This window comes from Saccostrea echinata, unplaced genomic scaffold, assembly GCF_033153115.1.
Source record: "Saccostrea echinata isolate AGI-Se365-2 ecotype Australia unplaced genomic scaffold, CSIRO_AGI_Sech_v1 ptg000009l, whole genome shotgun sequence".
NCBI lineage: Eukaryota > Metazoa > Mollusca > Bivalvia > Ostreida > Ostreidae > Saccostrea > Saccostrea echinata.
Window position 1 is genome coordinate 19,355,207 of NW_026889758.1, and position 72,089 is coordinate 19,427,295.

At 33.3% G+C, this 72,089-nt stretch overlaps 3 protein-coding genes across 3 annotated transcripts; all 3 read right to left on the reverse strand.

The window, feature by feature from the left end:
- Window positions 1-521: 521 nt before the first annotated feature.
- LOC133183422 (uncharacterized) lies at window positions 522-5,176 on the reverse strand. The gene is made up of 4 exons (XM_061318382.1): window positions 4,916-5,176; window positions 4,746-4,843; window positions 2,978-3,114; window positions 522-1,688 (listed from the first exon to the last, which is right to left on the reverse strand). The coding sequence occupies exons 1-4, from the start codon at window positions 4,928-4,930 to the stop codon at window positions 1,447-1,449; spliced, it is 492 nt and encodes a 163-aa protein (XP_061174366.1). The 5' UTR covers window positions 4,931-5,176; the 3' UTR covers window positions 522-1,446.
- A 2,641-nt stretch (window positions 5,177-7,817) lies between these two features.
- Window positions 7,818-10,857, reverse strand: LOC133182509 (uncharacterized). The gene is made up of 5 exons (XM_061317353.1): window positions 10,803-10,857; window positions 10,468-10,526; window positions 10,296-10,392; window positions 8,641-8,796; window positions 7,818-8,174 (listed from the first exon to the last, which is right to left on the reverse strand). Exons 1-5 carry the CDS (start codon window positions 10,855-10,857, stop codon window positions 7,933-7,935), a joined length of 609 nt encoding a protein of 202 aa, XP_061173337.1. The 3' UTR covers window positions 7,818-7,932.
- Window positions 10,858-28,117: 17,260 nt separating this feature from the next.
- LOC133181961 (limbic system-associated membrane protein-like) lies at window positions 28,118-57,497 on the reverse strand. Its single transcript, XM_061316622.1, has 9 exons — window positions 57,316-57,497; window positions 47,401-47,504; window positions 39,544-39,748; window positions 35,197-35,346; window positions 31,635-31,763; window positions 31,034-31,217; window positions 30,252-30,361; window positions 29,859-30,032; window positions 28,118-29,378 (listed from the first exon to the last, which is right to left on the reverse strand). The coding sequence occupies exons 1-9, from the start codon at window positions 57,359-57,361 to the stop codon at window positions 29,263-29,265; spliced, it is 1,218 nt and encodes a 405-aa protein (XP_061172606.1). The 5' UTR covers window positions 57,362-57,497; the 3' UTR covers window positions 28,118-29,262.
- Between the last annotated feature and the right edge of the window lie 14,592 nt (window positions 57,498-72,089).

The window sequence follows — 72,089 nt, forward strand, 5'->3', positions numbered from 1 at the left end:
ATGTCGAATTAACATGCAACGCTTTTTTTTTAAATATTTTCATTACTCCAATATATATATATATATATATATATATATATATATATATATATATATATATATATATATATATATATATATGGCCATATAGCCAAGGCTGAGGAGCCTTGGAATCTACAAGTCAATTTAAAATGGTAAAATTATACATTAATGTAACATGAGGTTATTTTTGCATACATTCGTCTATCATACACCATTCATCCTGTTGCATGTTTATGCATATATCATGGTCTGATAATAATTCCAGTTATTCCCCACGATAAATTAAAGTCCAGGCTTTTTGATATCATTGACAGAACAATGTTTTTCAGTAAACATGGTCTTATTATACATGTACGTGTATATATGTCCTTCCTGCAGTCAGAGGGTTAAAATGTTTTTAAGATTTTGAAATTTGACATCTCTTTTGCGTGTGCATTATTTACCACAAAAAAGGTTATATAAAATTTCATTACTATAATTGAACAATTGATGTCTTTGGGTTTTTAAAGATTTATTTTAGAAATGAACAGCGTTTTTCAATGAAAATGGTATTTTGAACAACATAAGCAATACAGACACATTCCATGACGCCCGTTAGTTAATTGAAGATATAGAATCGAAGTTCCATTTAATTTGGAGAAAGTTTTATTATACAAATGAATGCAACCGGTGAATGCAGAAAAGAATAAATTCCATATTCAAATACGAAACATTGAATTTCCACTATATAACTAAATATTATACAAGTAGAAAGTTTATTAAAGTATCGAAATTCAAGTTACTCTCATCACTTTTCAGTAACAGGGAATGTATGCATTATAAGCTACAGATGATACGAAAAATCATTATAACCCCTTCACTCATCATTTGTCTATAATTATAGATCTGAATAAATCGAATAGAGCAAGTGAAATATACATTAAAATATTTAAATTCTGAAAAAAAAGTTTTATTATTTAATATTTAGAATTACATAGCACCAGATGTAACCATCATCTGAGTGGTTCTTAGTACACAGAGAAAAAAGAAAGTAAGTTACATTTATGGAAACATATATAAGATTGAAACAGTAAGAAATTCTTCAGCCCCCTTTTTTTCTGAATTTTAATTCCTTAAAATCCTTCTCTTTAATACAGTAAAACGCGCTTATAGCGAACACGATTATGATGAATTGACGCTTATAACGAAGTGATTTTCGTTTCCCAAGACTTACTTCAACACATATCGTTAACTTAATATATAGATATAATGAATTATGCTTAGAACGAAGCCAAATTGTTCGTTCCTTGCACTTCGTTATAAGCGTATTAATCTGTGCTATATGTTACATTTATTTTATAAACAGACCAATGTCTTTTAAAGCATATAAGAACAGTTTTTTCATATCAGATTTGCTTATCTGATCATCTTATCTCGGGCTTGAATTTAATTGCACCATGACGGGCACTGGTAACCTCTTCTGCACAAAACCTCGGACATTCTGTTAGCGAAGTTGTGACAGTTGTTCAAAACGACGTTGTACAGGCCGTACTTATATCGATATCGCCTAGCACAACGTTTGATACAATCCAAACTTAGATAGCTGTATCCAGCTGGAGATCTTTCTATTCCTCCTCTGCACCTTGATCCAGCAAGACGACTACTTCCAATCCTTGTAAAGGACCCAACTAGGCGGAAAAGAAATAGGGATACTTTAGTCTAATCAACAACTAAACACATTCCCAGACATACATGTCTTCTGTTCCATGAATTACATTTGAGAAGTATTTCTGTTTTATTCGTTAAGTAATTTTTTGACTATATAACATAAATTCATAGATTGAGTTCAAACTGTCATCGACTAAATTAAAAATTCGATAATTTTTAAAAGTGTACATATCAATTCAAACCAATAAACTTTATTTTCAAATGAAAATTTGTGGTATATAATACAAAGACGAATACATTAGGATAATAATTTACTAAGAATGATATTATCGGCATCGGTTTTTATCATACAATCTTTCTTGAATGCACGAACATAGTTTTTTTCAGCTAATTACAATGCTAATTTTTGGCTTTTTATGGGGTGAAAATTTTCTTTATCTTAATCACACACACATACATAATAAGCATTAAAATAGCCCCCTCCTTAAACATACTGAACCATAACACACAAAAGTACTGATGAGATGAAAACTTCATACGTTTGGTCCTTTTGTGATATGCTCTCTACATAGTTAAAATATGTCATGTTTAATGTTACCTATATTAGAGAGAGAAGGAGGGGGTTATTTTAATGCTTATTATGTATTTGTGCTCTTAGCTTACTTATCTTCTGTTAATTCTTTTCTGTTTGAATTTTTGGGGAGGACGATTTTGATTTGAAAGGGGGATGTTGGGCTTTAGTCTGAGAGTATTTATTGTTGCCATTTCTGAGACTGACATTGTTTAAAACTGAAGTGTTAATTATTGATATTTATGTACCCCAAGGACATAGCACCTTCTCCTTCATGTCCTTTGAGGGACTTTCATCTGAACAATTAAAGTGACATTTTGTTTATTTAATTAAGCCGTTAATTGATATCTATTTGTATTTTTCTCCCTTCCATTAATTCTATTGTTAAAATATTCCTTTGTATCCTTTGTATCTTTACACTGTATATCATTTCATGTTAGAATATTTGGCAGTTGGAAAGCGACGGCCAAGACGCTCGAATCACCGACTCACGACCTTGCTGATTTTGTTATAAGTTTTTGGAGTTTTAATAAATTTGTAAAACGGAAACCGACTTATGCAATTTCTCTTGGTCACATTTAGAAAAAAAAATGTTTTAATGATCTAAAAATTGCCCTTGACATACATTTAAACAAAAATTCACTATATCTTTTTTTAATGGTCGTTATCTACTGTATCTTCTTATGGTTTGGCTCGTTTTCCTAGTAAAATTGTTCATTAATTTAAAAAAAAACTCACCAAAAAATTCAAAATAGTACCCTCTGTAGTAGATAAAACGATGGGTATAGTCCCATACTCCTCTTGCGGGTGCGCTTCTTTTCTTTTTGCCGTTCAAGCATGAGAGGTCTGTAACACCAAAGTAGAATGGACTAGCACTACCTGTAAGCATTAAGAAGACTCAGATAAGCTTCACAATATGGACTAGTTTTACATGTACCTGCTAGCGTTAAACGGACTCAGAATATCTTTACATATTTTGGCATTGTGTCTGGCAGATATGAGCAAACTGAAAATGTATAACTTGTATATGAAACGAAATTGTAGAATGAATACCATTTTGTTTTGATTCGTAATTTTTATACTAAGTTAAGAAAAAAAATTTGAAAACATTTATGGACGACCCAATATAATGAAGTTTATCGAGTTGCTTACAAATTCTGATACATGGCGGGTTCCAGAAAATGTTCTACCTAGCCTCTTTCTTTACTCCTCACTAAAATATTAACAGTAGTGAAGGAGAAACTTCAGGAGTACTGTGCAACAATATATTCGAGAAGTGATTAAACCAGATGTGGATACTTAAAAATTCCAAGGAACTTTTGGAAAATTTGAAATCACTAAATTTTACCAAAATTAATAACATCAACGACTTTTCAACTCTATATACAACCATTCCCCACGATGAATTATAGTCCAGGTTTTTTGACATCAGTGACAGATGCTTTTTCAATAAAAATGGATCTCGTAAATTTACTTACCTTGTAATCGACGGCTTACTTTTACACTAGGACAGTATATGGAAGTTCTTTTGCGATATAAATATTAAGCTTAACAGTTAATCAAACGATAATAATGGGTTGTTTCAAAGCATATATTACGTTGTCTGGGAAGGGAACGGCAAACACCCTACCCTCAATCCCCTCACTTCCCACATTGATCAATCTTGCCTTCGGCCTCGGGCAACAGTTTCCCAGGTCTTCCCCATTACCTCGGGACAACAGTTTGACTGTTCCCCTCGTAGTCATGAAATAAGTGTATACTGTAAAACAGGTACATGTGGCAATATTTTTACGCTTTTGTTTCAGTCTGATGTTTTGATAAAGTGGACTTGGCATAAGATTTTTTTTAAAAAGACTAAATAATGTCTGCATAACAAATTATACACATTTAATTTTCATTGACGTTCGTGCTTTAATACATATAGGTATATTTTATTTGTATATTTGGAGTTAGGTTAAGGGATATTTTAAGTTCAGACTCTTAAAGGTAAAAAGTAAAATGACTAGTTATTCAGAGTTTGCAGTAAAGCCCACAAACAATTATTATTATATATATATATAGAAAGACAGTGCAATAAAGAAACTCAAGCTTTGATAAGAAAGCTGTCTTGTGAATGTCCAAAATACTTCAATGACACCGAAAGGAAGGGAGTGCGTCAAAAAAAAAATTATATATATATATATATATATATATATATATATATATATATATATATATATATATATATATATATATATAATCTAGTGAACCGATATTTGATAATCTTTCCTATGCTCAAAGAAAGTATAGCTGTGTCAGAATAAATTGTTTTAAATCATTTGTATGGACAACTATCAAAAGTAACCTTTGTATTCACTTCCTTGAAACTATATTGTGTTTGAAAACTTTCACTGCATTTCATTTACAAATTTAATAAAAAAGAAAACACAACAGGACACATCGAATGTTAAGTTCCTTTAACGTTTTTTTCCTTAACAACAAAATAAAAATATTATCATGAGATCACCTACCTCTTCTTGGACATCCTTTGTCGTTCCCGCTACTCACAAACCACCAGCTATCAACAGGGAAGAATAATGTCCACAAGTACAGCAGAAAGGAAATCTGAAAAAATGTATTTAATTTATTTAAATATGAAAATTAAAGATAACATTACTTGCGTTTCAAATGACTTACCAAATAAAATCTCATTTTGTTTAAATCTGAAGATCACCAAACTACGTCTTCGCCAAACATCCGGGTCTGAAGCTTATTGCGGTTTTTCTGAGGCTCCAAAATTGAAACCGTTAGTTTAGTTGTAATTTGAAGTGTCACAAATGTTGAAAATATAACTTTTTTTTCTTCCGACTTTTTCACACGTCCAATGAAAATCCAGCACAACTAAGTATCAGTTTTTTTAATGCAAAGGTTTAAAAGCCAAAGACAACGGGTCTACGTCGCAATAACAAATACATGTAATGTACAGAAATTTTAACATAAGATATGTAATGCATAATTATGATAATTATTTAGATCATTTTATGGCTGCAAGAACCATTTACATGTATGTATCTTTTGTATCTTTTCCGTGTGATACCCCTACTGCGATAAATGTCCACGAATGGGGTATGTTTGTGATAAAAAATAAAATTCAAGGAAGTTTTGTATAATATACGGGATAGATTAAAATCGTTGTTGAGGACGAATATTTTTTTTCCAGTTAGATTTACCAGTTTTTCTGTTCTTTGTCTAAGCAAACGGTCATTCTCTTATTGTACTCCATCAATATCAATACGCCTTGTTACTGCATAAAATGTAGAGTAATTATGCAAATGAACAAAATAGCAAATAGGAAATTGTCAATAAGTGGAGGCATAAAACTCATACTCTTCAATTTAAAAAAAAATCCTCATCAGCAAAGAAAATTAAATATGAATAATATTGTACTGCTGCAGTGGGAAGAGTTTTACAGTTTTAAAAAAGGATGAAAAATAACAGATAAAATGTAATAATACATAAGACATTTCGGGTATATTGTTGTTATCTTGGTCCGTCCGTCTGTCACACTCTCCTCTTCCTCAAACTCCTCTGACATTTTAAGCAATAGTTAATTAAGCTTTTGGAATATGATTGTTACCGGTATGTGTGTAGATGTGCAGTAAGGTTTTAAAATTTTGCTGTTAACCCAGTTGGAGTCATAAAAGAATGGTTTTCTACAAAATCGTCTTCCTCAAACTCCTCTTTAATTTTAAGAAGTAGCCAATAAGGATTAAGAATTTTCATTTTCACCCTGAGGGCCAATTGGGTGTTGAAAAACCAAGTTTTCCCTAAAAAAAATTCTTACTCAAACTCCTCTAAAATTTTGAGCGGTAGCCAATACATCCCTTAGAATATGATAGGTGGTGTCATGTAGATGTGCAATTTCATTTTATAACCTGAGGGCCAAATGGTGACCGAACATATACCGTTTTCTTTTTCAAAATCTTCTTCCTCAAAGTCTTCTAACCTTGTAAGCAGAAGCAAATTATCTTTCGGAGTATGATAGATGATATCCTGTAGATGTGAAGTAAGGTTTCAGAATTTTTATTTTGACCTTAGGGTAAATGGGTCGAAAAAATAGGTTTTTCTACGGAAACCTGGTTCCCAGAACTCCTCTTACATTTTAAACAGTAGACAAATCATATTGTGAATATGATTGGTATTGTCTTGCAGATGTAAAATAAGGTTATTTTCACCCTGGGTACAAATTGAGGTCGAAAAACTTTTTTTTCTTACAAAATCTCCAGCAGTTACCAATTCATCTTTTTGGTGTCCTGTAGCTGTGCAATAAGGTATCAAAATTTTCATTTTTGACCTTGGGGTTGATGGGGTTAAAAAATCGACTTGTTTCGACAAAAAACATGTTCCCAACACTCCTCTGACATAATCACAATCACGTTTAGGAATATAATTGGCGATGTCCTGTACATGTGCAATAAGGTTTCTTATCTTTCATTTGCATGGAGGAGGCGGATTTGGTGCTAAAAACATTCTATAAAAGACATGTTCCCAGTAACCCCTTTCATATTTTGCGCAGTAACCAAATCGTTATTTTAGAATTTGATCCAGTGTGTCCTGTACATCAGATTTTTATTTTATCTAGGAGGCCAAATGAGGGCCAAAATTCATTTTTTTTAACACAAAAAATATTTAAATAGAATTTATACTTCATTATATTCTTCAGTTTCAGGCTGGTAATGAATTTATTGTATGAAATACTAAAATTAAAGACCCATTAGCCACATCCCAAAAAAAATTATAAGTTATCAAAGGTTGTTAAATTTTGTAAGTTATCTAAAGCCTTTTTCAAATAGGATTAAGCTGAGCCTGATATATACATCTTAATATAGTGTTTGTGTTTACTATACACGTTACATAATTACAGAGGAGAGCAATCGGGAAGTTCTTATAGAAAAGATGCGAGAATTATCACAGGACAATTGGTCCATGTCTATTTTAGAAATTGCAACTCTTTTTTTCCTAACAAATCATATTTGTTTAATGAAGACTTACAGTGCAAATTTAAGAGTTCGAAATGAATGAAGACAGATATGCAATATGGGCATCCAAAGATAGCAAAACAAAATTTTAAAGACTCGAAGTTAAAACACTAAGGTCTGCTATATGATCAGTACGGATCACTTTCAATTCTTTGGAGCTTCAATAAAGGTTATGAGTATGTTTCCTTCTTGATATGATGGTGCTCATGTCACTCTTAGTTAGACAATAAAGAGAAATTCAAATCTGTAGAAGTAAAATAACTTCAATTTTTGTATTCTGATATGTTTTGCTTATATGATTTGTCCATTTACAAGATTCTGAAATATGCTTGGATCGGTATATAATCAGATGGATCCCAACACATTATATTACAGCGCGTTTTTGGTCAAACCACGGTTTTGAACCTGAACTCAGTAAAAAAAAATCAGGTACTTTGTGAATCTAACTGTTATGTATATCTTTAGCGATGTAGTTGGAAGAGACAGACAGACACCGCAAAGAGTGATCTACTGGTAAGCGTGTGCCATGCTTTACAAAGCTACGCAAAACAATATATATATATATATACAGAACAGTTTATCTATGTGTGAGAAATTTAGAAAATTTTTGTGTGAATTGTTACATTCAGCCAGTCAATTTATCATATCTATCCATTGAATCTTTAAGGGTTGAAATCAGCCACACCACGAGGGACACTGTGTACCTCTTCTACAGAGTACGTCAGAGAGTCGGTTCACGAAGCTGTTACAGTTGTTTTCAAGGAGGTGGTAGTTTCCGAACCTAGCTCTGTATCGATTGGTACAGCGTTCGATACATTCCAAACTGAGTTCGGTGTAGCCAGCGGGGGAACCTTCGATACCACCTCTACATCGCTGTCCACCAACTCGGTTATAACCAATTCTTACAGAGGAATCATCTTGTCGGAGAAAACCAAGAATTGTTAATCTAGGAGTATTCAGTTTCTCACATATTAATGCTACTTTTTGTCATAAAAATTCATGTGAACCTATACGTTATTCCAAAATATTGTTGACAAAAAAATCTAGAAACATTAATTTTTCCCGAAAAAGCATGCGACTGCAGGAATTTAATAAAAATGTTTGACAAGTCCCCTCTTTGTGCAAATAATTGGCTTTTTTCATCTATAACTTGTCTTATTTTGTTGCAAGATTGTCTGCAAAGTTGTCTTCTATATAGCTGTGGGATTTTCCCTATTCTTCTGTACTGTCCTTTCTGACATACATGTATTTATTTTATCAAATAAACTCTGCAATATGACAACAAGTCACATTGCAGAATTTATTTGATAAAATAGAATCTGTCAGAAAGGACAGTGTTTTAAAAACGTTTGCAATAAAATACTTATATGATAAAACACTTACCAAAAAATTCAAAATATTTTCCTCTGTAATAAATGAAACGATGTGTAAGGTCCCAACGTCCTCTCCAAGGCGCACTGCGCTTGCCTCTTTGACTTAATAGGAGCATAAGGAGGCAATCAAGGTTGGTATTACCAAAATAATACGGATGGGCTCCCTCTACGTGTATTAAAAGGTCAAGAATTAGTATGATTTAGTTTAGTTAAAGCCAACACAAAAGTATAGCCTGCAAAATCACAATCAAATCTGCTACTTATAATTTTTTTTATTTTATATAATGCGTAAAATCGAATTCACGGTACAGCATTCTGGAATTATATAAACATGTCGGTTTCATAAATCATCTGAAAACATAATAATATTATCTCACTTTTGTCGCCTAAACTGTGCAGTTAAAAAAAAGTAAACTTAGGCTTATTGTGCAAGTCTTAAAGTTGTTTTCTAAAATGTGTATTAAAATTCTTAATTTTTTTGTGATACTTTAAAACGGTATCACATTAGTCCTGGAATGTTTTTTTTTTCAATTCGTAGATGTACATTATGCCTAAAGCACTTTTCTGACTCTACATTGAATAAAAAGACATATATTTATGTACACTGATGTCATATTCCCGATGTGAAACATACTTGAAGTTCACAATGCTAAATTAAGATACTCCTAACCCCATCAATTCAACACTCAATGCATGTAGCATCGTCTTTTATTTTTAAAGGGAAAGCCAGAAAAAAAATATTGAACTCAAAAATTCTAAAAGGGGGGGGGGCAAGAAAATGCAAAATAATTATAATAATACTAAATGCATTCAAACAAAAATAAGCAGTCAAAATAGGAAAAAATGGGGGGGGGGGGCTACATGTTAACAAAATAAATACCGTTGTTGCCGAATGATAATTAAAACGTGGGTGGGGATTAAGTTATACAAAGGAAAGGGGTGTGACAGATAAAACCGAAATAATACAAAATGTAGAAGCTGAATGAAACATGTAACTCTCGTTTTCAGCAGAAGAAAAAAAACGGTATTGTTGACGGGGTACACAAAAGGTGGAAGAGGGGGCAACAGGCCTTTGAATGAAAATGTCCCCTCTAAATTTACAGCAAAAGACCATTCTCAAAAGGGGTGGGGTGAGGGGACTGGTATCTCTGGGCTGCTGTTTACCTATTATTAATTAAACGATTAAACAAAATAAACCCATGGTTCAGAAAACTTCCGTGTTTAAAAATGGCGAAAGAGCTAGCTCATCTATCTTTTTAAAATATAAGCTTCTCTGCTTAATATACTGATTCATTTTTAAAAAATGTTTAGATCATCTAAGGACGTTTCAGAATACAATATTGCTGATTTGATAGATATTTTTCTTATGCTACCCCCTTCCCCCAAATTATCCCCCCCCCCAATAATTGTATACATTATATCACTCCTGTATTCCATGTAAAAACCAGATATCGTTTCATTGAAAATTCAGTTTTTGTAAACATTTTTTATGATATTTTATTTGTTGCCATTAAGCTGAGTATCGGTAAAAATTGAATAATGATCAACATCAAATAATTTTACCATTGTCATGTTTCACACTATAGATGGCAAAATAGACAATTTCAACATCAAATTATACTTAGTCTATTATTTTGAAGCTAAACAACAGTTTTCGGAAAACACCTCTTCTGGGACATGCGCTGCTGGATCCTTTTTTGCCCCACATCCACCAACCATTGCAATTAACACAGAGGAGAAATGTACAGAGGAAAAAAACAACCTGCAAAGAATAAAAGATCAATTGTGAAGAGCGATAAAAAATTACAAACTTTTCTTAAGTTAAAAAATGACTTACCGTATAAAAATGCATGGTACTCATATGTAGATCACCAGATCTACGACTCCTCGATGATTCTGCAGAGTAGTTTTTATATGTTTGTTTTAATTTGTATAATTGGAAATGTCAAGTATAGGCAAGTGGCTTAAGTATTACAAGTATTTCGTATTTTTTCTACCGACTTCTTATTACGACCAATGAAAATTTACTCTCTCCATTTTATAACACTCAAGCGTATATCTGCAATCACAGCAAACAGAATTATACTTTCAACTGTCGGGGAAAAAAAGCGGAATAACGGAAAAACAGATAAGTCTACTCTCAGATGATACATGTTTAAAATATACATGTACCTGAATATGAACTTCGTCGAAATGCGTACATATAAATGACTATAATTTTGGCCATTCTGGGATTTTTCCCTATATATACTTGTATATATTCTCGTGTAAAACTTGACCACATGTTGTGGTTCCACCCTGACTTTAAGGAACATGATTTAAATACACTTAAATATTTACTATACACTACATATGGATGCTTGCATATAAAAATCACTAATTTTTGTAACCTTTCTACTCTCCATTAAGATAAGAGTCATTGTTGCTGGGCCCCTTGCGTCACCATTTACCCAGGTGTGAACCCCAGGGATCATATTAATTTCTAAAAAAAAAAAAAAAAAAACTAATTCAACCCTACATGGAGATTGTTTCATATTATAGAGCCTATAACTAACTGTGGCGTTGTTATTACTTAAAAAGACTTTGAATCTTCACTCAATAATAAAGCATTTGTGACGGTTGTTAAAGGGGCTTGGACACAAATTATTAAGTTAACATTTTATAAAATGTTCAGTATAATGTCGTGACTTTTATGTTGCTTGAGCATTTCACACCAAAATGTTAAAAAAGCTTATTTAGAAACTTCTTTTATCGGGAAATTATTAAAACAATGGATTTCAGGACGCGTTTGATTGACACACACTTTCACTGATAAACGTTATCCTTAATATCTAAGAAAATGGAAAAATTGTTGTGTATTAGTGAAAAATCATCAAAACTTTAATCCAGAAAATTCAGAGTAGATATGTGAGAAAGCAAATTCAACTCATCAGTATTGTCAGTTCGTGCTCAGTGCAGGCATGTAGCAACGGGGGGGGGGGGGGCTGGTTTTTCCAAAGACTTTTCTTACTATTTGAAATGTTAATTGAAAGGCCGGTTGCCCCCCCCCCCCCAATTTTTGTTGTAGAATAGTCAAATAAGGGAATAAGGGTTTTGTAATAGTGTATGAATAAAATTTGGTACTGAAAGAAGTTGGAACCTACCCTCCCCCCTCCCCCCCCCCCCGGAAATAGGATTTTCGAGTGCGGACAATTTTCAATTTTCCTTTTTTTTTTTTTTTTTTTGCTTGTCAAGTTTTTTTTTTCAGGTAAGTTGATTTTTTTTTCTCTGGCTGCCCCCCCCCCTTTCAAAAATGATGCTACGTCCCTGCAGTGATAGATGAAGAGTAAACAAATTGAACACACACAGTTAAATCGTAAACATTAAGAATAACCATAGACCTGAAGCTTTGCTTTAGGTCTATGGAATAACAGAGCTCGTGCTCATGTTTGCACAGATGTTTGACGTGATGTTATGTAAAATTTCATTGTCATTGATTTTTAAGAATTTTCATTAAGTTCAATTCATTAAACTGAAGTTATTTCTTGAATAGAAGTAGAAATTTAATGAAGATGGGCCAACAAGGCGAGCGCAATGCCTATAGTGCAACAAACATGAAAGTGCAAATTAAACCTCAATTAAAGCAATATTTTCTTTTGTATATTTCATCTATATTTTTTGTAAAATCTCCAAAATTTGCAAAAATCTCACTAAGATTGAAATTATTTGCCTATGAAATAGCATGTACACACTAAAGAGGACAGAAAGGATCATTTTTTCATACTCTAATACAATTTTTCGATATTAGTTGGTCTTTGGTCCATATTTTCAAAGTTTATCCTCAAAGTTTGCCAAAAAATATTTTTTTTTGGTCAGCAAAAACATGGAGCAAAGACCTACTAAACCTTAAAAATACACTTTCATGACACAAAATTCGCATCTTTTCGAGAAATACTTGAAGTCCATTTAGTCAAGGGTCATATCACAAACATGGTTTCAATGCTACAATTGATCAAGAGCGTAGTGGTTAGCGTTTTAGTCTCAGAGGAAAATGATACTCAGGATTTTTATTGCTAGGGGTTCGAACCCCACGAATACCACTTAATTTTTTTTTTTATAACAGAATAATTTTTGCAGAAAAAAATTTCCTCAGAAAAGTTTTGTTTGTCATAATTTCATAAATTTGAATAATGAGAACTTTACTCTAAATAATAGATTCACAAATTGATTATGATTTTTATATATCTGAAGCTATAGGCATTCTGCGCGCCTTGTTTACCCACAGCAGCAATGTATACTGTGACCAGGCCCCTTTAAATCTCTGATATTGTTTATTCATATTGAGCAGCACCATTCCATTTTCATTATATTCATTATCCAAAGAGATGTGTTACTTGTAATATTTTGTTAATAAAGAAAAATTTTGGTCATAGTGTAAAATATCGAGGTATTTTCTGAGAAATACTGAAAGGCAGGTCATAAATCTAGTTATTTGAGAGTGAATAGTAACTCTTTAGTCACAGGTCTATAATGTACAATAAGTAGTTTATATAATAGAATTCGCATTTTATTACTTTGAATTTAAAGTTATTTGGTTCTAGTCGAAATATGTGTGACCTTTACAAAGTATTTATGTATTTATCAAGCTATGCTCTTTCAGGAAAGCAGCAACACTTTTCATGTTAAGGAATGTTTCCGTTATGTATATTCAATATTCAAAAAATGGTCAAGATCTATATATGAAGTGTATGCCCCTGCGGAAAGGTGAATGAAGGAAGTACACATTTTTCCTCAAATTCAATTTTGTTCAAACCTCGACATTTTGTTCTAAGATACAAAATTTCTCTTTATATGTAATATAAAAGAAATTCAACCATACGTTTTTGGCCCACATAATTTGATATATGGCCTTTCAGACCATGTAAGAAGATTGTGAAATCAGACAGCCGACCTGAGCTTGTGCATTATTTAAAAATAACCAATTGATCTTTTGTAAACTTGTGTAATGCTGCTTATAAAGCAGGTCCGTAGGAAGCAATTTCAGTTGGGGGGGGGGGGGCACAGCCATAAATTTTTCAGTTGACAGTTGAGGGGGCACTACCAAAAATTTCCTGACAAGCAAAAAAAATGTCATCAGACGTTTTTATTGAGGGGGCACAAGCATAATTATAGTATCTATGTTTACTATAGTAATCTATATATCGGCAAAATTAGGGGGCACGCCCCCCGTGCCCCCCTCCCCCGGTTCCTACGGCCATGTAAAGGCAACCTTTTTGTACTAAAATTTAGTAAAATATTTTGATACCGATATATTTGAGTAAAATGTGATGTAAAAATAGAATATACCTGGCCCGGGAATTGAAAATTCACATGTAAATATGCCACGCCTTAAGTCCTATTTAAAGAAAATGTATAATTCAATGTTTACAATAAAATCAACAAAATCAATCAACAGGAAATTTGAACCGGCGGTTCAGATAAATCAAATGCAAAAAAGTAAAGATTCAGTAGATGACGTCACTATATCTGACCTTTGACCTCTTAATATGACATTGACCTTCATTGTACAAAAAGAATGGAGACTCCGTATAAATATGTCCAAATATTAGGTCTCTACTATATATAGATCAAAAGTTAATTTGCATTTAATAACAGTCATATGACATGTACATGTAGATGGCATAAACAAGATCCAAAATGTAGGCTCCCGAATGACCAATATATAGGATGTCTCTAATTTTTCTTCAAAATGTGGTGAAAACATGTCACAGCTTATAATTTTTCTTACAAAGATCCTTAATTATTGACATTATAGTGAAATTATTCACTTTTCTAATGTACTTTATAAGATATGCGTTAAAACAGATTTCATGGGTGTTGTGTACTACCTTAATGAGGCACCTCGGCGTGAAACATGCAAACCCTGTACACAAAAACACAGTAGAACTAATTCAATACATTCTCTCGATAGTTTTTAAATAATGGCACTAAACAAAGGTTTCAGATTTGTATTTATGCTCTACCTAAAATTTGCAAATAAAATTCCGTTTGATAATAAGATACATTTTTCACTGTGAAAAAATTACATGATCCGCCTTTCAAGCACATAAAATGCGTCAAATTTTACCACGATGACGACAAGTGCAGTGCGATCAGTGGCTTGTTTATAAAAAAAAAATCTTGCTGTGTGGGATTTATCTGGCGACAAAAATGAATGCAGTGGTAAGTTTTGATGTAGTATGGCAAGTCAAACGTTGCAATATTCGATCTTTTCCATTTGTATTGTATAATTTTCCATTTATATACTATAATTTTCCATTTGCATTGTATAATTTTCCATTTGTATTCTATAATGTTTATTTGTATAATTTTCATTTGTATTCTATAATTTTCAATTTGCATTCTATAATTTTTATTTGTATTGTATAATTTTTCATTTGTATTGTATAATTTTTCATTTGTATTGAATAATTTTTTCATTTGTATTCTATAATTTTTCATTTGTATTGTATAATTTTTATTTGTATTCTATAATTTTTCATTTGTATTGTATATTTTTCATTTGTATTGTATAATTTTCCATTTGTATTGTATAATTTTTTTTATTTCTATAGTATAATTTTCCACTTTTATTGAAAAATTTTCCTTTTTTATTCTGTAAATTTCCATTTGTATTATATAATTTTACAATACAAAAGTTATTCAATAGAAATCACAGGCCTTTGGATCGTTTAAATCTGACTTCGAGAAATTTGGGTATGGAACTCCTTACATCGGGTAACTAATTTTGCGAATAAAATACTTTTAAATCAAAGTATCTATTTTTTTTTTCTTTCTATTCATATCTATTCATATATAAATATGGTCTTACTAAGTTACTAACAACATATTAGCGGTCTAACTTTTAAAAAATCAGGTCTATAATGCATTTCGGGAAAATTCCGTCCAATCATAACTCCTTTCACATTTATAAACGAAATGGCTGTGCAGTTGTTGAAGCAGACGTTTTATAATTATTTATTCGCTAAAGGAATTATTACAAACTTAACCCTACAATCTGGAATAAAAAATCAACTTTAAAATGTTCAAAGATTGTGCAGATATTATGCAGTTGTTCGCTGCAGTTCAAACATCGTCTGTATATATGTGAATGACCATGGGCCCAAGCTAATGTCGAGTAAAAAAATATAGGTCAATTTTGGAATTGATTTCAGCATATCTTGGGAAGTACACAGAACTTTGGAATGAACTTTGGTAGTAATGTAGAGTGTTTATATATGAATAGATATGAATAGAAAGAAAAAATTAGATACTTTGATTTAAAAGAATTTTATTCGCAAAATTAGTTACCCGATGTAAGGAGTTCCATACCTTTATCCTTTTATTACACCCCAAATTTCTCGAAGTCAGAATTAAACGATCCAAATTACACCCCAAATTTCTCGAAGTCAGAATTAAACGATCCAAATTACACCCCAAATTTCTCGAAGTCAGAATTAAACGATCCAAATTACACCCCAAATTTCTCGAAGTCAGAATTAAACGATCCAAATTACACCCCAAATTTCTCGAAGTCAGATTTAAACGATCCAAAGGCCTGTGTAGAAAACAAATAAAAAATTTACAATACAAATGAAAAATTATAGAATACAAATAGAAAATTTTACAATACAAATGGAAAATTATACAATGCAAATGGAAAATATCGAATATTGCAACATATAATATTTGTCAAGTAATATTTCTTAAATGAGGTAAGAAACCTAATACAGATGTAGGACATACTTAATTAGAAATATACAAAATATAAAAAAAAAAATTGAATGACAAGTATTTTTTTCAGCCCAAGTCCTTCTTCCCCTTAACAGAGCTGCGAAGTGTCAAGTACAGACACGTGGCATAAGTATACAAGTATTTTGTATTTTATCTGCCGGCTTCTTATTACGGCCAATGAAAATTAAATTTCTTCATTTATATATAACACAAGCTTATATCTGCAATCACAGCAGAAATACCCTTTCAACTGTCGGGAAAACCCCCCATTCCCACAAGAATTCGCATATCTTATGCTGTTAGTTAAAATTGTCCTAGTTCTTTGAATACTTCATGACAAATAAAACCACTTTCCTGAACAACCACATTTAACTTTTGTGGCTTTGAGAACTGTTAATTTAGGATTTTAACTAAAGCCATTTTATCAGTGTGAAATTGCAAATCTTTTTTCCACTTACAGACACAACAGAAACCATCACTGATAATATATAAGGCACCTAATTTAAACAACATTGTCTCTCATCATAGCCCGATTTTCCAATATATCAACAACAACACCCACCCCACCCCCCAAATCACATCCACATCCTAGTTCCATCGAGCCTGTATTATCCGTATTAAATTGAAAAACACAAAATAAGCTATTTCTGTAAAACTGTTAAAAAGAAATTTAAGTTACATAATCATACCATGTTTTACAGCAGTGTTATTCCCAATTTCAACATTGGGGTTTGAAAGAGCTTGGTTCACTAGCTCCATAAAATGGCCCCGTCGATATACCAATTAACTGACCAAGTCCCAATGTCCCATTTCAAGCATCAATATAAAATAAATATTTAGTGCTTTCATTTCCTATGAAAAAAAAGTTTCCTCTCGGACTCCAGGTATTGAAATAGTGGCTTAAATTTTGTGAAATTGTAATGTTCTTGAATTTTGACGAAAATCGGTGTATTTGAGCACCTTCAGCAAAGGATTAAAATATAAGCCCACCCTGCAATCCAAAAATGAAATATATGGAGATAACAAACAGTATTCAAGCTCAGAAGTCCATTTAACACAAAATAGGAGCAGAGCATACACGTACCTCTAAAACATCTGTTTTCAAATAAAATAAAACATGGATTATAATCTTCTGAAACAGTACTTTCATTATATAATATAACATTTTAGATCAGAGGTTGGGGTCTATGCAAAATTAGAAAAACAGCTTAAATTTTTGGCCATTTTTTGAAGAATTTTTCAGGATTTGGGGATAATGACGCAATATATGACGTCATAATGCATGAAATAGCAAGAAAATTATGTCAATTTTATTTACATACATGTATGCAGTCAGAAGGGTCCAAGTAAAATTAAATGTAATTTCAACTAAAACTGAGCATTTTTTTTTCAGAAATTCACAGGGCCAAAAATGGTCCTACACTGTAAGTGAACCTTGTTCTTTGCTTTTCATTGCATGATAAAAACATTCTCAAACCTCTCATTGTATGATAAAAACATTCTCAGACCTTTCATTGCATGATAAAAACATTCTCAAACCTTTCTTGCATGATAAAACATTCTTAAACCTTTCATTGCATGATAAAAACATTCTCAAACCATTCATTGCATGAAAAAAAAAAACATTCTCAAACCATTCATTGCATGATAAAAACATTCTCAAACCATTCATTGCATGATAAAAACATTCTCAATTTTTGAACGCTTTACCTTAAAATGGCTTTGGTATTAAAGAAATAAAGTTTTCTAACTAATGTCACTAAGCTACGAACCATAACCTTTTTCCTGTTAAGAAGGGTTTCTAGTAAACCTTCCAATCCTAAAATTTTCTCTCTGCAAAGCCTAATATCCATCAGAATTGTATCTTATCTACATGACCCTCGTTTGCCTAAAAAATATTAAACAAGTGACCAGACCACACGTTTTTAAGCCATTGCCAAAGAAATTCCCAAACCTAAGTAAAATGACTGAAATGAGTTCATTTTATCTAAACACTTACCAGAACTTTTACTTGTACAAACATGAAATTTTCTAAATAATCGGATAAAGTATGCAAATCTGATTTTTAAAAAAATGTAGCCCACTCAAGAAGGTACAATTTTTTTTTATTTACTGAATATAACTCTAAAAAAATATCTATAAATACGTCGATACCATGAGGTCGGAGGGGCGGGGGTGAAAGGGGGCAACAAATGCCAAAGAAATTCCCAATGACTCAGGGGACCTAGCCTTCTTTGACTACCTTTATGTTAACTTATCTCTTAATTGAGCCAATTTGCTAAAACAGAATATCCGAAAGACTAAATGTCTTTGACCCCATCTTATTCAATCTGAAACCCTTTCATAAACCATCAAGCAATAAAATAGTAGCTAGCCTTGCTGGATAATTAGGTAATTTTAAAAACGGGAAATCCTACCTACCAATATATATATATATATATATATATATATATATATATATATATATATATATATATATATATATATATATATATATATATATATATTTAGGACTCCAAAGAGCGATGGGACTCCAAAGTCCGATGGTCACGCCAAAGTCCGGTAATCTGCGCCAAGCGCCGATGGTTTGACGCCAAGGTCCGATGGTGCGGAAAAAGAATTAACGTTTATGTCGTCAGGCTCATAGTACTATCTGTCCCTTACCGCGCCAGGCCAATTTAAAGTCCGATGGTCTATTTATAAATGATACAAATGAATATTAAATATTTGATAGCGGAAGTGAAATGGTTCAATAGAATACGCCAACATTGAATTAAACTATGCTTACCCTAACTTTTCGAGTGGTCGGGAGGTTGGATGCGAGACTAACATTAATTGCTCGAAAAGTGTGCAACAACCGACCTAGATATCTTAATTTGGAGACTGACTAACCCTAATCAGTCGAATAGTGTAAAAGGACCTACCCTAAATCTCCTTGGTGGGTGCGAGACTAACCCAATTCAATCGAATAATGTGCAAGGACTAACTCTAAATCTCTCGGTTAGGTGCAAAGCTATTTATCCCATAATCAGTCCAATAGTGTGCAAGGACTGACCCTTCGAGTGGTGTTCTAGGACTTACCTTAAAATCTTATGTGGGGGCAAGCAAAAAGGAAAATTAGTCAAATTTATATGCGACGACTAATCCTAAGAGGATCGCGCTGCGAGAATTCCATCGGCATCGAAAGCAAGTATTTTGACTTGACTAGATAGCCGAGCGGTCTTGCCCGCTGTTCCTGTACTGTTAGAAGACAGATTCCGTTGGTCGAGAATTCAAACACGGGCGGGGGCGGAAGTGGGTATCCTTATAGAAGTGAATTTCTTTGTGCTTTCTATATTAATATTTCTTCACTTAGGGCAGCTATGTTTGTTTAAGAGTTATTGTAAAATGTGCTTTATAAATAAAAATTAATTTCATTACAACGTGTATTGGTAACGATCCTCTAATAAAACTAATGTCCAAATAACTGTATCTCACTTCCATTCTCAATGGCCGTGTAGTGAAGAGCATCGAAAGCAAGTTTTTTGACTTGCCTAGATAGCCGAGCGGTCTAGCGCGCTGTTCCTGTACTGCTAGGAGACAGATTCCGTAGGTCGAGAGTTCAACCCCGGGGTGGGGCGGAAGTGGGTATCCTTATAAAAGTGAATTTCTTTGTGCTTTCTGTATATATATATATATATATATATATATATATATATATATATATATATATATATATATAAAAGATGGGTATCCCAGAATATATATATATATATATATATATATATATATATATATTGTGGGATACCCATCTTTTAATCTCTTATATGCAACTCCTCTTATACCACTGAATAAAATTTAATGAGACTTTCACATCATCTTTACTACACCTCCTATTTTACTTTTAAACTGGACACATACTTCAGGTTTATCGTTGCAAAACATGGACACTGCCATTCATTTTATAATATCAGGACCCATTTCTTATCCATAACTCCTTCTATAGCACTGAATAAAATTTAATGATACTTTAATCGAATCTTTATTACATACTCCGATTGTGCATCTCCTAATTTATGTTTTGGTCGGACAGAATTTGAGCTTTCCCATTGCAAAAAATGGACTTAATCATATACCCATATGGGAGGGGGACATATTAATTTGTGAGCTCAGTGCTCACATTACCTAGATTTTTTTAAATCTACATGAAAAGAAAAGTTAAAGCATTGAAACATAATTTTCATGAAAAGTGCGGGGTGGAATTTTAAAAAACCTAAAAACAAAAATAATATGTTTGGCTTAATAATTTAAAGGGGGAAATGCATGAAATTGAAACAACAAAAAAAATCCAACAAAATTCTATTAAAGAGTTATCTTTCTTTATTTAAGCCCGTTTTCTAGCTACTGCTTAAAACATAAAAGGAGTTAGAGAAAAAAATATTGCGTGACAGACGGACGGACCAGGATAGCAATAATATACCCGAAGCTTTCTTAAGAAAGTGTGGGTATAATTCAAATCTAGTTTTTCTACCTTGAAGCCTAAGGTACATATTATGTAAATTTTGAATTTACTAGGTGGGGGCTAATACAAAATTTACAAAATGATAACTAGTTATCAAGTTGTAAATTTAGCATTCTCTCCACACAGTAAATTCAAAATTTACAACATGATAATATGAAATGATCGTAAGCATGATTAGAATTATACAGGTTTTCTACACTTTATACAACCATTCCTCGCGATAAATGAAAAACTAGGCTTTCTGATATCAAAAACAACTGCTTCTTCAATAAAAGTGGAAGTCAGGAATTTTAATATCTTGTGATTGGTCATAAACAAAATTACTCTGTGAAAAATCAGTCTGATTCTACACACAAGTACTCTGAGGTTGATATTAAAAAGATACTAGAGTTTCTTATATTGACAACATTTATGTAGTCTTTGGAGACCAGGTCTTCCAACAAAATGTTGGAATTCCAATAGTCACTAATTGTGAAACCAACCTGGTTTTTTTTATTCCTATGAAGCAGAATTTATTAAAAACTTCTACATGAGAGGGAAAAAACATTTGATATGGCCCTCAGCTTGACATTTAGATATATCGACGACGTATTAAAAATTAAATAAATAAAGTCAGCAATGCTTAAATTCTATGGTCGTTATAATGACCTTGTTAACAATATAACCTATCATTGGGTCGTATTTTAGCTGACTTGTTTCATATCAACTGTTAGGTCTTTGTGTTTTTATACTAACTTTGACAACGTAATGTTCCGTCTACCTGATCAATACATAGGGCTCACAGCTGCTGTGACCAGTCAACAGGGGATGCTTACCTCTCCTAGGCACCTGATCCCACCTCTGGAATTTCCAGGGGTCCTAGTTTTATGCCCTTTTCTCAGATTTGTATTGTTTATAGATATCTTTTTAGATCGATCACTGTTCGTTATCTTCACCTTTTGTATTAACGGGGGGGGGGGGGGTCGATTTAAAGAGAATTAAACAGCTTTATGACAAAAGCGCTCAACATGTTTCCTTTTTAATATGATGTTTGTATGTTGGTAAACAGTCTTCATGAACATTCATTATCGCCAGTTTCATTAATTCCACGTAACGCTGTAATACATGTTTGGTGTATATAAAACAAGCATTCTGAGAGTATTGCATTAGCAATACTAGTCCCCTACCGGCAAGTGCAATCTGGTTCCCGTTAAGAATTGAAAATGCCATAATTCCGTCAGAAATGAATGAAGCAGGACGAAATGCAAACTTGATCTATAACTAATCAAGGTAAAGCCACATACCAAAAATCAGCTCAATATCTACAAGCGTTTAGAAGAAAATTGCAGAAAACCCTTAAAAATTGAAAGACCGTAATTCCGTCAAAAATCAATGAAGCGGAACGAAATGCAAACTTGATCTGTAACTCATCAAGATACACTCACATACCAAAATTCAGCTCAATATCTGCAAGCGTTTAAGAAAAAAGTGCGGAAAACCAAGTGGGACAGACCTGACAGACAGACAGAGGGACAGCTAGACAGACAGACAGACGGACGGACAGACTCAGAGGAAACCTACATTCCCCTCCGGTTTCACCGGTAGGGGACTAATAAGGAGATAACGAAGGGTATTTAAGCTCACAAGTCCATTCAAACAATATGTATGTATTTGATAGCTTTTCAGTGACATGTCGTAAACCTGCCTATACAGAATATGTTATAAATGTATATTTATTTATTTTTTTTATTTTTTTTTTATTTTTTTATTTTTTTTTTTTTTTGCAAAGTGTATTTAATTTCACCCCATAGAGAAATAGCTATTAATGTGAACTCATAGAAGAATAGCTATTAAGAGGACAAGACAATTCCATCTTTTGTTTGAGATAATTGCGACTCTTGTATAAGAAAGATGACATAGGGTATAATATCAATGTTTAACCGGCGCCAAAGGATGGATCTAATCAGAATACGAAGCAGATCTTAACATCAGCCTCCAAGTAAAGGGGTAAAGTTTATAATCTGAAATATCGTCATTATAATGTACATGTCTTAAATATGTAGATTCTCCTGCAACACTTATACTTTATATTAAAGGAAAAACGAAATGAGCTTTCCGAAGTATATAAAAGATATAGTTTTCATAAACTTATCTTAAAAATTCACATCCCTATATAGACGGGAAGCCACGTAAGTAAATTACTGAATTTATCTATAGACTTTATTTTTCTACCAAGAAAAAACAGAACAAAAGAAATAGAAGACTTATCAGTCAAAGGAAGAGATATGGGAAGAGATATGGATCTCCAATAATACACAATATATACATATCGCTTTGAGACCTCTTATTGGACAGTCAAAAAGACAGACAGAAGGATGAACACTTTTAATTAAAACTCACGATGTAAATGGGAGATTCACTATCAATACAGGCCCGTAGCAACGGTTTCAAAAGTGGGGGAGCCAACTTCCCAAAATAGTTATAAAAAAACTCCTTAACAGGTCACATCCTGGAATTTGCCATTCCTCGACCTTACAGCAACAAAAAGTGTGTGTGTGTGGGGGGGGGGGGGGGGAACCAGCATCTAAATGAAAGTTTACTATAGCAAAATACTACACTCAGAATAAAGTGGTGCTGACCCCCCGCCCCGCGTTCTACGGGCCTACGATATATGAATTGATAGACAGCAACCTTCACATGAATTATGAAATGATCATGAAATGTTCAGGCTTGGCTTGCTTCACAATGCTAATGATGAAAAACAAGTTGCTGTCCTTACAGACTGTAATATGTGGACCATTGGCATGTATATATATATATAGTATGTGTTGTAATGAAAATTATGTTGTAAAAATATTTCTTTCACCTCGAAACATGTAATTTTTCATTATTATTTAACGTAATAGTCTATAATCACTGAAAGTCGGTATCAATTATACTTGATCAAGGCATCTAATATAGCATTTACCTTTAGCGTGGGAATGTTGGAATTAAACGGGGGTCATCCATGTATGGTATCACCATTACTTTGTATGTGAAATATTTTGCTCAAAGTTTAAAATATTGTCCATTTCTAAGCAGTATTGTCTTTCACTAATTAACATTTTTCAATTGTCATGTACTCACTGGCAATTGAAAATTGTTAATTAGTGAAAGACAGTATTTTACTCCTTCATATCGAAGCATTTCTGTTGAAGACAACATATACACGTAATACCAGGCCCAGAGGAACCGAAAATTAATTTATCATATGTACTAGGAACATGTGTTATTGTTTATAATGTGCTAATAAAAGAGGCCGTAGCTAATTGTCAGTATTTAAGGTCGACACCTGCGCAACAGGTATTCAATTCAAGCCATTCGATGGCTTTTCTTTGCTGCATTCACATCTACCCTACCATCCATACTTTGTTTGATAAAAGAAAGTTAATTTAAATAAATGTTGTTCATGGGATTTAACAAATTGGTCTCATCAGACATTGAATGATTAAATTTCGCGCAATATGAAATATTTGTCCTTTCGACGGGTAAACAAACTGCTTGAGTCGAAACGGAAGTGTAAAATCGTTATATGTAATGATTCATAGCCAACGGATACCTAGCATACATTTTTTTTTTGCACAGGCTCTACTCAAGCAAGTCATTTTTTTTTAATACATTGTAATAAATGACAGGTTTACGTAAGTTTGTGAGATTGAGTCAGCCATTCGTTTTGTTTAGCTCGCAATTGCTGCGGACTTAGGATTCCATAGTTATTTTTTCAGCATAAATCAATGTTGTTTTTTCAGATGGTTTCTTGGGCGACGAGTGAAGCATAGTTGTGTTCATTACATATTAATATATATTTATTTTATTGCTTTGATAATTGTGGTAAAAACAATAGGACCTGACATCGTCTCGCAGTGTGCTGAAATGCGTTTTGTTGTAATCAGTGAAGTGTGGACATATGAACATTGTATTAAAAATGCTTTGTATTGTATTGCGATATTTGATTAATTACATTAGAAGGAAGTTAAAGAATCGGTACCCTTGCACACTTGTGTTTTGTAACTGTATAATGTTTAATTTATGCTAGTGTTCTTGTTATTACTGTAAATAATTTATTTCGTTTGAGTGAAACGAATTAGAACATAAGGGGGGGGGGGGTAACCACAAGATGATATGCTCCCCTCAATAGTTTTGTCAGTAAAATCTATTCAAAAGAAATGTAAGCTAATTTACAGCACCCCCCTCAAGAAAAGTTTGAACATAAGGGGGGATAACCACAAGATGATTAACTTTGCCAATTGAGTGTATTTCTATAGAAAAGAAATTCAATACAACTGTGCCCCCCTCAATAGTTTTGTTAGTAAAATCTATTCAATAGAAATGTAAGCCAATTTACGGTACCCCCACCCCCCTCCAGAAATGTCAGATGATATATTTTGCTTGTTCTTGTCAAGAATTGTAATGTTGTCCCCCTCTCAATTTGAAATTGCTTCCTACGGCCCTGGATGCACCAAAACTCATGCTGAATGTATGTCCAATCCTTGTACCATAGAAACCCGATCTTAAATGGAAAATACTATTTTTAACATATAATATGTAACTTAATAAATATAAACCCATATGAATAAATATACATGTATAACCATATAATTAATTGTACCATAGGACTGGCGGTAAATTTAGATTTTGCTTTCATGTTGCTGTGGTGTATTTGCCAGAAGAATCACAGTTTTTTTTTAAGTCACGCCCACCTTTTGGCATCAAGCCATACTGTGTCAAGACCTTGACTAATGAATGAATGATGTCAATTTCAAGACCAAGGCAATGGCTGATGAATGAATTAAGTCAACATTTTAAATTTCAAAAATAATAACATTATTTAGCTTGTCGGTGTCCGCTTCATAAATGGTTCTGTATGTTTTCTCCGCGTATCCTTAATCAGTAAATGATACGTCCTATCTCGAATTCTCGTCATTTTCTTTCCCGTCTCCAAATACATATAGCAATTTCACATCAGAAGTCCCCGCATTTTTTTACTTCCAATACCATTTCAAACTTTCATTAAAATGTCACAAATCATTTCATTTTTTTCTGTACGCCGATTGCCATAAAGAAAAAGTTCAATGCCGATGTTTCCCATATCCATCCCCCCTTTTTTCAAAAAAAAAAAAAACGATCTAGAAAGATAACTTTTCTTTCAGAGTTGACGGCTTGAACATAAAAGCCTACAATCGGTACCCCTATACCTGTACCTGACAAAAATCATGTTTTCTGCGTCTTCAACATTTCAGAGGTACAATATCTTCACACGTACCAATTCCGATTTTTTTATGAACAACTTGTAGTAGCAGTGCCGCAGTAAAGTATGATCCTTGCAGATGGAGACAGCTATCTATACAGACTCCGGACCGTGTCTTGACACCTCGTAGTAGGCGGTGCTATTTATCAACTCGCTTTTCTCTCATTGGTCCTCTGGTACAAGTAACTTACACAATAGATATTAATTGGTTAGCTGCAAAAAGACCTTGACTAATGAATGAATGATGTCAATTTCAAGACCAAGGCAATGGCTGATGAATGAATTAAGTCAACATTTTAAATTTCAAAAATAATAACATTATTTAGCTTGTCGGTGTCCGCTTCATAAATGGTTCTGTATGTTTTCTCCGCGTATCCTTAATCAGTAAATGATACGTCCTATCTCGAATTCTCGTCATTTTCTTTCCCGTCTCCAAATACATATAGCAATTTCACATCAGAAGTCCCCGCATTTTTTTTTACTTCCAATACCATTTCAAACTTTCATTAAAATGTCACAAATCATTTCATTTTTTTCTGTACGCCGATTGCCATAAAGAAAAAGTTCAATGCCGATGTTTCCCATATCCATCCCCCCTTTTTTCAAAAAAAAAAAAAAAAAAAAAAAAAAAAAAAAAAAACGATCTAGAAAGATAACTTTTCTTTCAGAGTTGACGGCTTGAACATAAAAGCCTACAATCGCTACCCCTATACCTGTACCTGACAAAAATCATGTTTTCTGCGTCTTCAACATTTCAAAGGTACAATATCTTCACACGTACCAATTCCGATTTTTTTTATCAACAACTTGTAGTAGCAGTGTCGCAGTAAAGTATGATCCTTGCAGATGGAGACAGCTATTTATACAGACTCCGGACCGTGTCTTGACACCTCGTACAATGTAGTAGGCGGTGCTATTTATCAACTCGCTTTTCTCTCATTGGTCCTCTGGTACAAGTAACTTACACAATAGATATTAATTGGTTAGCTGTAAATACACTCACAGTTTTTATTCACTCGGGGCTCCGCCCCTCGTGAATGAAAAACTGTGAGTGTATTTACAGCTAACCAATTAATATCTATAGTGTAACTATAACATAGGGCGAACTATCTAGCACTCTAACATTTCTTCATTTTCTGCATATATAGCATCCGGTTTAACCTCGCTTATATATTATCTGCGTGAACCTCATGGTAGTCATGAAACATTAAGCTTCATAGCGAGTTTTCTTCTTACATACGTAGAAGAAAACGTAGTTCACAACATCTTACTGTTGCATTCTAATCCATTATAGGAGGCTATTATTTGAAAAGAAGTATTTTGTTTAAGATTACGGGTATTTGAGCAATGGGATAGTCTCCAGAATAATGTAGAAACTTTTCTAGTCTGCAATGCCATCATCTATCACTAATTGACAATCTTCAATTGCCAATAATGCTAATAGTTGTGTACTCATTGGCAATTGAAAATTGTTTATTAGTGAAAGACACAATAGGAATGAGTCCTTTTTAAGAGTTTACATTACAGCGAACGCTATATACAAAGCAAATATTCCAGACATTTCTTTATAAAATCAGGAAAAATCAAATTGAAGAGACAAATTTCATAGCAATATAATCACAAAAACAAAAATGGATCATTTATATTGCTAAATTGCTCTTCCTTCTTCTACGTCATAATGAATTTGACTTGATTTGTCCATTTTACAAAGAGGGCATCGATAAGGAGAGTTCCCTAGGAGGAGGACGCGCGGTTAACTTAATTTATCATCCTTAACTTAGAAATTTGAGCAATTTATCAATTATTTGATGCACCAAAAATTGTGGTTAAAACGTAACATTGATCACAGGAAATCCTCGCTGGCGGTCAATTTGGTTATTGTTGAGAACAAATTGTACTGCAGTGGGGGTAATCAACTGATGAAGGAAGTTATCAATGACCACATGGCCAAGATATGGTGGAGATTCATTTTCTAATTGTTGCTTTAATATCAACCACAAATTTCTCATACAGGAACATTTACTCCTCTTATTAACAAACAAACATTATATATGTAAATGTACAAAACAGTTATACACATTCGTAAATGGTTTACAAAAGATAATATTAATTGATATTGTAATACAGGAAAATAAACAAAACAAACATACTTAATATAATAATGCTGCAAGGAATTAAATTTTGACTTTGCAATACATAAAACATATGTACGACGACTTCATATGGCGTATCGACCGCCATTTTAGATGAATCCTATGTTAACGTTAAATTGTTGGGTTTTTTTTTTTTTTTCGATTTGTACACATATTCTTTTAATATGTTAAAACTGTATTTAGAATATACATCAATTTTTTAATAATCATATCATCATCTTCTTCATAAAAAAAGCAATGTGTTTTTGAAATTAATCTTTCATTAATCTACAATCTTAATATACTAAGTAGCACTCGTATTATTTAAGATTAATTATGAACGTGATATGAACGCATATAAATTATGGTAGATAATCATGTGTTTCACTTGAGGCTGGGATGTTTGTAGGACAATGGGACTCCAATAGCTTGTCAAAAATGCAAGCCATTCTTACTATAAATTTGATATATAGAATACTACTCACATAATGGGATATCAAGCAATGAATATATACTAATATATATTATAACAGTTAATTGGAATGCATTACATTAGCAAAAGGTAGTCACTTCGAGCACACGCTATTAATCACTGACGATGAGAAATTCCAATGATTCAACAAGATTCATTCTGACATTGGGCTGCACAATAGCAATGTCATAGAAAAACTAAATGTAAATGACATTCAGCAAGATTTCAGCGGTAAATTCCGTTCCATTTTGTCCAAAATCTGAAACAACATACTTTGTAAGTATGCATCACCTTCCAGAATATTCCACAATACATTGATACTTTGTTGGAAAATAGTCAGCACTTATTACAGTTGGGTCCACTTCCAAAACAAATTGTTGTATTCGTTGATTACTTTGCCAGTAGAAAATAAACCCTTTTACAGATCACATACTTCAGTAAATCCATTTAATATAAAATTACTTTTGGCTTTTTACTTTGATTTTTATGTATGTCACAAAGGCCGTTCTTTAATATATTCCTCTCCACATCGACAAGACTTTTCCCAATGAAATGATGAATACTTCTGTCCAGAGCACAGCTTGTAGGGAATCTTGACCACTTCTATCATCTCGTGATCTCAATCCTTCAATAAGAAAATTTAATATAAGTGTGATACAGGGATAAGTATGCCGTGCAATGCAGTAGAGACTACATGTACAGATTATATGCAACATATTTACTTCCGTCATAGAATAAAGGAAAATTGTTTTCCTTTTTCAAATAAATCCAACTACAATGCGATCATATAGAAGAAATGCTCACTTAATAGTCATTCAGCTTTTTTTTTTTAATTTTTAGCCGGGATCCATAGCGTAAGCTACGGCCCGGCTTACGGGAGCGCCGATCTGCGCGGCGTAATTCACCGTATTATAACCCAACAACCGCCAAAATATACATTTGATCAGTTCCCGTTCTCAGATAATTCACTGGTCACTGCTTTGTAAATGAGCCCGGCTCTCTGTTCTTCGGAATACTTTGATTCTTTACCTGAGATCTTTACCTGAGATATTATACTGCTGAACGGTATACATGTAGATACAGGGCATTTATCACAAAGACCTACCTTTTTGTGTGCCAAAATTTCGGAAGTCGAATACTTTCGTGTCACCATTAGTTTCTTCCCTGACTTGTGACACTGTTTCTGGGTGAGTTCGTTTAGCTGAGTCTGAATATGTAAGGACCTGTGTAGTTGTAGTAAGGCTATTTGATCTAGGTTTGGGGGTCGGGTCCATTAACACTACAAATCAATATTAAATTGAAAGATCATTTTTGAAAGACGACTGATTTTCACATTTTTTAGTCTATTATATATACTCCCAAAGTGTCGTTTTTGAATTTTTACAAACAAAAACTGTGTTCTTCGTCAAAAGTTATATTAAGTGAAATTATCCCTAATGCGTATAGTCATAACCAGTGATATTTTTGACTTTTGTACGTAAGCGATACTAAGGCATACCGTCCAGATACATTGATCTCTCGCTTCTTCCATATTTATTGTGCGCTTCACACGTATATTTCCCATAATCCTCTTCACCAATATTTAAAATTCTCAGTGATAGAGTGACTCTGTCAAATAATACAATTATTATACATTATTACTAGGAAAACCCAATTATCCAAGCATAAAGCATAGATATTTCATCAATATTTTATAGTTTAATGATAACAAACAAATTCTAATATTACTAAGCAGTCACCAATGATAAAAACAGCTTTGTATGAAATGTCTTTGTGGTTCTCTGCTGGAATTGCCAGTTTATGTTCTGTTTGTCAATATCATTTGATAGTTTAACTTGGTTCTAAAGTAGCATGTTGTTAAAACACAAAACTAATAGAACTGTAGACATTTAATTATGTGAGAAGTATAATCTAGTAAACTTTTAGTACGAGATTCATTTTCTATGAAATGATCCATAATAATATTATTTATCCTACATGCAAGTTTCCGACATCATAAACACAGTCTAAAAGATGTATTGATTACATTACAGACAAACCCTAAATAACAGTTATTGCCTACACAGTGAGTTTCCACGTATATCGCAAATTTATAATTCTTCCTTATCTTATTTTTTTCTTAAACAAATACAACACTGGAAAACAAACAGCAGCGAATTTATGTTTTCCATATATATATATATATATATATATATATATATATATATATATATATATATATATATATATATATATATATATATATATATACAATGGCGATATCAGTAAACTTAAATGTACCTCATCTTGTCTTCCCTGTACATTTCTGTTCGGTAATTCCGTCCACTCTGCTGGTCAAATTCGCGATCTCCAAATTTCCAGACATTCACGCCCAGAGGCGATGCTGACACGTTACACTGTAGTATTGTCTCCCTTCCTACTCTCTGGGACTGTCTATAGTTAATAAGACTCACCTCCGGAGGAACTGTAACAAGTAAAGGCCTATACATTATAGTTAAAGAAGATTTTTAAAATTTGTATTGACAGTGTATTCTTAATACAAATGGAAACTTTATCCTTATACATTTATCACTCTTTAATATTATATTTGTTTAGTCTTGTTGTTAATCTACTTGTTTGATTCGTTTTTTTTTTTTTAACTTTTTTCTCCTATATACGGTGTTATGTATTGTAAAATGGTTATAGGCAAAAAGAAATTAAAGAGATGAAGAAAAGGCAACTACATGTTTATATAAACTCTCGACTTATAGCTAATACCGTATTGCAGATTTTAACAAATATAAATAATAAGGAAAAAAAATGCATGTATGAAATTTAAAAGTAAGAATTATTTGTTCTGTCATTATTCAGTTAATTTTTGTAATTTAGAGGTAGTCATTACAATGTACGTCCACTTTGATGGTGTGTTGTACCGCCGCCTTTACTCCGTTGTCTGCCATACACTCGTACTCTCCACCACAATGTCGTGAAATATTCTTAATGATCAGCGTGTCTCCCATGTCTCCCACTCCTGTTGTAAGAAATTCAAATATATTAGCTATACTCTGCACTGTATAAAATTATCTCTCCTTTGCTATAACAGATACGGGCTCTCCGTTACAAAAAAGCACAAAACAAATCTAAACCTTATAGCTGTTTCTTCGTGAGAAATTGTACACGTATCAGGAACAATAAATTTATTGTGTGCTTCTAACACATATAAAAATAGTTTGTAAGATTTATGTCAGCTCCAGCTTGTCTGTTTCTTAAAGATAGGGATTGACTTAAAATTTGATATTAAAGTGTCTCGAGGCAATGACGACAGACATACATTCCAACGCAGTGCTGTGATTTTTATTAAAACTATATTACTAATTGAGATAAACGTTTTTCTCTGCGATTAAATACTACTTTACGAATCTGCAAAAAGTAATTGCTGAGAAATCTGCAACCAGAATTTGTAATGTATGGTACGGACAGACGCACGGATAAACAGGAAGTTGACGTCGGATTCTCACAAAAATGAATCCCACCATATGGCATGCCTAAACAAAAAGTGTGCTAAAATTTCAAGCATCAGTGATGAGTAATTGCTGAGAAAACTGCGACCAAAATTTGTTACGGACAGACAGACAGACACACAAGGGTAAAACAGTATACCCCCCTCTCCTTCGGAGCGGGGGTATAAAAAATCCTGAAAATGGCTAATTTTTGTATATTTGTATGCTTATGCTAAAACTTGGATGAGAAACATGATACAAAGTGTATAATGAATGATGGTTCCAAAACAAGTTCTCTTCTGTTCCATATTTGAGTAAATTTTGTTTTTATTCTCTGCAGTTTCAATTAATATGTGTTTAATAATTCTAATTTGCAGAAAATTAAGTTAGAAGCAAAGCAAACGTCCTGTTTTTTCTGTTACATCCTCACTTAACCACGATTGTGTGTTAAATCCACTCTCATTTAATGTTTACTAGTAACCTGAGAAACCTCATCAAATACAGACAACAGAGAATGGTATTAAATATAAAGTAATAGAAAAACATTTTACTCTTTACCAATTTATAAATAATAAATCATATAATGCCATTGGAAAGATAATCTTCAATCAATTTAGAGATTTTGGTTCTGTTAATCAATTTTTACATAAAATCAATGACTTTTGGCCTATCTACACAATAATTTGTGATTTAGTTTAACCAATCACATTGCGTTGTAGAAAGTTTTGTTAAAAAATCTAATATCTACAACTGAACAAAACTTCTACTCTGTGTGGACTCGTATTTAATTCAGAAATATGACTGTAAGTCTGTATGATGAATGGCAAAACCTTTGGATGAAATAAACAACGAATCATTTCGGGGCTTTTCCGTTACAATACCTTTAAAAATCATAATTTGGATAAATCATCGTGAATTAATCACCAACTAAAAACAGAACATTTATTCATATTAGAGATGTTTCTGAAAATGTATTAACCTGAATCAGAAATGAATCTGAAACGAATCTGAATCGGAGGTATCTCGATCCCGATTTGAAAAATGAGAAAAATAAATAACAGCACCAGAAAATTTCTAAATTCAGGCCCGGATCCAGGATTTTTTTTTCCGGGAGGGGGGGGGGGGGGGGAGGGTGTCACCCGATCAAAAAAAATTTCCAACCCAAAAATTTCTTGACAAGAAAAAAAAAACATCCATTTCCAAAACGTGAACAGAAAACGTATTTCGTGGCGGTGGTGGTGGGGTCCGCGTTTTCCAGGGGTGGGTGGGTCCAAAGTCAATTTTTATTCGCTTCAGTATATACTTTTGATAACTGCAAATTCCAGGAGGGGGAGTGGGGGGGGGGACAACTGAATATTTAAAAATGTAACTGAATCCATCTTAAACTACAGAGCAAACTAAGAAACTGAGAAACTGTTTGTATAGTTAATTCTTTTCTCACATTTTAATAATTCTTGTCTCTGTATATGTCATTTCTTTCTTTCTAGTAAAAAACATCAGGATAATTTTTTTTTATATAAATCAAGAAATCTGCTTTGGATTTCTTTCAAAAAACGTTAATGGTAACCTTACAAAAAACTTAATGATAAGGCCATCTTTAAAAAATTATTTCGCTGCCCTCTCCCGACCGACTGGCTAAAACTGACCCGAACATTTTTTTAACCTCCAGGAAGAAATTGTTTTTATACTAGTATAAGATACGCAAGAGCATGCTCTACGTACACACAATTTCTAAAACGAGGCAAACTATTGACAAATACTCCAGGAAATTTGATGAAACAAGAGTATCAACAGTCTCGTTTAAAGTCAACATTTCGAAAATTCTATGGTCGATACCAAGACCTAGTGAGCAAATACAATCTACAAGTATCATCAAGTCGAATGTTGACTGACGTTTTTCAAACAAATTGTTAGGCCATTATTTTCACACTGAATTGTCTACAGATTTTTCTGTTTGCCCGATGATGACAAGGAGCACACGGTGGGTGTGACTGGTCGACAGGGGATGCTTACTCCTCCATGGTACCTGATCCCACCTCTGATGTTATTCCGTGTTTTCTCTGCTCCAAATTTGTAATTTTTCAGTGGACTTTTGAGATTGATTACTGTTCGTTATCTTCCTATTTCAGTAAACTACTATCACAGAAATTACGGAATATTATCAAAAGTAAAATTAATTCAGCTTCAATGCAGATTTAAAAAAATAAGAAATTTAGTGGGTAGAGGTAAATACAAAATACAAATTTACAACAAGATAATAGCAATGCTATAGAATGTTTTATGATTGTTCAAGACTTTGATGCTAAAAGTGTGACTGATTTAGTCAGCTTTAAGAAAACACTCTACAATGTAAACTCAAAGAGTTTAGAACGGATAAGTTTTGTTGTTACAACAATTTCAGTTACTAGAATGAAATGGAAATTCCGAAGTTAAAAAAAACTTCCTTTGAAAAAATACTGTAAAATCACTAATTTTTGTGGGGTCAGATTTTCGTGGTTGAGAAAAAATTATATAAGTTCATGGGGATTTGATTTTATGGTTGCAAAAAATGGTACTCTAGTTTGAAATTTCAACATTTCGTGGAGGACATGAATTCGCGAGTATCTACCTCGAAAAGAACAAAAGTTAACCCTCACCAAAATTATTAATTTCATAGTGCCTTAAAATAGGTATGGAGTACCAGCTCTTATAGTGTATAGGTCTAACAGCTTTAGGATTACTGAAGACTAAATTGTTAAGTGGCTAACCCTAAACTTCACCCTGGCCTAGACCTTTCTTGTTCAAATTTCTCCAAACCCAACTGTAAACAATATGTGTCCATGCTCTGGAAAAAAATCTTCCCAATGGAATATTTTATTTCGATGGCTTCCCAAAACACACACACAATTCGTTATACTGTGTTATTAAGACTGTTATAGTTTCACGAAGGTTTATGCATTGCCAAACACATTACAATAAACTCACGTATTCTAGATTGAGGAATAGTTTGATGAATTCGGAACCATGTGATATTAGGTTCTGGTATCCCTGTTGCATTGCACCATAACGTGACGTCTTGACCCTCCCTGACGCTTCGGTCCTTACTGGAGGCGTATTCTAAAATCCGGGCGGGAACTGTGATTGAAAAAAAAGTCTTGATAGATGAAACCTTTTAGAACAAGTCTCCCTCTCTCTCTCTCTCCATTTTTTTTTATCAAACATATGCTGCCATTTTCCTCTCATAACATATATCCTGCTTTGATTAGTCACTCGTATCATTATACCTTTTACATTTACACCTTGTTATTTTACAATTCAAATATACTTGTAAATTAACGTAGTATGTCCCCTGAAAACATCATTCACAATTATATTAACCGCCAAACAGGAAGTTATTATAATCTAACTGCAGGCTAGAATCTGTAACAGTTCTAAAAACATTTAGGCACGTTCATTTTATCTTTAACCTGTATATTAAATATCTTTCATCAAAAAGATGAAACTGCATGTTAATTGATAAATATTGGTTAAAAATTGATTATGATTGTTTATCAAAAACTGAAAGTAACAGGTATTTGGTACATTTCAACCGCAATAGAGGAAAACTTCCCGGGAAATGTAAACCATATTATAATGGCACGTACGGGGACTGGTATAACTGTACATCTACGATTTAAACAAGAATAGATATGGTTACCCCATATCCAAGATATTCGACTTTTAATTTACTCGATTATTCACTCTGCTCAGACGATCTCTAAGAAAAGAAAAACAAAACTGCACTTGTCCATAGCAAATACTGTCACCAGCCTTGCGTCATTAGCAAACGGTGTGAGCACAAGACCAAATAGCCTATACACACGTGTCTATCGCATCTCGAACCTTTCCGGCGAGCTCGGAAAAACACGTTAGAAAACAAAAACAGACACACACACAAAATTAATGATTAACATTCTTTTTTAGAAGAAATTGTATGACAATAATTAACGAACAATAATCACGAAAGTACTATAACTGGTGAAAAGATTGTCAATCGAAGAATGACCTATATATTTTCGTGAAAAAGACTGAGGAGGCAGCTAGCGTAGGAATATAATTTATACATTTTATTTGCATTTCTGGGGAAAAGATGATTTTCTTGAAATCATTTTACGTAAATTTTGTTTTCTTTCACGTTTTACATACACATTATTAGTCCCCTACCGGTGAAACCGGAGGGGACTATAGGTTTCCTCGGAGTCTGTCCGTCCGTCTAGCTGTCTGTTCGTCTGTCTGTCAGTCTGTCCCACTTGGTTTTCCGCACTTTTTTTCTAAACTCTTACAGATATTGAGCTGATTTTTGGTATGTGAGTGTATATTGATAAGTTACAGGTCAAGTTTGAATTTCGTTCCGCTTCATTGATGTTTGAAGGAATTACAGCCCTTTTAATTTTCAAGGGTTTTCCGCACTTTTTTGTCTAAACGCTTGCAGATATTGAGCTGATTTTTGGTGTGTATCTTGATGAGTTACAAATTAAGTTTATGCTACGTTCCGCTTCAATGATTTTTTGACGGAATTACATTTTAATTTTTTGATGAACCAGATTACACTTACCGGTAGGGGACTAGTATTGCTAATGCAATAGAATGCTTGTTATTCTTAACATTTGTTGTAATGTTGTATTTGCTGATCAATATTCGAACTATATTTTTTCAGAGCAATTGTGTGAAGAGTACCTGACTTTAGTAATATATCTTGGATAGTATGCAACTGATCGAATATATTAAAAAAAAAACGATTCATTGAACATAAAGCCTGAGCTGAGTAGAACTGATCTGGGGTCAGCATTAAAGCATCTCTTCAGATGTGCATGTAGTATATTTATATACATGTATATATTTATATGTTAACTCCAGATATCACTCATTGGAAATTTTTTTATATCCTACACTATGTATTCCGACACCTTGTGCTACCTAATGAATACATTTGTGTGCATTCCTAAACATGGAAAATCAAAGTCGAATTCTAAATAATTGTACTAATGAAATCATTGAAACAACAGATCTTCCTTTTAGAACACCTTTTTCATTATTTCATTACGCACTATTTTTAGAGGCGTAGTATTGTTGATGTTGTAATGCAGTGTAAAATTGCTAACAGAAAAGCGAGAATGGGATAAAACCACAGGTGCTTGGGGACGGCCCCTCATCCATCCCAACCCCGTGTTCCGTACCCCAAGGGTTCTTTGACTTTTTTTAAAATTAAACACTTTTCTATGATACTTTCACAAAGTATTACAACTGAAAAATCCAAAATATAACCTAAAACTAGCCTTTCATAAAAATTCACACTCTCTGATAAAGGAATAAGCCGATCAATCTTTGTCAAGGCCGATCAATTTCTATCTAATATTCCTCTTCTATAATCTGTTTTTTGTGAAAACCAGAAGTCTCTGACGAGACTGTAGCTCTACTGGTTTGTACTGATAACAAGGAAACGAAAAGTAGCACCTGCACTTGAAACTATGCAATTATAGCAATAAATAGAATATTGGTCCTTGGTTTAGTCTCTTTTTGTGACAAGATTTATTGCAATCAGACTAAAACTGTTAGAGGAGTAGCCTTTTGAAAGGAATTTCACAGAAATTTCTGTTTTTAGTAACCATGGCAATAAAGTTCATTAAAATCAAAAACCTATATACATGTATACAGAATTATGTATCTCAAAGCTCACCAAAATCAAAAAACGATACGTAGAATTATGTATTATAGTGTAGTCTACTTGTGTGCCAAGTTGAAAACAAACGAAAACTGTAAGGGGGAGTGGCGTTTTGAAAGTATTTTACAGAAATTGCTATTTTTGGTAATCATGGCAACACCTTCATCGAAATCAGAAACCGATGCACATCATTATGTATCTTAGTGTAGTCTACTTATACATGTATGTGTATGTCCCAAGGCATACTGAAATCAGACCAAAACTGTAGGAGGGGTAGCATTTGGAAAAATTGTTTGCAGACAGACGGACGGACGACGGACACCTTACTATCGCATAAGCTCTTCTGACCCCCCCCCCCCCCCTCAAATGATTCGCATCCTTGTTAAGTAGGGGTTTTGATAGCACGCATCTCTACACGATAGCTTCCAATACTGACTACTGATGACCGTACTGTTCTTCAAATTGTTTCAATGCCGATCACCTATTCTGCCCCTACACGACTCCGGGGGGGGGGGGGGGGGCTTATTTGAAGAAGTTTGACTTGGCATACCTGAAGATACATTCAATTTAATATTGATATGATTATTTACGGCTCTGCTGTTATTGAGAAGATTTTTTCCTACATATTCCTATGTGAAACTTTGATTCTTCCTAATCCTATCCCGGGGGCCCTGATTTGAATAAATTTGAATCTATACTATATGAGAATGCTTGCGTACTAATATGACTTATCATGAACTAGCCTTTCTTTACAAGAAACTTTTTAAAGATTTTTATCCTAAGTATTCCAATGTAAAACTTTGATAACCCTATTGAGACCCATCTTGCCCTGGGGGGGGGGGGGGGAGGGGGCTTTACTTGAACAAACTTGAATTTACATTCCTTACATGTATAGATACATACACATTAATGTGAATAATCATGGAGCGCTGATATTGAAAGACAACTTTTAAACATTTTTTTCTTGCTTATTCCAAACTAATGTGGCTTAACCCAACTTCGGACTATGATCTGAACAAACTTGAATCTACACTACCTGAGGAAGCTTGCATATTACTATCATGGCCTATCTTTTTTTGAGAAGGGTTTCAAAGATATTTTCCTATTTATCTCCCGTTGTGGCCCACCCTACACTGGGGGTCATGATTTGAATAAATTTGAATCTACACTATGTCAGACAGCTTTCACATAAATTTCACCGAAGAAGATTTTTTAAGACACCCATCCTATTTTTGCCTTTTCTTGACTTTATCCTTTGTGCTAAGTTTAGCTGAGATTGGTCAAGTGTTTCCGCAGAAGAAGTCAAAAATGTGGAAAGTTAATCGACAGACGAACGGGCGACAGATAAATTGCTCACTTGGGCCTTTGGCTCAAGTGAGCTAAAAAATTACTTATGATCATGAATACAGTAACTATTAATCGAGTTCCTCAGAATTCTCTGTAATTTTTTAGGGGTTTGCTTCAGCATAAATATGAACTTAATCAAACAAATAAAAATGTATTTTTAAAAGTAAGTTTATTGTTTAAAATTAATGAAAAGTTCTCTTTAAAGTATGTTATTTTTTCACAATTATTTTTATGACTAATACTAAATTATTAATTGTTAATTAATCTAGGGTTTGGCTACTTACCGTATACCATGAGGTTTATCCTTGTTATTCGTACGGGACTAGTGTTTACTGTACACGTATATTCCCCTCTGTCTTCGTATTTGATTTGTCTGATATGAAGATTCCAGTACCCGATGTAGGTGTGTTCGATTGATATTCTCGGATCATCCATAAATCGCCTCTGATTTTTACCTATCAATATCTTTTTTGGATTCATCCATACTACCTGTAGAAAATTCCAATTAAAGAAAACATAGACAGGATGAAAAAATGATATATTTAGTCGATGTATTTCATATATTTCTGTCTAAGCTGATGTCAAATGAGCATTAAAGGTCTTATACATTCTAGAACACATTCTAGATTCTGACGATTAACTTTATTAAATTAATGGTTCTTACTGAAAATGTTCTAATAACGTACAGATAAACACCAGTACAGGCGAATTATTTAGGATTTTGTTGATGTACAATATAGTCAAAGAGGGTGTTGCAGAAACTCGTGATTATTCCCTAAATCGAGAAGGACATTTAAATACCCACGACGCATGAAGAGTTATCTCTAAATATAGATAATGCTACGTTGATGACTTTATTTATATAGCGGGTATGTCAAGCTTGTTACAACAAAACATTTAACATAATATGTTAATATCAAGATAGTTTTTCCTAATATAGACTGGCGAACTGTGAAACTTTTTTTCACATCTATGGTCACTGTCGCCATATTGCACGAGAAAAGTTAGAACGATAAAAAGCACAACTAATGGCAAGTGCACCTCGCACATCACTTTGAAAGATGTACTGTAAAATATATATAAAAATGTGTCCATAATAACACTATTGATGCAATATCCAAGACATTCCATTGAGTCATTTCAATTTAGTTGTTTCAAATCAAAGCCACTAATTGACAGAACAATAATGAAACGAAATGAGTATGAAAAAATTAAATTATTTAAAATGATAGTGCTTTATTTTTTTAAGACATTGCCACTTCATAATAATATTAAATGTATGTCTTGTTAGTTTTAGATCACAATATCAAGGAAAACAATTTAATTCTGCATACATTTAAAATATTACCCATTAACTTTCTGACATTCTCTCCCTCTCTCTTTCTCTCTCAAGAGAGATGTTACATTGTACTTCCATTATAGTGTATAAGAAAAAAAAATATCTATCTACCAGCTATTCCAGGATTCGAACCCATTCTCAGGTAAAAAAAGGTCTTCGCATGTAGTCCACACGCTTTACCACTAGACCAGCTCCAACACTGAAGTATCCTGTGCTTTTTTCATTTCGGGTTGATAATAATTTTTCTTCGATTTTTTTTATTTTCAAAAATATGCCTCTTTGAAACAAAAATCGGAAATGGCAGTTTTGAAGAAAACTCCTGTCTCTTTATGCGTATATCAAATTCATTCTGTTTCAAGGAGGCAATTTTTCAGAACAATATGGGGATTCCCTATTTGAAAAAGAGAAAACTTGACTTATTTTGCTATGTGACTAGTTTACACTTCTTTTAATGGCAAATTGGTAGTCGATATGCATTTTGTAAATATTGTTCTACATTGTGCTGTACATACTGTTGTATCTGAAAAAAATGAAGACCGTTTTCTGTAACTGATTTTTTTTTCTTTTAAACTGCTACAGCTTTAGGGAAAATAACAAAAGAACTGCAACACCCTCTTTAATAACAATAACATCTCTACTTTCTCTAATTATTTAAGCTTTATATCCAATATCTTAGAAAGAAAAACTATTGAAGTTGAGAAAAGTGAATTATGGCCAAGAAACAATATACACAAATGTTTCTTCGGCTTTTAAAATTGCATGAATACATTTGAGTGCTTTTGTAAACGTCAGTTTGGGATTCACTATCGCAAGTCGTGGTAAGGGGAGGGGGGGGGCCAAATTCACAGCTCCCTAAATGAGTGAAAAATGTTATGTTATAAACTTTGTAAGAACATAATTCAAATGTAAAAAGATCAATCGAAATAGAATGATATTCAAAAAAATAAAATGAATATAATAACGATTTTACAACATAATAATATTTTACATTTAATGATTCCCACCTGTTTGTAATTAACATTTAATGCAACAGACTTTACTGTTAACCCCCCCCCCCCCCCCCAACCTGCTTCCAAAGAATCATTTACTAAAGTATCGCTAAAAGTGTATACATTGTATACGGACAATTATAGTTAAAAAGTGTGTTCGATTAAGACAGGTATTCTCAGTTTTTATTTCCTTACATAGATTCAAATATTTCTTTACACAAGTTGTGAGTAAATTGCACCCTTTTTACGAAAGGATTGATGTTTCACACTACATTTGGCTGTTATGCCATTGCGTGATGTTAATTACGATAATTCCAATCAGTTAAATGTAGTAGTTAGTATTTATTTAACAGTCAATCACGCGGTACTTTGTATATTTTTTCTTTTATATCAAGATGATGCGTTTAATCTCAGATGAGGAGAAGCGACGTGCCTGTGTCAAATAACACTCAATATCAATCTTTTTCACACTCCTCTTGATGGCTAACATACATCGTGATGGATTGCTAACGAACACAGAGGGCTCCATTGATAAATAAACTTACTTTCTCAATCACAGAGCTAGCAGAGAGCTGGGTCTCTCTGAAATCGGCTATAGTAATTATATCCTTCTCTCTGATATTATAAAAAATATACAAAAATGATGGCACATTTTGCAAATTTTTAAGTGTTAAATTTGAATTACAGTAGGCTTGCTTTTATATTCAAGGTTCTGTCAATTTTTTTATATCTCCGAAGATCGGAGGAATAAAGGATTTGTTCTGTTTGTCCTGTTATCTGTCTGTTCGCGAGAACTTTAATATATATATTTATCTTTAACCTTTGAATCATAGTAAAACACTCCTGAAGTCTGGCACACACATCTAACTATTTCTGCTTTCAAATATACTCAGCGTAAGGAGCCTGTGTTCGTCTGTTTGTCAGATTGTAATTTTATAATTAACCGGGTGGTAGTCAATTAAAAAAATTACAATATGACATGTTTGTCCGTGATTTATTTACTTATCTTACTAAGATGACAGACGGAAAACATTTGTTAGTGTTTACATGGTATTGCATTGATAGTATCTTTATATTCGATCGTGTTTCTACTTTGTGAGTTTGGACTAGAATTAGCATGACTGTACCAAAGCACCGGACAATAAGAAAACTGCAGGGAAAAAAAACAAAATGCAACAACACCACATACACAAGCCCGTAGAATGTTGGGGGCCAGCCCCCTTTTTCTGAGTATAGTATTCTGCTATAGTAAATTTTCATTTAGATGCTGGTCCCCCCCCCCCTACTTTTTGTTGTTATTAGGTCAAGCAGTGGCAAATTCCAGGTTTTGGTCAGTTAATTAAAGAGGGTCTTTTTTTTTGAGAGAGAGAGGTTGGCCGCCGACTATTGAAACCCGTTGCTACGGGCCTGATACATGTGTCACAAAACCCAGTTTTAATTAATATTTCTCATGTTTATATTGCATCTGAATTTCTAGTTCCTATTAGTTTGTATTGTGAACATTAAATTATACCTTCTTGCCAATAACAGTTGTTGCAGATCGAAATAAAAAAAAGGTAATGGGTTTCACTAATAACATTTGTAGTAAAGGACACATTCAAATTTAAACACGGTCTCTCTATCCACTAAATAATTACTTAAATATATATCAAAAAATTCACATCCCAAATTAGCCATGTTCGGAGGCATTTGTATTTATATTTAGTCTTGTCGGTGACGGTTGCAAATCTAATGTCATTTATCCAGTGTTTTTTTTTTTTTAGCTTATCAATTATTTACGCTAATTCTGTCAATTTTAGAATTTTGAGATATATTGTATTAAACGGCCTTCTTTGCACACTACTAGTATGTTGTTCAATCTTGCAGATAAACTGTGACTCACTGGAGAAGCTTGTGTGAAAGAATCTGCTGTAAGATTTTCACATTTAAGCATTGTAAACAATGGGTTCAGTGTTTGGAAGTTTTATGAATGGAAAAATTTGGATAGGAAAAAAATATTCTTCAAATAAACATTTCTAATATATGCGTGTATCATACCAATTTTTACATTTTTAATGTCTTCAACATTGTTAAAGTTGACTTTGCAGAGAAATATATTTGCTACACAAATATCTCCTTCATCTAAAGTCAATTATGTATCAAAAAACATGCTCATGTAACAAGTTTTCCTGGCTAGTATTCGTCGGAAGGATGGATTAAAGCTTTTGTTCTCAGTCGAGGTTTTTCAAAAAATAATAAAAAAAAAAAAAATCAAAACCTTAATTTTTTTTTAATCCTTTGGCTTTTTCAATAGAAACATCCATTTCTTTAAAAGCAAGACATAAAGAGAGATGCAAAGACGGGAGATTTTTTTTATACAAAAGTGTGTATTTTATGACTTGAAATTGTTATGACCAACTGGGGAATTCGTGAATTTTATACTGATGTAACAGAGATCTATAGACTTGTCTTTAATGGTGAATAACATATCCCCGTCATGATTTTTGATCACCTGATGTGAAAGTCATCTGACAATGATATTTGAGGTTTTTACCGCCTCTGTATCAAGACAAAAATGTTTCTGCTACCCAATCCCTACTGCATTAACACCCGCTGGTTATCGGAGCAAAATGCTTGTCCTCTGGTGAATTCTTAATGTTTTTATTAGCAGTTTTTCTCTACCTGCCCGCCAGACGAGACAATAAATTGTATAATATGATACAAGTATTTTTTATTAAAATGGTTAATTGTTAAAAGAATACATTGCTTAGCATATTAGATTATAGCAGATTTCCACTTTGCTCGATCAATTACGTGTAGTTTGATAGTGACAAATGTTTTTAAGCCTAATATTTTTACAAAGCCACGAATTCTCCTTTTCCGCTTCGCGATTTTATAGCGAAGCAAAGCTAATTTCCATTTTATACCTTTCTATTTGGGATATAAATTAAAAGAAATATTTTCCACTTCATAAGAGGCCTGTCACACCGAATTAACTGTAATAGAATCACGAATTACCCGTGATGGAGAATGTTTATGCTTAGCTAGCATAACGAATTACTCTTAATAAGGAAATATAGCCGTGAGAGAAAAAAAAAACGTAAAAAGAAAACAAGGAAAGGCATTCGAAGAAACGCGTGAATAGTGTTTCCATCTTGAACAAGTTCCCTAAAAAACAACAAACTGTTTCTTCTGGCAGTCTCTATATGAAGGTTGTCTATAGCAATTAAAGTGACAAGTATGATATCCAAAATTTATTTTTTTGCTTTTGGAGGGAAGGGGGGGGGGTTCCCATGTCGAAACATTCTTTTTCTTTACTTTCAAAAGATTAGGTAAATCTGAGTTGTATGGTGGCATATTTCTGCCCCATATGTGCAAGTTATTTTTCTGTCAAATATGTCTATATGCAAGATAAATATGTTGACATGCAAGATAGTTATGTCAACATGCAACATAACTATGTTGACATGCAGGAAAATTGCAATCAAATAAGAATGATAAAAATCTTTAAAAAAATCTCAAATATTGCCCACATGTGACTTCCAATATGCTAGATGCTACTTATTTATGTCGACATGCAAGTTATTTATGTTAACATGCAACTTATTTATGTCAACATGCAACTTAGTTATGTCAAAATGCAATTTGTTTATGTTAACATGCAACTTAGTTATGTTGACATGCGAGATAAATATGTTGACATGCAACTTAGTTACGTTGAGTAGCGGATATACATATAATTTTAAAAAAGTAAATATCCAAAAATGAAATCACAGATCGACGTAAATGTCTGAAGACCCAGGAATGGCGAAAACGTTTACAGTGAATATGATCGATTTGTGATTTCATTGTGGATATATACTTTTTTAGATATGATCGATTTTCAAAATGATAAGATTTTGAATTAAATGATTAAATTTAAATGCAAAAGAAACACGAATTGATACACAATTTGAACATTTGTGCGAGCGTGCAGATTCGTACGTTACTACCCAAGACACGTGCAATGAGGCACGTTCTGTTTTTTTGTCGGTAAAATTGAAGTTAATTTAAATGATTCAATATTAAATATGTTTAATTAAATATGAATCAAGCAGATGTTGCAGTTTAAATTATTTTCTATAATATGAGATGGACAACAAAGTATAAATTGAATTTCCTTAGATAAATGTCCTGGCGATTCAGAAACGTGACCGTAGATTATAAAACGTTTTTAGGGCCCTTCTCTGCGGGCGACCTATAGTAATTACTGTGTCCGTCCGTCCATCTGTTCGTCCGAGGTCTCTTTTAAAGGGTGTGCAGTGACCTTGAACTATGTTTCAAGATCTAAGGTTAAGGTCATAGCAGAACTGTATCTGAAAAATGCATGTAAACATAAATAAATTGCATGTCAACATAACTAAGTTGCATGTCAACATATTTATCTCGCATGTCAACATAACCAAGTTGCATGTCGACATAAGTAAGTTGCATGTCGACATAAATAAGTTGCATGTCGACATAAATAAGTTGCATGTCGACATAAATAAGTTGCATGTCGACATATTTATCGTGCATGTCAACATAACCAAGTTGCATGTTGACATAAATACACGTAAGTTGCATATCAACATATTTATCTCGCATGTTAACATAAATAAAATGCATGTTGACATAAATAAGTAGCATGTTGGATGTCACATGTGAGCGATATTTGAGATTTTTGAATTTTTTTTATAATTTTTATTTGATTGCATTTTCTTGCATGTCAACATAGTTATGTTGCATGTTGACATAACTATCTTGCATGTCAACATATTTATCTTGCATGTCGACATATTTGATAGAAAAATAACTTGCATACAAGGGGCAGAAATATGCCACCATAGAGTTGTTTATAGGTATACATAGAACAACAGAAATGGTACTTAAACTCATGTTGAAATTTAACTGAGCGATTATCTTTCAATGGGAGAGAAATTAGTAAATAGTCGATATATTTTCATACACACTTTTTATACATTCAAAATTTATGCAATAAAATACTCTCAGATTAAAAAAAAGGGGGGGACGCTTGTTAATTAAATCTTAAAAGGTATTTGAACAAAACAACTGGGAAATTCTCAACGCAGCGAAACACCAAAATACATGTTTCACTAAAAATGTTTACAGAATATGTTTTTAAAACAACTTGAAATTTCTATAATAATTATGTTAGGCCTCTTGGAATTGATTTCAATCTTTGGATGGAATAAACAGAAACCGTTATGTCTAGTTAGTGGGCGATTTAGCGACTGAAAATGGTCATTCTTCTTAAATAATTTTGATATTTCTCTGCTTTGATTCTTGAAAATTTAAGGGAAGTTTAAAAGGTCAATGAGAATTTCCAAGTGCACTTGACATATTTTTTCAAGGAATGTTCTTTTTTGTTAAACAGTATTCTCGCCATGGGGTATCATCTTGTATTCAAAAAGATGATTAAATATGTTCTGTAGGAACGATTATGTATTAAAGTCAAGTAATAAATCAATAGGTAGACTCAAAATTGAGGTTACAACATTGATTGCTCAAAGCATACAAGGAAGACAAAATTAGGTATTTTAAAAGAGAACTTTAGGATCATAATAAAATATCATGAATCTTTTCATTAATTTCATTCTTTTAAGAAAATTATAATAAGAGAAGATTAAAAAAATGGATTAGTTTTTAGATGTTTTATCTACATTTATATTGTAAATCTGTTACAGGACATTTTATACATGTATATCTTTTAGAAAAGTTCAAGTAATGTTATAATGTATATATTCATGATTAATTTTAGCTTAATTAAAGGTAAGTTACCTAGGTGAACGTACCTGGTATTTATTTCCTTCGTCGTGTGCTTCACATGGTAAAATGGCCAAATCTCCTTCCGTGATCGTAATATTTCTATGGATGTCGGTTGCAAGTGATTTGGACACTGATAAAAAAATTATAAATGAAAAGATTTGAACTTTAATATATCAATTATGCAACAAAAATTATAAAATACTAGTAAACCATACATTTTGTTTCGGTATATCAGTGTAATCGATTCCATAAGGTAAAGATTTACACCACTTACTGGCATTTAATGCATATTTATTACGTAATACATGTATACACATTTCATTGTTCCGCAGAACGGTACAGTGGTGTGCTGTTATATGCATCTTTCTGGATTTTTTTCTCTTTGTGATCAATGAAAATAGATGGACATTTGCTAAAACTTTAAAATATATATATATATTTTTTTTTTCTGTACGATAAAATCGTTTTCAGCTAAGATCAATCCAAGTTCTTTCTATGTTTATCGTCCGCCTGTGCCTTGGGGAAAAAAATAATGAAAAAAAGCTTTTGAATGCTGTCGGTTTCACGACTATACAGTGTGTTTTATTTTTTTTTCTGTAAATAATAAGTGGACACTAAACCAAGAAAAATCACGGAATGGCCAAAGTACTGTTAATTGAGACAAGAGGCCCATGAGCCACAACGCTCACATGAGTCACTTTGTCCCTGGTGTTCTTCATCAGCAATTTTTTTTTCCCTGAATACATGTATTCCTATGTAAAATTTTGATCGCTTTTTTGGCCCCATCCTACACCCAAAGATGATGATCTGAACAAAATTGAATTCACGCTACCAGAGGATGTTCCATATAAACACGACTAATCATGGCTGTGTTGTTCTAAAGAAGGTTTTTAAAAATCTTTTCCTATAAATTTCTATGTAAAACTATAATCATCTTTTGTGGCCACCCCAACCCCAAGGTTCAAGGTTTCAACAAACTTGAATTTACACCACCTGAGGATCATAGGCTTCCACATGAATGTACTTCATCATGGCTCTGTTGTTCTTGAGAAGAGGAGTGTTAAAGATTTGTCCCTAACTATTTCTATTTGAAACTTTAATTGTCTATTGTGGCCCCACCTTAATCCCTGGGGCCATGATTTGAACAAATTTGAATATTCACTACCTGAGGATTTTTCCATATAAACTTGAGAAATCATGGGTTAGCTATTCATGAGAAGAATATTTTTAAAGATTTTTCCTATATATTCCTTTGATATTGATCGCCTATTTTCACCCCATCCTACTCCCCAGTGACATGATTTGAACACTACCTCAGGAAGCTTTATAAGTTCAATCTTTTCTAATCCAGTGATTCTTGAGAAGATTTTTAAAGATTTTTCCTAGTATATATTTCAATGTAAAACTTTAATCTCCTATTGTGGCCCCACCCTACCCCTGGGCTTATGATTTGAACAAATACAATCTACACTACCTCAGGAAGTTTCACATAAATTCTGGTCCAGTGGTTCTCGAGAAGAAGATTTTTATAGATATATTTCAATTTTAAAATTTGATCCCATGTCGTTGCCCAACACTATTACCAGGTGCCATGATTTGAACAATTTAGAATCTGCACTACCTCAGGAAGCTTCCACATAATTTTCAACTTTTCTGGCCCAGTGGTTCTTGAGAAGAAGATTTTTTAAAGATCCCATCCTATTTTTGCCTTGATTATCTCCCCTTGGAAGGGCATATGACCCTTCATTTGTATAATTTAGAATCCTCTTTACCCATGTTGTTTTGTACCAACTTTGATTAAAATTGGTCCAGTGCTTCTTGAGAAGAAGTCGAAAATGTGAAAAGTTTACAGACGGACAGACACAAGACAACGGGAGATAAGAGAAGCTTACTTAAATTTCAGCTCAGGTGAGCTAATAAAACTTTTGATTGATTAATATAAAGGGAAACATCGTAAATACGGCGATACAATCAAACAATTTAAACAAAAGAAAAAACAAAACACCCCCCCCCCCCCCCAAAAAAAAAGAATTCAAGATTTTTTTAAAAAAAAAAATACATGTATGTCTGAGCTCTAAAAAGAAAAATGCTATACTTCGCAAGACAATAACGTTGCATTTATTCGTGATATGAAAATTTTGAGTAATCTCCGTTCTATAAGTACTAACAGTTCCTTTTGCCATTTTCCCGGTTTGCACATACAAGTCTCGCAAAGGTAAACAAAAATGTAAGTCTCACAAATAAAATGTGATTTAAAAGTATCAAATGCTATTAAATGTGTTATTTTGACCATTTTTAAAATACCATTAAATTATAAATAATTGTAAAAATGTAAGTGTTATAACCTATAAATTCTCTTCTCTGCATATATATAATATTGATTATTCATAAAACTTGCTAGAAATGTCATTCCATGTGAGATATAAACTCAACTCATCACAATTTAAATCATAATTGGCAAACAATGTATGCTATATTTTATAAATGTATTTTGAAGACTACTTAAAATAGAAAATGCACTTATTATCCCATAGTAGATATAAGTGATATTTTAACTATATAATATTCTCAGTGTAAAAATTAATTTGACATCATAAAAATACCTAATACATGTACCACCAATAAGTCAAATGTTAACAATAAGATACTAACACATATAGACATCCATACCCTCCATACAAAAGCTAACAAGTTCTAAGTCAAACCATAACTGGTTACAAATCACTATCCGACATATTTATTTACATTGTCTTTGACTTTCTCCATCAATATACAACAAAGGTCAAAGAATGGTTACATAATTATAGTACGAGATATAAGCGGAGGAGGGTGCATGTTAAAATAAGATGCGGTTTTTTTTCTGGACGCTCCTGAAACATTGTGTGGCTCTCCATCGTAAAACTGCATTCAATTAACAGAAGCGAAGATTTTATCATCTTGTTACTCGCTGAATTAATCTCCCTACAATCGCCAAACGATTCTCAGAGGGATAAGTGAATACAAGCAATCAGGGGAGCTGTCTCTTCACAATTACCGCCCCTTATAAGTAAAGAAAGGAGTAATTAAACCAAGCACCCTTGTGAGCCCGAGAAGAAAGTATTTGGTGTAAATTAAATCAAACTTTGGAACTTAAAGATGCTGTCAATTTTCTGACTGTCAAAGGGAATGCTTTCGGTCATTCTTGGCGAAAATTTTGCTTTAAATCGAACTGGAATATTGAGTGAAAATTTATCTGAGTTCATATTTTTTGGTAACATTAAATATTGCAGCTCTATAATATTTTGTTTAAGATGTATGCAAGTTCCCTTTTCAATCTACCAAGTAACTTATTTAAAACTTACCCACTTATTTAATAGCATCCGTTTACAAGTACTGTTGATGTACGTGTATGTATATGCTTGACGGAGAAGAGCATTTAACGATTTAAGAGCTTAAAATGAAAATGTTTGTTTATGATACGAAGTGAGAATTGAATTCATTAACTGGAAACACGTGTTTTCCTTATCCCATAAGAAATATGTAATTGCCTTGTCAAAAGAAATTCCAGAAGTGAACGTTTTCAAACAGCATAATTAGTTACCCATCAAGTGCATACTTTCTCTGCTATTTTAATAGAATAAGCTCGTTTCGACAGTAACTATATATTCGTGCACTATAGGATACTCTTATTTCTCCTTCTATCAGGTTTCGGTCAATCTATACCCTATTTTCTGTAAAATTTACTATAATTTATTTTAGGACATACTTTATACACACTGAAAATATGAAAGCGAGGTTGAAGCGGATGCTATGGGGGAAAAGCAAGACTGCGCATGCCTAAGAATGCTAGACAGTTCGTCCCTAGTCCTGAGGACAGTTCGTATGTAAGAATTGGAGAAAATGAAATATAACAAGTTTGAAATTCATAGTTAAATATTTTCATTTACTATACCAAAGACTTAAACTTTGATACTACATGCATAGTAAAAAGTTTAGTGTTTTTTTTTTTTTTTTTGTTTTTTTTTTGGACTGTAGGGATTGTAGGAAACGTAGTCAAGTGTCATTTATTCCACATAATAATATAACGTACATGGAGAAAGGTGAAATTAAAATTATAATAGTAAAAACTACATGTAGTAGTGTTTGGCGTGACTGTGGAGATCCTTTGTGTTTCAAATTTGGAAGCAAGACTCGAAGTGCTTTCATTGGAGACTACTGTGCTTACTTTTCCGTATTTTTTTCTCTTTGTAGTTTTGGCCGTATCTGCCTATTGGTCTGTTGTTTCAATGAGTATGTGAAACAGCCCAATTTCAAACAGATGTAATTATGATATGGTTAATATAGCGTCCCATAAGACCAAAATGGAGAAAGTCGATAGCTCCTGGAAGATTAATAAATATCATGTTTCCACATTCAATTTGATAGAAACTCAGATTTATTAAATTAATTTTCTGAAATCGTTTATCAGCAATTCCGGTTCATAATAGATTGTTACTATTGCTTTTTACTATGTATAATTTTTTTTTCAAGAGCGCTGAATCGAAGTATGTGTTACCAAAAAAGGTCGTCCGTTTTCATATCTTTCACTATTAAGCATTTCTACCTGTTACTTAGCCTAAGGATTTGTTTATTGCAGGGAGAGAAAAATCAATGATCTTTTGGTCCTATCGCGATTTAAGCACACTTGTCTTCAATATAACCTTAAGAAATTCACCGCTAAATGTTGTAAATGCCGAAAATCTATCTGTGGCATACCGAAACAGACCATAAATTACCAGATTGTATACATTTAATATAACCGGTCTCTTTGATAGAATGTCTTTTAGATAATCTAACGAATATGATATTTATTGCGAAGCAATCTGCTAAAAGGTGATCGTTTTTCAGTTGATTAGTTGAAAATACACTTAGATACACTATATGCTTAACGAAATTGTAGGCGGGAACATTATTTTCAGGGAAAATGATGTAATCTTCCCATAATCAGACTATTTTCTTTTAATTTCCGTCATTAATGCGCATTGGCATGGCCTAGTTTACTGAGTATTTCAGTAGCCACTTTAATTAGTATATATATATATATATATATATATATATATATATATATATATTCTCCTCGTAAGCTGCTTCATACTGAGCATTTTGTGACCTTCATCTTTAAGACAAAATAAATGATTCACACATAAATTGGAGACAAAAGCACCACACATCATATTTCTCTTCTCCAGTAACTGTATATATATTAACATTTGAGAAATCGTTTTTCGTTGTTGAACATAGTAATTTCAGCAGGCCAGTGTGCGATTTCCTATGTACATATTGGACGGCAGCACTTATTAAGTTTCTTATAATGTCTACAGATATCTTAGATTTAGATCATCTTCCAGAGGAAGGAGCTTCACATACCAAGTGTCAAATCAAATCTGCCAATTATACATGGAAATCAATACCGGGTCAAGAGGAAATTATTAATCATTTTCTCTCTCTCTCTCTCTCTCTCTCTCTCTCTCTCTCTCTCTCTCTCCATATATTAAGAAGTCTGTCAGATATTTTTGTCTTCATCTTAATGTGTTCAAAAGGCTCTATCGATATCCTGACAATTTACCGGGGTTTAATACTGTTTTACATCTGTTTTACCACTTCGTCCCTTCATAAACATGAGTCCAAGTCTCGTAAACCAATCCTTAACTCCATTAATTACCCGTGCAAATAAAATAATTCACTGGAAAGTTGCAATTATCTTCCCAAGAAAAGTGTATTCTAAACATGCGAGAAGAGAAAGCACGGTAATTAGGAAAGAAGAGGACCCACGTTCTGCCATCGGCGCAGTGACTTTTAAGCGGATGATCTTTTCAATAGATGCCAAATCGATAGCTGTCACAGAGAAAACTACAGGTATTCTTTATGGAGTAAATGGAACACCTGTTCATAACCTTGTATTCTTAAAGCTTCTTTAATAGTTCCCTTAGTACACCTTCATTTTAACACAAGTTTTATTGAAATTAATTCATGGAATTTGAAATTATGTTGTCCAAATTGAAACAAATATCTCAATCTAATAGATTTAAAATGATATTCAAAATCTTTATACCAGTAGTTTCGGAGGGGGGGGGGGTCTATGAGGACAAAATTGTTCTCTCACATCAGTAACATGCATGGTGTGAATTTGTGCGGAGGCTATTAGGCTTGTTGACATTACATTTAACGTCATATTAAAACTTCAAACCCTCTGAGGGAGGGAGAAAAAAAAATTAGTACTGGTATTTATTCATTTGCAAGAAATATTATTTAAAGTATTTGTGAATCATGTAGGCTTATTGTGTTATGGTTTTTTTCAGTAAATCTGTCAGTTTAAATGATAGACTCATCCCAAATACACTTTATACAGGGCCTCAATGTTGTCTATTTCTTTGGAATGCACTTATTGACAACTGTCTGATACCTGTAATTGTTTTTATGATCAGTATATCACTTAAAGTGTCTTAAATGGCTTGAAAATAATTTAATAACTAATTACAAAACATCGGTGGTCATTTACCAGACAGAATCCTATTGTGTCTTCGACAAAATCCATCAGTGTCTAAGACAAATTTCTATAGTGTCTAAGACAAACTCCTACAGTCTAAGACAAACTATAAGTCTGCGATAAAATCCTACAGTGTCTAAGACAAAACCCTTAGTGTCTAAGAAAAAAATCGTACATTATCTAAGACTAAATTCTACGAAGTCTAAAATGAAATCCTACAAATCCAAGACAAAATTCTACAGTGTCTAAGACAAAAACTTAGTGTCTTATTCAAATCACTACAGCCTATGCCAAAACAATACAATGTCCAGGAAAAATCTGTGGAGAAAACGATGATAAGCATTTATGCCTACTGTTCGATCCAATTAATGCTTAATGAATAAGATATTTTTAAAACAATAAAACAAAAAAAATCCTACAGTTTCTAGAACAAAATCCTACTGTGTTAAAGTCAAAATCCTTTAGTGTCTTCGATAAAATCTTGCAGTGTCTCAGTCAAACTCGTACAATATTCAAGATAAAATCCTAGATAAAAACCTAGGACAAAATCCTACAGTGTGACCGTGTCTAAGACAAACTCCTACAATCTAAGACAAACTCTTATAGTGTCACATAGTCTAAAAAAAATCCTATGTATAGTGTCCAAAATAAAATTCTACAGTGTCTAAGACAAGCTCCTACAGTGTCTAAGACAAGCTCCTAAAGTGTCTAAGACAAAATCCTACAATGTCTCAGACAAAATTCTACTGGGTTTAAGACTAATCCTACAGTGTCTACTACAAAATTCCATAGTTTAAGTCAAAATTCTAAAATGTCAGTTACAGAGATATAAGTTTCCAGTGTCAATAGTCATGAGCTGCAGACTCCTAGTTCAAAATCAAGTCAAAAGTTTTTTACGGCACTAATTTCAATATCAATCTAAATATCACTGACCTAAGTAAAAGCTACATTGTCGACAGTTAAAACCAGCAGAATCCACGGAATCAACATTCTATGCTAAAGTGTCCTTAGTCAAACCTACTGATGTCTCCACTCAATTAAAACCTACCGTCAACAGTTTATATGTCATTATTTAAAAGCTATGATTTCCACCGTCCCCCCCCCCCCCAACTCTGATCGGAAGTGTTAACAGTCAAAACCCTAGGGTTCACATTTAAAATCAATCTACATAACTAATTGACTATCCAATTTAAAACATACTGAAATTCATAGTCAAAATACAGTATTTACCATGGGCAATTGAAGTTAGTTTAAATATTGGGTATGTGCATGTAAAAAAAAAAAAAAGAAACCTTCCCTTTTTTATACAGTCACATACTCAATATCTATATTAACTTCCAGTGCCCGTGGTATTTACAATGTCTTTGTAAGATTTATATAATCAGTGGTGTATGTATTTGTTAAACCTGAACTTGTTTAAAATTTAGAAGGTTGTGAAACGATTATAATTGTTACAGTCCAAACGCATTTATTTACTTTAATTTAGAGATGAAAAGTTTAAATCAGAAAACCAAAAATTATGCAATGCATCAATGTAATGTTTTATCGGTTATTATACAAGTCACCTGACCTTCAGTAATGTTAAAACGTTTCCAACTACAATGTCATTAGAAGAGCTTTAATCCTCCTTTGGAGACGCAAATTTAACTTTGCAGTTTAAAAAAAATCACCTCGTATTGCCATTTACCAAAAAATAAGATCAATATTGGAAACAGTATTGTCGTAAACCCAAGATATGTATATTTCCTATGAGTGTTTGCAGACTAAAAAGTAACGATGCATTTCTGAAGCATAATGTGTATGAAAAAAAGTTTCCCTTCCAATTATGTTTAGTCATGACCCTGAAGCTAGATATTTATGTTCTCTTTGATCGTATTGCTAACCATGTTAAGACCCCTTGCAGGAAATAATCACATCTAAGGGATCTTGATTTTTATTTTATATAAGACTGATGTTTTCAAATCAGAATACAGTCGCAGAAGAATTTCATAGCATAAATCGATCCTATCAAAGATCTAAATTCATTTATAATCATCAATTTAGTTTGATTGTTTTTATTTTTATTGACTTAATTTGAAATTACATTTGTGAATATGCCATAGGATTTCCTGTGAAAATTCATAGCATTTGAATGAGCGTGCTATGAAGAGGACTTTTCAATCGAGAGGACGATTGACCATTATGTCCAGTTGATGATCCGGCTGATTAAATCTTTTAACACAAAGGACAAGAATGATAAATTAAGAAATCACTTTTAAATTCATTCCTCACATTCTGTCAGAGAATTGTAAACTTATACCTCCATGTTCCACTGAGCTTTTGTTGTTATGAGTGCTGTAATCTGACTTAAATGTGCTGTCTAGAAATGGCGAATTTTTCAACTGTATACTGTTCCAAAATATGCATGCACGATACTGATGACAAGCAATATGCTCGTTACATGAGGGACATAATTATTCTCAAATTCCTTCAGTACTAAAATGGGACTAAACAATTTCCTGTCAGCGGTAGATGATTATTACGATAAATAATAAATTAAGTCGCATAAGATTTATGGATTGTTAATAACCACCATATAACACTTTCGCTCTTCAACACTAATCATATAGCAAGAGGAACCAATTTGGCTACTGCAGAGCTTGGTTTGTTAACATTTGTTAGAAGGGGATGCCGCGAGCAGGATCATAGTAAAACAGCAGAAAAATGTTCTAACGAAGCTTATTACGACAAAAAGTATTATAGTAATGCTGGAAAGTCGAAAATCCGGAGGGATATTTCTAGCCAAATTCCAACAGGAGAGACAAACGTGTCGGAGAAATTACAATTTGCCGGACTAAAAAGGCACATCTAGGCTCCAATTTCCTTCCCTGTTAGGTATACGGCGATTGCTGTCCATTGATTTACGTCTAGAAATATTATTTGTGACCCAATCTGGTCTGTGTTCTTCAGCCGTAGCAATCTTCAGTAATCTTTGTGAGATGAAGGCCTAGAGACAATTACCTCCTGACAATGATACATACGGCCAGTTCTGATTTAATCCGACGCAAAAAAAAGTCCTTTCTTACTAAAGAGGTTATTTATATGATGCATGTATTTTGTTCCGAAGTCATTTTGACGTATGATAACGATGCTATTATGTCTTATATCAAGACATTGATTACGTAATCTACGAGGGCTATATTAAATGCATAAACAAAATTAACTTTACAGAATGATTATTCCTAAAAATATTTCATCGATCAAACATTATGTAAATATGTTCATAGCATAAACTAAAGTTTACATTAAATGTTTGCTCACAAAAAAAGTTATCCAAAAGTATTTTCATCAACCTGGCATGTATAACGATTTTAATAGCACAGATGGGGAATTATCTCCCTGATAATAGATAGCCACTGTTCAACAGACTGAACATAGTTAGATTTGATATACTCACCGTATGTTATTCTGTAAATTAATAGAGTAAATATCCAGTAAAACATCGTCCCTTCTGTTGGAAGTCCTATCAGTCAAAGCATCATTGTAATCCTTTAATAATATTTAGAAACTTGGTCTTGTTACAGCGTTCTTGCGGTAATGGACATCCTATATTTAGAAAGTTTGGCACAAATCAGAAAGAAAAATCAAAAAAGTACATAAATGTTCTAAACTGCTTCTAAAAGTATCTTTGTAAAAGTGTACAAACAAATCAACGAATAGAAATAAGTTAGAGAATGTTGAGATTTTGTAAGGGTGTTTGTCAATCATGTTGCAGTGGGTTTCCGCGTGCAGTAGGCGGAGCTTCGACGGCTAATCTCCAATCGATGACGGCCAAAGAGCACTTTCACTTTCCTTATGGCAATCTCGGGCAACTTCAAAGACACTGTCCCAGGATGCATTCAAATCGTGATAATAACGTTATTTAAAGTAATTATTGGATTTATATTGGCTTTATGATGGAGGATTCGTCAGTATCACTTGCCGACAGACCCCTCATGGAACAATGGACATCATCTTCGGACAAGTTGTTTGCAAAGAAATCATAGACACGAGAATGTTATCATAACTGTTTTATGCCCTAACTTGGTTTTGTTATTTTAGCTCTTTATTTTTAAATTCCAAACATTTTCCCCATGAGAAAAAAATCCCAAACAAAATAAATATAATAAATATAATAAAACAAAGAATATTTTTTAATTGAATATAAAGAAATTGATTATAGTTTCTGATTTGGCCGAAAGCAAAATATTTGGGACCATGGACACAAGAGATCTGTTTGTTTTATGCATTATACAAGTCCCAGATAATCGATTGTTAACTTCACACCAGTAATTATACATTATAGAAATATATGATTAGCTGAAATATCAAAGACGCCAACAGCATTCTATTGATTCACTAAAATTCATAAAAATTATTTTCATTTCCTTTTGTTGATGGGTATAAGTGATCATATCGATCCTGTGCTAAGTGTTTGGGTGAGTCCCGCCATTTATTGTACAAATACATTGTCCTATAGGGTAACTCAAAGAGATCTATCGAATGCATTTTCCAAAATGAAAGCCAAGTTGTAAACAAAATTGTGCTGAATTAAGATTTACCTCTGTGCCATTGAATACTTAATATTTTAAGAGTTAAAATCCTTAATGTTGAAAAAAGTAAACGAAGTAACCGCCATCTTGAATTATTGATGATTTTTTTACTTGAACATCTGACAGTACCTGTTACCATTGTCTTTGAATGTTTTTCTTACCCGAGGTCTTTATTCTGAAACATAAAGAACCGGAACTGGTATATCACAGTTAATTTTTCATCGTAACCAACATTTCTCCACGTCAGCAAGGATCCGGTTAAGCCCTTAATGAAGAGGCAATTTTAATTTTAATAGAAGTAAACCCCAGTTGACCAGAGGTGCTTGTGCTAAAGGTTGTCATTGACATTTTTGGTTTAGCTGACCTTATCAAAGGGAGTGGGTCTTTATTTGAAAGAGCGTTGCTTCAAAATATCAAGTCGTCTATAAAGAAAATTAATAGAACATTTCTGGAAATTTAATTCTGTTCACTTCTACGGACATTTGTTTGAAAAATTATTCTCTTGTCTTAGGAAAATTTTACTCTGTGAGTATTCGCCAAAAAGAGCTAGGTTAATTATCTCAAACTAATTAAATAAAGCCTTTTCCCATTATATGTATGGCAGTCAGTGATATTTCAAACGTGGTCCAGCCTATAATAATAATGTTAAATGTGTTGTAGTGTTGACTAATTTATGGCATTTTACATTTAGTCATGACGACTTCTTTTTAATCACATGCTTGTTCTCTTTTTTTAATCCAAGTTGAATTTTTATGAAATTTAATTGCATACATATAAGATCTCCAAAGATTTGTGATTGGATATGATTTTTTATCCAAGGAGTTGTGTGGGTTTTTTTTATCCCCGAGCCTTGGCGAGCGGATAATACAAACACATCGATTCTTTTTTATCATGTTTTATAAATCATTATCAAGGTTTTACATTTGTTTTTGTACATGTATATAAATTAGAAGATATTCAATATTTTGTAGTTGGATTGATATGGAATTTATTTCACGAGTGGAGTGGGATTTTTCTTTTTAATATTTTCACGAGTGCGAAGCACGAGTGAAAATATCAAAAAATCCTGTCTCACGAGTGAAATAAATTCCGTATCCAACTACAAAATATTGAATTTTCTGTTTATTACATTTTCTTTGATTTTTCCCTTTGCCTCTGTCTTTGAGTTACACAATCTCATAGGCTGTGACGTCATAGTTGAGCGGTTGAGACATCATAGCTTAGCGATTGTGAATTTGAAAACACTGTAAACATGGATTTCAACAACATATTTGAAGAAAATTTTCATATTTGTTCTCTGTCTTGATGGTTTATTTACTCTCTCTTATGACAGGCCAGGAAGTTTTTTTTGAAATAACAACATTCTCGAGTTTTGCAGCACTTCTGATATTCTTTCACACTGTGACAGGGTATCACTTTGGTATCCTTTCACACTGTGACAGAATATCACTTATTCAATAAATAAATTACAATATTTCACTGTTAAAAATGTAATAATCTACATTATTTTACTTCATCACTTCCACGGAAAAACCATTGTGACGTCACAGCAATGGTATTTGGAAAAAATTATATCCAATTAGTGATATCCACATGGAATAAAGGGGAAAACATGTGATAAAAATTATAACTCTATTATCAGTCTTTAAACATTCCTTCTATATTAAATTTTTCAATCCTTAAGAACATTTTTTTAAGTTTCTAAACGCCTCAAGGGCTGTTACATTTTTACCTTTCAAAGCCTTAAAACGTGTTACAAATAGACCTCTCCAAGCTTGATGATAATTATTTTTCATAAAGATGTTCATTTTCAATCTTCGGATTTTTTTTTTCTTTCCTTCTTTATATATATATATATATATATATATATATATATATATATATATATATATATATATATATATATATATATATATATATATATATATATATATATATATATATTAATTTTTAACAAATGTATATCTATCTAAGCTTCATAAACTGTATAAAATTTTACATTATGTACCTTCTAAGCTTCATGAACTATTACAGATATTTTTCTTTTGAGCTTTCCACACATATGTACCTTTAGCTAAACCTTATATTACACTTTTTTAAGTCTGATGAACTATAACAAAAAATTTTCTATTTAAATCTCAAACTATTACAGATTATGTATTTCACAGACTCATTTCTCTAGACCTAGTATTTATCTCTATAAGCATTATGAACTGCTACAGGCTATAATATGTATCTCTCTTAGTCCTACTACCTGATACAGATAAGTACTTTTTCAGCATTATGAGATGCATCAGACTATATGTCTCTTTAAGCTTCTTGACCTGTTACGGTTATGTATCTCTCTATGCTTAATGAGCTGTTACAGTACATGTGTCTCTTTATGCTTAATGAACTGTTACAGTTAGGTGTCTCTTTACGCTTAATGAGCTGTTACAGGTGTCTCTCTATGCTTAATGATGTTTCTCTAAGCTTACCCTGCTGTTACAGTTAGGCATCTTTCTGTGCTAAAAGAGCCGTTACAGCCGCGTATCTCTCTATTAAAGTTAACGAGCCATTATTTTAGTTAGGTTTCTTTCTACACCTAATCAGCTGTTACAGTTGGGTATCTCTCTACACGTAATCAGCTGTTACAGTTAGATATCTCTCTACACGTAAAATCAGCTGTTACAGTAAGGTATCTCTCTACACGTATAACCAGCTGGTACAGTTGGGTATCTCTCTACACCTAATCAGCTGTTACGGTTAGGTATCTCTCTACACCTAATCAGCTGTTACGGTTAGGTATCTCTCTACACCTAATCAGCTGTTACAGTTGGATATCTCTGTACACGTAAAATCAGCTGTTACAGTTAGATATCTCTCTACACCTAATCAGCTGTTACAGTTAGATATCTCTCTACACCTAATCAGCTGTTACAGTTAATTCTCTACACGTATAACCAGCTGTTACAGTTAGGTATCTCTCTACAGGTATAATCAGCTGTTACAGTTAGGTATTTCTCTACACCTTATCAGCTGTTACAATTACATATCTCTTTACTCATAATCAGCTGTTACAGTTGGATATCTCTGTACACGTATAATCAGCTGTTACAGTTAGGTATCTCTCTACACCTAATCAGTTGTTACAGTTGGATATCTCTGTACACGTATAATCAGCTGCTACAGTTAGATATCTCTCCACACCTAATCAGCTGTTACAGTTAGGTATCTCTCTACACGTAATCAGCTGTTACAGTTAGATATCTCTCAACACGTATAACAAGCTGTTACAGTTGGGTATCTCTACACCTAATCACATGTTACAGTTAGGTATCTCTCTACACGTATAATCAGCTGTTACAGTTAGATTTCTCTCTGCACCTTATCAGCTGTTACAGTTAGATATCTCTCTACACGTAACAAGCTATTACAGTTAGATATCTCTCCACACATTATCAGCCGTTACAGTTATATATTTCTCTACACGTATAACAAGCTGTTACAGTTAGATATCTCTCGACACTTAATCAGCTGTTACAGTTAGGTCTCTCTCTACACCTAATCAGCTGTTACAGTTAGATATATCTCTACACGTAATCAGCTGTTACAGTTAGGTATCTCTCTACACGTATAACAAGCTGTTACAGTTGGGCATCTCTCTACAACTAATCCCCTGTTACAGTTAGGTATCTCTCTACACGTATAATCAGCTGTTACAGTTAGATTTCTCTCTGCTCCTAATCAGCTGGTACAGTTAGATATCTCTCTACACCTAATCAGCTGTTACAGTTGGATATCTTTCTACACGTATTACCAGCTGTTACAGTTAGATATCTCTCTACACCTATATAGCTGTTACAGTTAGATATCTCTCTTCACGTATAACCAGCTGTTGCAGTTAGATATTTCTCTACACCTAATCAGCTGTTACAGTTAGGTATCTCTCTACACCAAATCAGCTGTTACAGTTAGATATTTCTCTACACGTAATCAGCTGTTACAGTTATATATCTCTCAACACGTATAACAAGCTGCTACAGTTAAATATCTCTCTACCCCTAATCAGCTGTTACAGTTGGGTATCTCTCTAGACGTATTACCAGCTGTTACAGTTACTTATCTCTCTACACCTAATCTGCTGTTACAAGTAGATATCTCTCTACACGTATAATCAGCTGTTACAGTTAGATATCTCTCTACACCTAATCAGCTGTTACAGTTAGATATCTCTCTACACCTAATCATCTGTTACAGTTAGATATCTCTCTACACGTAATCAGCTGTTACATTTAGATATCTCTCCACACATTATCAGCCGTTACAGTTAGATATCTCTCTACACCTAATAAGCTGTTACAGTTAGATATCTCTCTACACCTAATCAGCTGTTACAGTTAGGTCTCTCTCTACACCTAATCAGCTGTTACAGTAAGTTCTCTACACGTATAACCAGCTGTTACAGTTAGATATCTTCCTACACCTAATCATCTGTTACAGTTAGGTATCTCTCTTCACCTAATCAGCTGTTACAGTTAGATATCTCTCTACACGTATAACCAGCTGTTACAATTAATTCTCTACACGTATAACCAGCTGTTACAGTTAATTCTCTACACGTATAATCAGCTGTTACAGTTAGATATCTCTCTACACGTATAATCAGCTGTTACAGTTAGGTATCTCTGTACACGTATAATTAGCTGTTACAGTTAGGTATCTCTCTACACGTATAATTAGCTGTTACAGTTGGGTATCTCTCTACACGTATAATCAGCTGTTACAGTTAGGTCTCTCTCTACACCTAATCAGTTGTTACAGTTAGATATCTCTCTACACCTAATCAGGTATATCTTTTTCAAAAATGTTAAGAATATTTCCAATTTATAATGTACATTTTTTACTTCCCCTATCACTTTTAAATGTATATTGAATGAGTGTTTTGAATTCTTAGGGTACAGTTTTGTCCGTCAGATTGATGTGCAAAGGCATCGTCCCCAGATGCCCTCTGAATTCAAGCCACCTTTTTTCACACCATACAAAAGTATGCTGCTATTATTATTATTATTATCTATATTTATGCCCCCTTCGAAAAAAGGAGGGCATATTGCATTGCTGCTGTCTGACGGTCGGTCGGTCTGTCTGTCTCTAATTTTCGTACGACTTAACAATTTTTCAAGATTTTCAATCGTAAAAAAATATGACAAAACGAACAGTGGAAATTGGCAGTAATTAATTCTAAATAACATGCTAGTTTTTTAAAGCTATTACCAAAAAAAAACGTTTCTATATTTTCATTGTTAACAGAACTGACCTTTATTGCATGCAAGCTTTACAGCTTGTATATATTCTTTTTCTCTCTTTCTAATCTCGGCAGCAAAATCGGCACGCCGATTCGTACCTCATCTACATATCAGAAAGGTGACGGAATCAGCCGAGGTTTGCCGAATGATCTCGGCAGCAGAGTCGAAGTTTACGGAGACAGCCGAGCATCTGTTCACTTGGTAGGGCTTATATCAGAAAAAAAATAATGAAGAAATACAAAGCCAAGAAATTTTCAAGAATTATACGGCCTGATAGGTTAAGGTCAGTTTACTGTTTAAGGTTGTTGCTAAAGACGGTAAGCTTTTTGAAAAAAGCTCTACTTGTTTGCTTTCCGTTCATAAGAGAGGTTAAGCAGATGACCGTGTACGTCTACGTGTTCGTGTAGCTAGGGAAATCCCCTAATTAACTGCGATTTACGTCATCAGTTTTGGATAGCGCGTAATTCTACAAGTTGTACACAACGTGTAGATTCATATGTACACGTAGGAAAGAACGTGTAGCTTCTAAAACACAAATTATAGAATATATATTTTTCATGCGGTGTTTGTTGTGATGTTGAGAGTTAATTACGTACATCTTTTTTAATCAAAGTCATAGAATTATTTGATACAAATGGATTGTAAAGTGACTTGTTGAAATGACGTTTTACACGTACCGCTACACGTACAGATTGCTAAACAGAACACGATGTTAGTTGCGTGTACTTGTAAAAACACTTCTAGGTTTACACGTACACGTAAACACACATGGTCAAGTGCTTAACCTCTCTATTATCTCTACAAAGGTTGAACAAATTAATTACTGATATATCATGAGAAACGTGTTTTTGCCAAAAATAAGATGTAGAAGACTATTTCTGGTTGATGCATTTTAGATACTAGTAGTATCGGTAGATGACCCCTATTGATTTTAAGTTCAAAAGATCAATTTTACTTCCACGTATACTGCCCATAATGTATACTGCCCATAATAAAGGCTTGTGCACCCTATAATGTATGTACCAGGGGGGGTGGGGGGTGGGGCATAAGTGTTTCACAAACATTTCTTGTTCCATGTGGTTCTGTACCTCTTCAATATTTTTGACCCAGTTTCAGACAATTGTGGATATGTAAAATATTTCACAAATACGATAAATGTGGTTTTGTACATCTATTTACAATTCCATTGCCGATATGCTTAATGTGCTTAAATATGATCATGCTGATATACTTGTAAAACCTCTTGAGGGCCCTTCATTGGTGAATAAACATGTTTATTTACTATATTCAAGACAATGTTTTAACAAATACTAATACTGCACATAGAACTAATAAAATTACATACATTTCAATCAAATTGTAATGAGGTTTATGAAACTGTTTAACAAAATGTGTTTAAAAAATATATACACAATAATTTTCATTACTTGTGTATGCAAAACGACCTTCATGACTGTAGCAATCACACGAACCCCATGAGCGATCCACGATTCTGCAAGAAAACCGGAAAAGGTTACTATTGGTTTAATATCAGTTAAAATCTTCAGTAAACAGTTACGTCATGTATTTCTAACATATAAACTATCGCTCTGCAATAAGCACCTGGCCATTCTAAGACTCTTTTTCTATCAGGCTAATGGCCACCTAATCTCTACGACTTACACCAATTATGAATGTCAGTGGCAGGAAATTAAACGATCAATTTTGAAGTTATAAATTACATTTTGCTTTAAAACAAAGCAATATTTGACGCAAATCTCGCTTTCTAATACCCTGCTATTGGTTTAATCGATCACATAAAAGGTTACTAATATTTTAATAAAATACTTTTGCAGAATTTTCACTTAGTCAATGCTTTTAAAGTCGTGTTAAACAAGCGTTACCTGACGAAAAGAATGGGAATTCTTGATTAACATCTGTCAACAAGGGAGAGGAACACAAACAAAAATTATAACAGACAACATCAGTATTATTTATTGGAGCTTTCCATTCACAGAGAACAGATTGTTGATGTCAAACAAATATGATAGCAATTGAATTACCTACATACGTGAGTTTTACAGCATTGTGTCAACATTCTCCTATGTAAATATTGAAGGCTGTTATTCTGAAATACGTACACATATATAACTTCAGTAATAATAATTCAATAATTTTTGTTTTAGTCTGAATAGTCTGGATTAAATAAGTCTTAAATTATTAAATACTCAGGTTCTGATATGTGGCTTGTTAAAGTCAAATAAATCAATTTACTGTATCTACAGAACAATTTTTTTTTTTCTCTTGCTCTTTGAAAAACGGAAATCCGAATTCTTGCATATCCTAGAATCCAGCATTATTTTTAACATATGGCTTTAAAGAAAAAAAACAACAGCTAAAATAGGACTTTTAAATCAAATTAGCGATGGTTGTTGTGTCAGTGTAGTAGAGATGTGGTGATCGTGTGATGATGGAAGAAAGGTTTGTCTGATTTCGCTGGTAGGACTGTTTTATAGTTATGGGAATGGTCTAGAGATGTTTGTGGTGGTTTTGGTAGTGTTTCCAGTGGTTAGGTGATGATGGTAGTAATTAAGGTTGTCCTGGTGACGACGGTTTTATGGTTTTAGTTATGGAAGTGGTCTGGAGGTAGTTGTGGTGGTTCTGGTGGTGGTTTTAGTGGTGATAGTGGTCTAGAGGTAGTTGTGCTGGTGTGGTGGGGGTTTCAGTAGTTTGATGATGATGATGATGGTAATATTTTTCTGGTGACAGAGGTATTATTCTATATAAAAAAATGTATACATCCAAATATTTTTGATATCATTTATGAAATTTGCAATATACATGTATATACTTCCATCAACTTCATGTGTAAAATAGAAAATTAATATTTTCTGATCTACAATGTACTATGCAAGTGCACATAGCATATGATTACGTTCAAAACGACAGCTCTTGTTTTCTATTTTTAGAACATCAAATATAAAACAAGACAAACACGTACATCCTATGAAATCAATAATTTTTCTTAATAACATGTGATATGTACATCTGATTCTCATTTACATTTTCTAGCATATTCATCAGTAATCATTGATATGCTAAAAACATTAAATTTTACATTCAGGTCTAGATAAGACTAAAACAGTTTTCCTTAGTATGTTTCCTAGGCGTTAATTGATGGCAACATCATGTTTTACTGTTTAAGTTACAATGAGAGTGGTCTAGAGTTAGTTGTGGTGGTCTGGCGGTGGTTCCAGTGGTTTGTTGGTAATAGTATAGTAGGGTTTGTCTGGTGACGGAGGTTATTGTTTTAGTTATGGGAGTGGTCCAGATATAGTTGTGGCGGTCTTGAAGTGGTTCCAGTGTTTTGGTTATGTTGGTAGTAAGGTTGTTCTGGTGACAGAGGTAATTGTTTAAGTTATGAGAGTGATCAAGAGATAGTTATGGTGGTTCCAGTTGTTTGGTGATGGTGGTTGTTAGGTTCTTTTGATGACGGAGGTATTACTGTTTTAGTTATCTGAGTGATATAAAGGTAGTTGTGGTGTTTTTGTGGTGGTTCCAGTGGTTTTAGTGATGGTAGTAGTAAGGTTGGTTTGGTGGTGATAGTTGTAGTTCATGTTTCCTTCTGATGGTTTACATTTAAAAAAAACATGATTTGTATTTGTTCAACGCAACTAAAAACAAATCGTGTTCGATAAAAAACACTGATAGCATCATTCTTTAGTTTCCTTGGGTCACAGATAAATTTTGCCAGGTTCTGACAGTGTTACTGACCTCTTACCACCTCTAATCTCGTCTTGATTAGGTCTCCATCTCTGGTGTCAAACAGCCTCACGCTTCCCAGATAAAAAACTTCTTATTTACCATCTTGTACTGTAAAACATTTGTCACCTTGGAAATAATGAGGTTGATTTAAGTGGCGTTAACCAGCATTACGGTTGGCGCAATGTTCTGACAAATGAAAAGAGTTCGTTTAGTAGGAGAAGCAACAAATGCTGAAAGAAAGAAAGCAGCTTTTGTAATGTACGAACATTTATGATGTTATTAAATCCATTTTAATGACATTTCATGTCAAACTGTCTGCAAGAAAAAGGCGAAGACTATTCACATGCCAATTTTTAGTTTCAACGTAATTAGACAAATTCGAATTATCGAATGAAAATCAGTCACCCCTATTTTATGTATAAATGATAAAATGAAGAAGGAAAGCACATTGAAGAGACACTTTGATTTAGTGCTGTTTTAGTTAATTTTCTTATTATTGACGGATTAATTCCGTCTTGAGTCCCCATTGATCGACGTTCGTCTTCCAATCACGGTTATTACAAGTCAATGTGGCGGGGACGACCGTCTACAGGATGCGTATCCTTAATCACAAAATTAACGGCTTTTGACAAAATTTCCATCACGTGAAAAATACATTTATACACACACAACTTTGTATTATCTTCTTTTGGTCACTCCTGTGCTTTTTCTATTGTGAGAAAATTAGAAACTAAGATTCCATAGCGTCAAAATTATTCATGAATAAATACGAATTTGAACCGTACTTTTGTATGTACAAACAAAATAACCAGAAAAACATGAGTCGTCCGAAGATATTTACCTGGTTATTCTGAATTTTGCAGATCTGAAATGTATACGTAAACATGTATTTCAGTACAGTTCTCATGCACAAAGACAACGAGAGTTAAAATACTAATGTGTTTGGATATGGTCACAGTATCTTCTCTTTTATTGCAGCCCGGAGGACCGGGCTGCTCTATACATATAAGTTTAAGTGTTGGTATATGGGGATTGAGGTGGGAGAAGTTATTCAGAATTAAAGGTTTTCTAAACATTAAAAAGATTGTTAATCAGAATGTTCTTTCCCTTTATAAATTACGAGATACACAATAAATTTACTTCCATAAAGTGAATCTGTAAAAATATATATGTTTTTCATATTTAATACGAGGGGCATTTGGAATTTAATGATTATTAAATAATAAAACCTGTTTAACATAGTTTTTCAAGAAAATTGATTGAAGAAAATTAAAATTTAATCAATTTTCTACAAAACTGTAAATAAATTAAATTTTCTAAATAACGCGAACCCGAGATCTTGACGTGTGACGTAAACGACGTCTGCGACACTATAGCAAAAAACCATGGCAAGTGAGGTTCCTAACCATTTAGAGCAAAGGGCATACTGTAAAGTAAGGGCGCTTCTTGGTTATAACCCGACAGAAATTAAAGCTGATTTGAACAAAGTTTATGGACCTTCTGCACTCTCCTATCCAACTGTTCTGAGATGGGTACGGTCGGCAGACGCTTGCAGATGACCCTCGTAGTGGAAGACCTGCAGCTGCCATCACCCAAAATGAAATTGACACTGTGAAACAGATCATTGAAACTGATGCAAGGTACACCGTTAATGACATTTCTTCTTTCACTGGGATCAATTCGTCAGCAGTATTTGAAATATTAAAACACAGATTAATGTTGAAAAAAGTTTGTGCTCGATGGGTCCCCCACATTCTGACAGATGAGCAGAAGAGGGTACGGGTAGAAATTTGTCGGCAGTTATTAGAAAAATATGAACATTGCGATTTCAGGCGTTTACACGAAATTGTCACTGGTGACGAAACGTGGATTTTCTTTCTCGAACCAGAAATAAAACGAAGTGATAAAGTTTGGGTGACTGACGTCAAGGACAGACCACAAATTGCACGGCGTAGCCGCACAGTTCGGAAAGTTATGTACGCTATTTTCTTTAATTCGAAGGGACCCGTCGTACAAATTCCAGTCCCAGAGTCTACCAGTGTTACTGCTAAATTCTACAAAGAAAAAGTTTTAACCAAAGTTGTGTCACATTATGAAAAGACCCGCCCTCGCACTGGAACCCACGGCATACATTTGCTTCATGACAATGCACCAGCCCACAAAGCCTCGGTTGTTACCGAATATTTGGCAGAGATGAACATTAAAACTTTACCACATCCTCCATACAGCCCTGATCTATCCCCTTGTGACTTTTGGCTGAATCCACTCATCAAGGATGCCTTAAGAGGACGCCGTTTCGAAAGCCGCCAAGCTGTAGGAAGTGCGCTATACCAGTGTCTGAAGGGTGTTCCTAAATCGACCTATAAATCGGCTTTTCAGAAATGGATTCAAAGACTGAAAAAATGTGTAGAAGTTGGAGGAGAATATTTTGAAGGACTGTGATAATCTGTATCTGTGATATTTTTGTTGAATAAAATGCAGCGAATAAGTATTCATTATTTTTCAAATACCCATCGTATATAAAGTTGCTTATCATTTACTATCGAAAAAAAGACAGGTTCCTTTTTTAGAACATCGAATTTTACTTATCGCATAAAAACGTAAAAACGTACTTTACACAGTTCGTGTTTTATATTCTTAAAGTGAAAGACATTTTTTTGAAAATAGGTGATACATGTGTCTGGTTTCAATTTATATTTTATGCAGCCAACATTTACTTGAAGAATTGATAAAGTTTAAAAGGGTATCGTTTTTGTTCGATTTTCATCCGACTATAAGTTTTCAAAATATTCTCGACTATCGTCTCCATCATTTAGACGCATGCCTTTTTCACACATATCGAAGCGGTTTGATGATCAAGACTCATTTCCATTGTTTACTTTATTTATTTCCCGGGCGACAATTGATGGTTACATCAATGTTTTCTTGTTGTTTTGTGGCATAACTATTCTAATATGTTGACTGTGCGACCGTTGGGGCGAGCGCAGTGTTCACTTCATTATTATGATCCGCCTCTTCATTTGGAACGTCTAGACTGTGACGTCACATGACGTCGTATGTAAGCTGCATTTCCATCAACAAAGTTTAAAAAGTGCATATATTTTAACAAAGAACGTTTAATCTGCATGCAATATCCATTAAATTAAGGTGAGTTTATTTTTTGTGAATTTCTAGTTGTTGTCACCGCGTGAACGAAGTTAGCAGCGAGAACAAGAAGCGATGCATTGTGGGTCAGAATTACTGCGGAAAAAAATTCTATTGAATGAATGTGCAGTAGTCCGAATTTTCTCTTCGCCCAGGCGTTGTCGTTAGAGCTCGCAATGACGAGCGGCGCTTCGCGCCGCTCGCTCCGCTCGCTATAAATATCCCATTGTCTTCTCTGGTACAGATTCGATCCATGATCAAATCTATATTGTATTGGTATATCAAAAAGTTTGTATTTTAAAAATTCTCTATCCAATTTAGCAAAAATAAAAAAAATCCTTGGACCTAATTACCGGTGAGTTTTAATTTTCTTTGCTGTCATATTAATAGATCACTGAATCATTTTTATTGTTGTTGTTGTACATTTTATAATCATTTAACCTTACCACGATCGATTGTAGGCAGGTTCTGGGATATAATCTTGTCAATTGATCCTATACATGTGACGGAGAAATCAAGGTGTCCAAAGGTATTCTGTCGGTCTTTTGTAAACTCTCGTCTATTGCAAAGACACACACAGCCCCAAGAAACCAAGCCGAAGTGTCAAAGCAACTGATCGAAATCATTGGACAAGTGCTTGTTATGTTTAGAATAAGTATAATAAAATCAGAACGCTCTTTTCGAGTGTGAATAATTCCTCTCTCCAATTTCGATTTTATAATTATAATCCGCCCGCGATGACATAAATCCTTCTTGCTCGGATCGACTGGAAACGGACACTCTGTTGCAAGTAAGTCGTAAATTTCACTGATGCGCTGACGGAGGTACGGAAAAGAAATTGATCCCAATTTTTCCGAAGCCTTTACTAAAGTGCGATACGAACTTACCCAAAGCAAAGAAATGAAGGTGTCATTCAGTGACAGGATTCTTCATATTATGCATGTCCAGACGATTTACGTACAATCGTCTGACTTCCTCGAGATTTCTCGAGAGTTGCCAATAGAAAGGATGGTGGTTTCGCTTTGGCTGCTTTTGGCATTTCGTAATATGAGAGCGCTGAGTCAGAATTCTCACATGCACTTGCAAAGACACAATTTACTGGGATAAATTGACAATATTGAGCTGTAGAGATTCTAAGACTTAATAGTTTTGTTTAAGTTTTATGTCCTTTATTTATTTAAAAAATAGCGTTAGAAAGGCAAAAATTGGACTAAATCCTCGTCATCAAAATGGCAGTTTTCCCCAACTGGCTATCATGTACCCAGATGAACACTACTGAACTATTCTCTCCTCGTAAAGAACACTATGTTTAAATTTGACTGTCTTTTAATGATGAGATGCTGAAGTAGTGTGAAAATGGTCAACACAAGTCCAAGTGCTTTATATGCAGCATTTGAAGTGCAAAGCATGTTTTTGCTCTGACAGTGCGTATAAAATCCTCTGATAGTACTTAGTATACATTGCTC

Coding starts and splice junctions, on each gene's coding strand:
- LOC133183422 (XM_061318382.1), bottom strand. Junction 3,115..4,745: donor GGATGTCCAAGAAGAGGTAG/GTGATCTCATGA, acceptor GCTTACAGGTAG/TGCTAGTCCATTCTACTTTG. Junction 1,689..2,977: donor GTACTATTTTGAATTTTTTG/GTGAGTTTTTTT, acceptor TTTTCCGCCTAG/TTGGGTCCTTTACAAGGATT.
- LOC133181961 (XM_061316622.1), bottom strand. CDS start 57,361: ATGTTTTACTGGATATTTACTCTATTAATTTACAGAATAACATACG. Junction 31,218..31,634: donor CATCAAAGTGGACGTACATT/GTAATGACTACC, acceptor TACTTGTTACAG/TTCCTCCGGAGGTGAGTCTT. Junction 29,379..29,858: donor AAATTTTGGCACACAAAAAG/GTAGGTCTTTGT, acceptor TTCTTATTGAAG/GATTGAGATCACGAGATGAT.
- LOC133182509 (XM_061317353.1), bottom strand. CDS start 10,857: ATGGCCAAAATTATAGTCATTTATATGTACGCATTTCGACGAAGTTCA. Junction 10,527..10,802: donor TCGACGAAGTTCATATTCAG/GTACATGTATAT, acceptor ACTACTCTGCAG/AATCATCGAGGAGTCGTAGA. Junction 10,393..10,467: donor GTACCATGCATTTTTATACG/GTAAGTCATTTT, acceptor TATTCTTTGCAG/GTTGTTTTTTTCCTCTGTAC.